The sequence below is a fragment of the Eretmochelys imbricata genome, chromosome 5 (assembly GCF_965152235.1).
Source record: "Eretmochelys imbricata isolate rEreImb1 chromosome 5, rEreImb1.hap1, whole genome shotgun sequence".
Classification (NCBI taxonomy): Eukaryota; Metazoa; Chordata; order Testudines; family Cheloniidae; genus Eretmochelys; species Eretmochelys imbricata.
This window is the reverse complement of record NC_135576.1, coordinates 119,001,475-119,072,679: the sequence shown is the minus strand read 5'-3', so window position 1 is coordinate 119,072,679 and position 71,205 is coordinate 119,001,475. Positions and strand designations below refer to the sequence as shown.

At 45.1% G+C, this 71,205-nt stretch overlaps 3 protein-coding genes across 4 annotated transcripts; 2 read left to right on the top strand and 1 right to left on the bottom strand.

The window, feature by feature from the left end:
• Positions 1 to 56,492: 56,492 nt before the first annotated feature.
• Positions 56,493 to 60,337, top strand: NDUFB6 (NADH:ubiquinone oxidoreductase subunit B6). Of its 2 annotated transcripts, XM_077817753.1 has the most exons (5): positions 56,493 to 56,804; positions 57,112 to 57,204; positions 58,962 to 59,006; positions 59,414 to 59,484; positions 59,597 to 60,337. In XM_077817753.1, exons 1-4 carry the CDS (start codon positions 56,625 to 56,627, stop codon positions 59,480 to 59,482), a joined length of 387 nt encoding a protein of 128 aa, XP_077673879.1. In that variant the 5' UTR covers positions 56,493 to 56,624; the 3' UTR covers positions 59,483 to 59,484; positions 59,597 to 60,337. The 2 variants fall into 2 exon arrangements, with proteins under 2 accessions (XP_077673879.1, XP_077673878.1); XM_077817752.1 differs by lacking the exon at positions 59,597 to 60,337 and having other exon boundaries at positions 59,414 to 59,571.
• Positions 60,338 to 60,590: 253 nt separating this feature from the next.
• On the bottom strand, positions 60,591 to 62,116 carry TZMP1 (transition zone microprotein 1). Its single transcript, XM_077817754.1, has 2 exons — positions 61,773 to 62,116; positions 60,591 to 61,139 (listed from the first exon to the last, which is right to left on the bottom strand). Exons 1-2 carry the CDS (start codon positions 61,815 to 61,817, stop codon positions 61,029 to 61,031), a joined length of 156 nt encoding a protein of 51 aa, XP_077673880.1. The 5' UTR covers positions 61,818 to 62,116; the 3' UTR covers positions 60,591 to 61,028.
• Positions 62,108 to 70,974, top strand: TOPORS (TOP1 binding arginine/serine rich protein, E3 ubiquitin ligase). The gene is made up of 2 exons (XM_077817751.1): positions 62,108 to 62,407; positions 67,389 to 70,974. Exons 1-2 carry the CDS (start codon positions 62,216 to 62,218, stop codon positions 70,425 to 70,427), a joined length of 3,231 nt encoding a protein of 1,076 aa, XP_077673877.1. The 5' UTR covers positions 62,108 to 62,215; the 3' UTR covers positions 70,428 to 70,974.
• The last annotated feature ends 231 nt before the right edge of the window (positions 70,975 to 71,205 follow it).

Genomic DNA, 71,205 nt, shown 5'->3' with positions numbered 1-71,205 from the left:
ACTCTAGTGCTCCTTAGGCCTCCTGTTCCCTTTTATTTCCACAATAGCAGCTAGGGGATTGCTTCTTTCATTCCAGCTCCCTGTTAGTGCAGCCTCTGGGGTTGCTCCTGCAGGCTGTACTTTTGGCCCTTTTTACTCTGGGGCAGTTCCTCCCACATGCTCTCATCATCCATCTGGCTTCTGGCCCCCTCTTCTGGACAGTCAGCTCACTGGCCCCCATGTTTTCCCTAAAGCTGTTTATCTCCCTGTCACTTGTAATGGTGGTCTGGAGGGTGCTTCCTACCAGACCTCACATAAGGTTCAGTCACCTCATTTCTGCAGCCCCTCAGCTCCACCCCTCTGCAGGCCTACACTAGCTGACTGTTGGTCAAATGTTGCTTCTTATGTTGCTAATATGAAGGAAGTCATTTTTAGCTGACCCAAACCTAAGTCAAGGGTCTGTCTCTTTAGGTGGGCTGGTCAGCCTTTGGCTGATCCCTCTTTGAAAGTGGTTTCACAGCTTTACGTATCAGGTGGCCTTGCCAGTAAAGTCTGTTTCCCAGATAACATCTAACATGTGGGTCTGTTCAGCTGCTGCCCCCTTGTGAAACCAAGAGGGTTTCTTGCTGTCACACTGCTCCTCTAACTCTGAGCCAGCAGCCAGCAACTGGCAACTGCCAGCAACTGTCATTCCGGTTAGTCTGTTATGATGTCACCAGAGCAACAGCCATCAAATCAGATCAGAAAAGCATGTTGGAAAGATAGAATGATTACACATCTGACACTTGCCCTTTGAAGGCCAGCCGCTGTCAGGTGTGGGTTTGTTTGGTATTTCATCAAATGTGGATCAATCTTTTAGGGCTGCCAGGAAAAATACCCCTAAGCCCCGGGCTAAATTTGTAAGAGTTACCCAATCTAAGGTGGAGGCAAACCCATTGACTCATCAGCACTGCTACTATTGTTGACCCCAAATGCTGACAGGGAGACATAGTTGTTGTGGTTAGAAACAACTTGCCATCTTATGGCAGTTTACAGATAAAATCATTCTGGGTGCACTTGAGATACTCAAATCTTAGAGCTGGTCAAACAGTATTTGTTGAAGGCAAACCTCAGTGACTGCTGAGCTATTTTGGCCTCACAAATCACTTATGAACGAGGCTTCCTCTCAAACATATTTGAATATACAAATATATTTGACCAACATTATGACGGAACAAGTGGCAATCTAGTCTGTGTGTTAAGTCAGGAATTGTTTGACTCTCCTACTTTAAGCTTTGAAATGGGTCACTCAAGTCCCATGGCTTCAGACCTAGCAAGTTTGTCACATTGTACTTTCCTCTCAATGACTATTCAATCCTTCTCTTATTTTATAAGATCCCCATTGAAGTTTTTCGAAGGTAAGCACTGTGGCGGTGTTATCTGTTTGATCTGTACACCAAGGAAGATGAGCAGATAGTGACTCCTCAATGAGACTCACTGGGGATTTGCAGAATGCACTAGTCTAAGTTCACTGATATTTACACATCTTGAGTTTGGTTTCACTTTTGGGCTTCAGCACCAGCATCCCTGAACTGAGCCCCAAATCCAGCCTCATTGATTGAAACAGAAACTGATAACAGGGAGTAGAAACGGAAGTCCAGCTGAAACCTAGACTCCTGCTAAGATCCAGCAGCTCTCTGCGGTCTCACTATTCAACCAACTATCCCAGCTCCGCAGAGTATCCTGGCGTTGCCATGGTTACATTTGTTGGAATATTATGCTGCTTCAAAAGACATCAGCTTTGGTACCCAGAGTTCTTCAAAGTAAATACGGTTACATTGCCAACAATGCAACATTATATTTGCCACCATAAAACAGAATTGGTTTTGGATTTGTTAATAAAGCTGTATTATCATCCTGTGTCAGAATTTTAGATACATCATAGAACATAATTGCCCTGATACCCCATTTGAAGATTATCTGTACATGACACCTCTTTGAAGACCTCAAAACACTCTGTAAACATTAAAGAATTAAGCCTCACAACACTCCTATGAAGAAGCTAGGTCTAAAAACCATTTTACAGATAACAACACTGAGGCAGAGAGATTAAATATTTTATCTAGGAATACAGTGAGTCTGGGGCAGAATCAGGACTAAAACTTTATAATCATGACTCCCAGGCCTGTGCTAGACCATGCTGCTTCCCATAAGTCACAGGATGCATCTTTTATATTTTGTTATCAAATAAATTAATCTTTCATAAACTGCTTATTTAATATGTAATTATATCCAATTTACTTCTGAAGCCACTGCATCATACAATAGAAATAGTTGTACTACAGCTTTACATGTACAGTGGAACATTATTCACAGCATAATTTCACAGTGTTTCAGTATTTTTCCTTTAGCCAGTATAAAACCCAAGACTTATTAGTTCTCCAAATGCTAAAATGGCTCCTGTAATTTTCCCTACAATAATGGACCTGATTCTCCATCCTGTTGTGGCAGCATTTCACATACACTTGGTGCTCAGGTGTAAACGAACACACAAGGGGAAAGGCGATGGAGAATCAGGCTTTTTAAATGCTTTCCAGCTCATCTCCCCTTTTTTAGTTTCAGGAATACTTAAGAGTGAAAAAAGCCCAACTCTCAAGTTTAATTGGAGGACAGGGTGGGCTACCTGAACCACTGAGACTGCTGAAAGGATTTTTCTGCCTCACATTTAGCTGCCTGTCTAATCACCTACTGTGCTTCATTGTCTCCTGTGACTTTGGACTTGACCTATTTCTTAGCTTTAGGTTTGTCCTTTTCTTTGATTCTTCCTGATTCTTCCTTGGCTCCCTTCCTTTTCCTGCTCTTTTGGCTTTATACTTGGCCTTTCCATTTTTCTCCTTTACCTTTAATATTGCCCTCTCTCGCTTCCGTTTAGCTCTTCCTTGTTTCTCTCTTTGAATGTCTTTGTTTGCCTTTCTTTATGGATGCTCTCCACATCCTCTGACAAAGGGCTCCCTGATGGAATGATTCACTGTTAAGACTTTCTTGGACAGACAGATCATCTCTCCAGGATCAATGGATCTGTCAATGGCATTTATAACGCTCTCAGTACAGCCTTTCTCATGTACCGAGTGAACTCTGGGCCTAGGGAAAGGAAGTTTATGTTTCTTCTTTATTTTTACCTGCTCTTTAGGATGGGACTTTTCTGCCTTTCTCAGCCCTTCTCAGGGCACTCAGATGCAGCCTCTTCTCTTTCTCTCTCAGTTCAGTCCTGGATACTGAGCCTGTTCTGGCAGCTGCTCCAGTGCTTGGAGAATGGAAAGCAAGCCCTCACCTCTCTATGGAGGACTGTCACTCACTCTCTCTTCCTTTATTCCTTTCCTTTGATTTCTTCCCTCTCTCTCTGTAGGGGGAATCTAGTGTTTTCTGAAGCTCTGGACCGGATTCTTGGGTCTGGCTGATCTGAGCAGGAGCCAAGGGACCACAGATAGAGGTGCTTCACAGCCACCTTTGTGCTCCCTCATTTCTAGGAGCAGCCAGGGACAGATTTTGCCCTAGCGTAAGTTAAAGCAGCTTCAGGACTGTCCTGACTTACATGAGGTGCAGTGGCTCCCTAGAGTCAATTCTGCTGGCCGACGATCACTGCACTCCAGCCGTGCTCCCTCTTATACTTTGTGAGCTTGCTAGCCTGGGAGATGGAGGACAGGATAATTTGGAGCCATCGTACATTGCTTTATACCAGCCAGGGATTCCTCCTACAAGCTCCTGAGCTTGGGTAGCCCTTTCTCCCTTTTGTAGCCTTGGGCTGGTACAAAGGAGATGGAACAAGGGTCTGGCTGGTGCAGGGAGCACAGAGAATCCCATGTTGTCATAACAGAGTGAAGTGATTTATTTAAGTATAATGTGGAAATGACATATAGTCAGCACTACTTCCAAGGATGGTGAAACCTACTGTATTAACCCTTTAGGTGCTTTCCTGTACAAAAGCACGGAGATACCAGGGTGACAGGCACCTTATAAATGTGCCAGAATAGGGGGAAATAGTGGTATTCTCCCAAGCATTGCTCACTACCTGAGCTTCACACACTTCTGATGCCAAGTGCTACTCATGAGATGCTACTCTTAGTGGACTGTATAGATCTTGTTAGCATGACGACCTCTCTTCTTTTGGCATGCTTTGATTAGCAGTGAAATAGATAGGGGTTGACATTTAAATGGCCATTGTTATATTTCATAAATGAATGGGTCAGGTCACTCCTGTCTGTTACTCTTCCAGGCTGCCTGACTCTTCAGGCAGCCATCATTGCAGCGGTTTATGCTTAGCTTTCATTCTGAAAGTTGTTTTTGTGCCTAAGAGCTAGAGACTTACATTATCTTTGAAATTAAAGAGGATTTTTTAGAGCAGATGATGCAGCCACCAGGGAAAAGTGTGTGGCTCACTGAGCTGTTGTGAGCCAGGTGCTTATCTCCCTGTCACTTGTTAGGGTGCTTCTTACTGGACCTCACGTAAGGTTCAGCCACTTCCCTTCCCTGGCCCCTCAGTTCCAGCCCTCCACAGGCCTACACAACTGCCAGTTGATCAAACAATGCTTCTTAATCCTAACTCCCTATATGATGAAAGTCATTTTAGCTGATCCCTGCCTAAATCAAGGGCCTGTCTCTTTAAGGGCTGCCCAGCCCACTTGGCTGGTGTCCCCTTAAAAGTAGTTACACAGCTCTAAGTATATCAGATGGCCTTGTCAGTAAAGTCTCTTGCCCACATAACATTTAACATGTGGGTCTGTTCAGCTGCAGCCCTTTTGTGAAATCAAGAGGGTTTCTCGCAGTCACACTGCTGCCCTAACTCTGAGCCAGCAGCCAGCAACTGCCAACTGCCAGCAACTGTCATCCTGATTAGTCTCTTATGATGTCACCAGAGCAACAGCCATCCTATTTACTCACTGCAGGCCATTTACTGGGATGTCACTGACTAGCTGTTGGCCTCTATCAGGTGTGGTTTGTTGTTGTTTTTTTAAATCTCACATTGATTTTGTGGGTCTGAGATACCAGTCCGAGAGTGCTGTAGATTTACTTACTCATCCAGTTCTTGCTCCACTTTCACTGTAATGAATGGAAAAAAATAATCTGTAGAGAAGTCCAAGGCTGTTGCCAATGGCCTCCCGAGAGAATGAAACTGATAGTTTCACAAGTGACACAAGTGATAATTCAAGGGGGTTGACAATGTCAGGGTTCCAGACATATAGGTATAGAGGTGTTTAGAGGGGTTTTCTGGTGTAGTGTGAGTTAAGTAACACCATGCATATGAATACCATTCAGTTGGGGAGGTCGCAGCATAAACTAGAAACTAATACAACGATCACTAGCTTTTGGGACCCACAAAACCCACATTTTTTGGGACAATCCCAGTTTAGAGCCTGATTCTGCAACCATTAATCAAAGGGTCTGTGATGTTGCTGCTAAAGTTGGGTGACTGTCTTCTGTCTAATGACTAAAAATTGGCTGGGCAACCAGACATAACTTCTGGTGATAAAATCTTTACAAATATATACTTTGCTTCTACGGTAACCCAACATTCTTAAAACAGATTGATATGGCTCACCGTAAAATTAGCACCCACTTTCTCTCCAGCCTTCTCTTACCAATAATCATTCGTAAGAGTTCTATTTATACCTTTTTCTTTTCGGACCCCGGGAGAACACGGCCCCAGTTTTCTGTACTGGTGATTATTTAGGGAAACTATAATAATATTTGTATTGTAGAAGCAGGTTTAAAGGAGTTTTCTTCCAAGGGAGAGTTAAAATTGGATGTCTAGTTCTAAACTGGACAACTGGGGTGTGCTGTTCATTGAGACTCCCATCTGGGAGACCTGCAGTGTGATTCTGGGACATGTGAGAGTGGGTGGGTGTACCTTTTCTGAACCTTTTTTTTGTTGCAGATGTTTCCTCTGTGGCCTAAAAATCTGGCTGTTCCTCCTTGCCTAGTTAAATAATGGAAATGGTGGGTAATTTACCCCCTTTTTTCTCTCAGTAGGCATTTATTGTTACAGACAATGCCTGGGAGTAACTCTGATAAATCAACTCTCACCGCTTCTAGCCAAGGGTCTTCAAAAACAACTGAGAAGCGCCGGGCAGATGAGAGTAAGTCCAACTAAAGAACAATTCTTTGTTTTTGTTTGTAAAGCACTCTGGGTTCCTTTGGGAATGAAACTGTAAAATACTATAATTGGTGCTAAAGGGAGATTTTTATTTTCCCTGCTTTCCATGGAAAAAGGTTAGCAAACCAGATGTTTTTTTAAAAACCTCTCAATACAGGCAGAAAGGCAAGAGTTCAGCGGGCGTACATTTCACAACACTGGCACTCCTGGCAGGCTTCATCCCTCCCTACAATATAGGTGGTCCTGATCCTGCAACCCTTGCTCATACAAGTGGGAAGTCAGCATGTTCATGGCAAGAAAGTTTACAGGACTGGACTCCCTGTGTGCATTTTAGCTTTTGTTCAGGCTAATTGAGTGAACATGCACATAAAATATTGTCTAATCATAACCAGAAAACACTGCCCAATCACATAGGCCAACTGTAACAGATAGCTACACAGAATAAGGGCCCATGATATTTCTCTGAGCCAAACAGAATGCATGGGGTCTTGACTCAGCTCCCACTGAAGCCCTGGCGTAGAAATAAACTTTCTCTAATGCTTAAATTTACACTGGATTATGGGTTCCTTTCATATCTCCTCTTATGGCTGCAGCAGCTGTTAGAGAAGCCTGCTATAGTTTAATCTCCTCCTTTACAGCTTCTTCATTAGCCCAGGCTCTTCAATGAAAGAGGCACCATCACTAAGGGCCAGCAAATTCTCTCCAGATATCAAGTGCTATTCTATAGGCTATGAGCAGTCTGTGTAGCCCAGTGTGAGAGCAGCCAGTCCAATCTCAAGGCATTTTGTTGGTCACATCTACACACCAATTACATCAGAAAGAGAACAGGAGGCAAGCATATGGAAGGGGAGACACAGAGAAAACAAATTATAGATCCCAGCAGGACTTAGACTTCACCTGAATGGTTGGAGGTAAATAGAAAGGAAGCTGGGACAGGTTGCCTGCCTAATGACGTGATGTTTCTTTGACAGGTGAGGTATTTACCAGAATGTCCTACTTGGCAATTGAGACCAACACCAATGCTTCATCATCCAGCAGATCTCTGCCACCCCAAAAGAGTGTGTTAAGTATGTATGATGGAACTTTTTTTCTTATAATATATATTCCTGATGCTCAGTAGCAAGAATAAGGAAAGCTTTCACAAGCAAAAACTGCATCAAGGGCAGATAATCTGACATGGAGAGTGGATTTCAAGCACTGTAAAAGATTGCATTGATGCAACTGACAGACGTGTAATTTCACTGGCAAGAAATGTTGATGAGCATTTTTTATTTTGTTTGTTTTCTTACTGGTCCAAACATGCAATGCCCTACACACAACTCCATGGCATCTCTGTGTGTTTGCCTGTCTGTAACACAGCAACCCTGCAAAACTCAATCCAATCAATTCCAGAATGTCAGGGAATGTTCTCTTCATCAGTGGGTAGAACTGTATTGACTTTGGTGAGACTCAGAAAACTGGAAAAGCCTGATTTCCACTCTGGAGGCAGAGATGAGGCAACAACTTTAGGGTTAGGATTATGCCAGTCCCCTGCAGCCTAATCACTTTTTAAATTGTTGGCCTGTATTGCATGCCTATAGTTTCTTTTACATATTCTAAAATATGGTCTTCCTATAGGTCCATGAAAGAATATGCTGTACTGTAAATTAAATTCACCTAATTCAGTCAGCAATTTACATTTGGAAGGATAAATTTTCAGCCTCTTTTGGGCAGATACCTTGTCTTTACATTTGTCTGTAAAGGGCATGGCACACACTTGGGGCTACATAATAATAATTAATAGTAGTAAAGACTAAAGTCACTTTCCCTATTTCACATAAAAAATTCTGCTTCCCTCACCGTCCCCAGAAAACACCTATGCGACCCTGAGACTGGAACCACTGATGTAAACAAATGTAATGATGTAGGAAAATCCTGGTGTATGTATGTGCTAATGTATATTTTGTGTGATGTCCCATCGGTGGGTTAATGAAGACATGAATGTGGAAGCAATTTAAAGTAAGGGGCTGATCCAAAGCCTATTGAAATCAGTGGAAAAACTCCCATAGTTTTTGATGGCCATCAGATCAAGCCCTAACTGCTTTGTGGTTTGTTTTCACAGGAACAGTATTTAACATCCCGTGCCTTCTGATAATGGCCCTTGCCTCCCTCCCAAGAGCCTTCATAAAGGCTTGTATCTCCATAAAGTAAGCATGAAAGTAAAATTCTTCTGAAGGGTGTATTGGGGAGGAAATGGATATTTGGGAGTCACAATAGGAAACTGGCCCAGAGAGACTGGGATACAAGTTAATGGGCCTGTGGGTCCAGTTAGAAACAAGGAGTCCATGATTCACATTGGCTACTGTTCAGATTGTCACTGGGACAGGTTCTGTGCAGTTCTGTGGCAGCTGCTCATGAAACCAAATACTCCCTCTGCTAGCTCACTATCTAGACCTGCCATTGGCCAAAATCTCAGTCCCTGAAAACAGCCTGAGAAAACGAGATAATCAGAAGAGAGTGCTATGAGGCCTGGGGTACAGAGTCCATGGCTACTATTGAATCCTAAGGGCTGCAGTAGTCTTTGGCTGATGCTTCTTCTCTCACAGTCCTTGGATATGGTTTGACCAGTGGTTTTGCTTGTCACAGATCCATCAGCCATATCTTGCTTCTTCTCTGCCTCATCCCTAACCTATCCCCAATTCTGCTGCATTTTGGATTAGGGCACGCAGAATCTTCTATGGAACACAGGAGGAAGGGACTTCTATGTAGGCTCTCTGCAACTAAGCCCTCACTTCAGAGCAGAACGACATCAGTTCCACTCCCAACTGTGTGCTATAAGCCTGCAATGGGGGTTACAGGATTTGCCCCAGCCTGAATAAATGCAATATCAGAACAAGATTGTATGGATATGTGCAGATGCTGTGATAACTCTGTGCTTGGTCTCCTTCAGAGACCTAATCACCTTGCAGAACAGCAAGAGATTCTTCAAGGTCCTGTTATTGCTGGTTCCAATAATTTATGGTGAGTATTCATGGAATTCTGGGAACCTGTAACAGTCTCATCTCAACTTCCAGTTTAGAAACAAAAATGCCTACTTACTGAATTAATCTAATTGCTTTGATTTAGGGATTCTTATCCTAGAGCTCACGCTACTATTGTATGTGTGTGTGTGTGTGTGTATTTTTCTTCACTATCTACCTAGATAATTCCATGGCCAACAACACCTCCAAGCACCTCCCAGTATTTCCAAATAACAATTGCAATCACCCTTTCTTTTCCTTGCCATCCTGCTGGAGTAAACAGGTTGGTTAGTTGATAGGTTTGGGGGAGGAATGGGGGTGGATTTGATTGTGGAAGACAGAGTAGGTGGGAAGTATGCTGAGGTTTTTTTTCTGTGTGAGGAACTCCTTTCTTATGAGGAAAGTGAAGTTGAAGAGCTGAGTTCCACATTTAGTCCTGAATGTGGTGAGAACTCTGGCCATTCATATCTCTTGTGGGAGTGAGTTCCCCAGTCTAGACCCAGCTCCTTTGGAAGTTCTGTCTTTCCTCCTTGGGCGCCTCCCATTATTGGTCAACATTACATTGCATTGTTCTGGAGGAACATTCTGGGAGGTCACGCATGTGAAAGGGGAGACAATGTCAGATAGACATCCCAGTGATGGCTCTGAATGTCAGAACAGAGACCTAGACCTGAACTCTGTCCAGAAGAGGCAATTAAGAGAGAGGTGTATCGGGGAGATATGCTCATTGTGACCAGTGTTGTCTTGCAGACTGGCTGCTGCATTCTGTACCACCTGGAGCTCTCAGAGGATGTGGCATCATTTCTAGATATATTGAGTTGCAATAATCATGTCATGGGTATGTGGATCACTGGGGCTTGGCATAAGTCTGATAGGCTGGAACACAGTCTTTTCAGAGCTGTATGCATCCCAACTTCAGCTCTCCATAGCTAACATCTTATCATGTGGGTTTGGAAGTAGATAACCTGGCCTTGGTGGTGATTACAAATGTTGGTGAAATAATTTTCTGTTGTGTGTGTGATTTGCAGCAGGTATTTACTGTGTTGGCTCACTATCGTCCAGGAGATTAGCAGAGGGGTTAGCATCACAGGTAAGTGTCTCTTGGGATAGGAAAGGAAACTCTTCTGAGCCAAAACGAGAAGCAGCTTCAGTAATTGCCTTCCCAGACAAAGTTGCGATCCACAGCATCTGTGGCAGGCTCCTGCAGTCTTTGCACTTTAATCAAACAGGCAGAATGGCCGTTAACGTTAATAAGACTTTTGCCACTATAAGGGAAAAGTCGGGGCTGCAGGATGTGACTCCCTATATGCACTGGGATTACTGGTGTCAATTCATTGGGCATATTGTTTCTGACTCCAAAGAGGGGAAGGAACATCTGCCCTGCCTACGTTGAGAAGTCTTCACTGAGGCTGTGCTAGTGGTTAGTATATTTGTTTGCCTTTCTTTTACAGGAAATGACAGAGCACCATGAAACAGAGCTGAAGTCACTGTGGTAAGAGGGATTTCTTGACTATGAATGTATTCCCTACTTCAGTGGAGGTGTCACTAACTCTCTGGCTAAATGTGCATGATTATGTCTCCTTAGTAGCTGGTTCACTTTGAGGATTAGAGCTGGCTTAGCTAATAGAGTGACTCCTTTTACTGAAGCAGTACAGGGGCTCTTGCTTTTGCAGCTGAAGGTCCTGGGTTCTATCCCTAGTGAATACAGTGATGTCCTCAAGAATGCAGTCTCAGGTTAACCACAGCACTCCAAGTGCATGAAGGCAGCAGAGGTCCTGTCCACATTACAGCAGCATTACATCTGGTATCAATGAAAACTCATTCTCCTCAAAATGGAGGGAATGGGGCAAGTTTGTCCATACGACCAGTGAAAAGAGAGGCATGGGTATATTTGCAGTCTCCTGTTCTCATGTATCTGTTGTTCCATGTTTTCAAGGCAGTCACACACTTTATTGGAAGAAAAAATCCATGAAATCGAACACATTAAAGAGCAGATGCAGCATCTGCATGCAGAGATCAATGGTGTGATGGAGGGCATCCTGCATTCCGTTCAAGAAACCCTGGAGGAGAGCGACATCCCAGGAGAGAACAAAGATGTAAGAGGCTGGAATTGTATAATTAGACCTTTCTGTAGCTCTCCCCATTCCCTCACACTACTTCCTGTCACACCCTTCCGAGCCAATTAGGGCCTGTTAGTCCTTGCTATGGACCTGAACGTTAGGGATGGGATTTTCAAAACACTCAGCGCTGGCCTGACACTGCTTCCACTGAAGTCAGTGGGAGATTTACCATTGACTTTGCTGGGAACAGTTGCGCCAGTGCGGACTACTTCTGAAAATCTCCCTCATGGAGCTTTCTCACTACTGTGCCCTGACAGTGTCTGCTAGAACTTTGGTAATTATGTCATTTTTCACCAAAATATCTCATAAGTGTAATGTTTAACGTTACCATTTGAGTGGCACTATACCAGTAAAATTGTTTAGGTTCCTACTTCTTCCTGGAAATGTATAATCTGGAATCCCAAAGTCCTTCAACAGTTGATCCCAAACTGCAGCTAGAGGTATCTCTTAAACTACAGGATAGCAAACTTAATTTCAGAGGCAGTGAGTGTAGTTATTAAGGCATTGAACTGAGAGTCAGCAAAGCTGGGTTGTATCCCTGTGTAGCTGAGCGTGGCAGGGCCCCCTTTGGCTCCTGCCTCTGCTAGATTCACAAAGTCACCCTGGGGTTAGTAACTACTCATGCAGTTTATTCACAGACTTGTTCCCACCACTGTTTCACCATATACAGTTGGCCCTTCATCGTCTGCAGGCAGGAGGGAAGAACTACCTCCCTGTCTTTTCCCTTTCTTTCTGCTCCCCTGTGGCTTCCTGCCACTGAGACTGTTATACAGCCCCAGGCTAATTAGGTGGCAGTTGTCTCTGCTTCCCCAATTTGTGCCAGGTTACCTCCAGCCAGCTCTAATTTATTCCCCTATGTGGGAGCTGGCATGACAGAGGGCTGAATCAGCAACTCTTTGCCCAGCACCCTGTCACACACCTCCTCTCCTTTCTCCAACCGCCAGGTTTGCCTTTCTGCATCCTCTCCTCCCTCTAATGGGGTGGGAGAGACTCTACGGAGGAGTCCCTCTTTGGGTCAGTCCCAGGGTTTGCCGTGTGGGGTTCCTCCATCCCCTACCCACAGAAACTACATTGTGTGGCAGGTCGACGGCCCCACAGCTCCCCCACAACCCACAGGTCCTTGCACCATTCATAGCTCCCTAGGTGTTCCCATGGTTTTCCGCCCCCTTCCCTTCAGTCAGGAGTTTGGGGTTGGTCATGACCCTCTTCTGGACACTCAGGACTTCCTGTCCCCCAAGCTCGTCCAGCAGGGCCTGGGTCTCTTCCTTTGGGGGTCCGCCATTAAGGCCCTCCACTGGGCCTTGCTCTTCGGTCAAGAACCCTGGGTGGACGTCTCACCCATAGCTTCCCTCTCCCTTCTTGGGCTCTGTTGTCTAAGGGTTTTCTGCTTGATCTCCCATTTTTCCTGTCGTGGGCTTTCTCCCTCTGCCCACCTTTCCTCCTGGGAAGAGGTCCCAGTCCATACCCACCACCACCGTGTAAGACAGGCCCTTTACTACCCCAACCCACTGCCACTTAAACCTGCCCCGAACCTCAAGGGGCACCTGGGCCATAGGGTATTGCCTCCTATCCCCATGGACTCATTCTAAGGCCTGGTCTACACTATGAATTTAGGTCAAGTTTAGCAGCGTTATCTCGATTTAACCCTGCACCCGTCCACACAACGAAGCCCTTTTTTTCGACTTAAAGGGCTCTTAAAATCAATTTCTTTACTCCACCCCCAATGAGGGGATTAGCGCTGAAATCGGCCTTGCTGGGTCAAATTTGGGGTACTGTGGACGCAATTTGACGGTATTGGCCTACAGGAGCTATCCCAGAGTACTCAGTTGTGACCGCTCTGACAGCGCTCTCAACTCAGATGCACTGGCCAGGTATACAGGAAAAGGCCCGCGAACTTTTGAATCTCATTTCCTGTTTGGCCAGTGTGGCGAGCTCACCTGCACAGGTCACCACACAGAGCCCATCAGCACAGGAGACCATGCAGTCCCAGAATCGCTGAAGAGCTCCAGCATGGACCGAACGGGAGGTACGGGATCTGATCACTGTATGGGGAGACGAATCCGTGCTGGCAGAACTCCGGTCGAAAAGACGAAATGCCAAAATATTTGAAAAAATCTCCAATGGCATGAAGGACAGAGGCTATAACAGGCACCCGCAGCAGTGCTGCATGAAAATTAAGGAGCTCAGGCAAGCCTACCAAAAAACGGGAGAGGCAAATGGCTGCTCCAGTTCAGAGCCCCAGGCATGCCGCTTCTATGATGAGCTGCAGCCACCATTACCCCAATCCTGTGCTTTGACTCTGTCCAAGGAATGGGAGGCAACACGGAAGCGGGTTTTGGGGGCGAGGAAGATGATGATGAGGAGGAGTTTGTAGATAGCTCACAGCAAGGAAGCGGAGAAACCGGTTTCCCCAACAGCCAGGATCTGCTTATCACCCCGGACCTGGAGCCAGTACCCCCCAAACCCACCCAAGGTGGGCTCCCGGACCCTGAAGGAAGAGAAGGGACCTCTGGTGAGTGTACCTTTGTAAATGTTATACATGGTTTAAAAGCAAGTGTGTTTAATGATTAATTTGCCCTGGCAGTCACGGCCAGTACAGCTACTGGAAAAGTCTGTTAACGTGTCTGGGGTGGAGCAGAAATCCTCCAAGGACATCTCCATAAAACTCTCCTGGATGTACTCCCAAAGGCTTTGCAAAAGGTTTCTAGGGAGGGCAGCCTTATTCTGTCCTCCATGGTAGGACACTTTACCACGCCAGGCCAGTAGCAAATAGTAGGGAATCATCGCAGAACAAAGCATTGCAGCGTATGGTCCCGGTGTTTGCTGGCATTCAAACAACATCCGTTCTTTATCTCTCTGTGTTACCCTCAGGAGAGTGATATCATTCATGGTCACCTGGTTGAAATAGTTGGTTTTAGTAAGCAGACATTCAGAGGTGCCTGTTCCTGCTGGGCTGTTTGCCTGTGGCTGAACAGAAATCTTCCCCGCCGTTAGCCACGCGATGGGGGGAGGGGTGAAGCCATCATCCCAGAGAATGGGGGGGTGGAGATGGGGGGGGGGTTAGTTGGGTTTCTGCTGCACGTGAACTCGGAAACCGCAGCCCCGCCTTTTAAACTGCCAACCCATTTTTAATGGCCAACCCAACGGCTACTTTGTATGGGAAATGAGGGCGCTGCTGTTTAAAACCATTCCCACACGTTATGAAGGTTAAAGAAGCCAAAAGACTGTAGCTTACCATGGCTGCCTGCAAGCCGAATTCTGTTGCCCGGCCCTGCATGAGTGATCTCTCACACCAAACCGGCATACCCTCAAAAAGAGGCAAAATGCGACCTTGTAATGAAAGCACATGTGCTATGTAATGTTAACAGCAAGGTTTACTGTGAAAGAGTGTATCCATTGTTCTATAAAATTTGTCTTTTTAACTACCACTCTCCCTTTTTTTTCCCTCCACCAGCTGCATGTGTTTCTCCTTCCCAGAGGCTAGTGAAGATGAGAAGGCGAAAAAAATGCACTTGCGATGAAATGTTCTCTGACCTCATGCTGTCCTCCCACACTGACAGAGCACAGCAAAATATGTGGAGGCAGACAGTCTTAGAGTGCAGGAAAACACAATATGACTGCAAGGAGAGGTGGTGGGCCGAAGATGATAGGTAGCGTCAGCTTGCTGAAAGAAGGCAGGAGTCAATGCTCAGGCTACTGGAGGATCAAACGCATATGCTCCACCATATGGTTGAGTTGCAGGAAAGGCAGCAGGAGCACAGACTGCCGCTATAGCCCCTGTGTAACCAACCTCCCTCCTCTCCAAGTTCCATAGTCTTCTCATCCAGATGCCCAAGAATGCGGTGGGGGGCCCTCCGGCCACCCAGCCACTCCACCCCAGAGGATTGTCCAAGCAACAGAAGGCTGGCATTCAATAAGTTTTAAAGTTTTAAAGTGCTGTGTGGCCTTGTCCTTCCCTCCTCCACCACCCCTCCCGGGCTACCTTGGCAGTTATCCCTCTATTTGTATAATGAATAAATAAAGAATGCATGAATGTGAAGCAACAATGACTTTATTGCCTCTGCAAGCTGTGATCAAAGTGGGGAGGGGAGGATGCTTAGCTTACAGGAAAGTAGAGTGAACCCGGGGCGGGTTTCCATCAAGGAAAAACAAACAGACCTTTCACACCGTAGCCTGGTCAGCCATGAAACTGGTTTTCAAAGCTTCTCTGATGCGCACTGCGCCCTCCTGTGCTCTTCTAACCGCCCTGGTGTCTGGCTGCGCGTAATCAGTGGCCAGGCAATTTGCCTCAACTTCCCACCCCGCCATAAATGTCTCCCTCTTACTCGCACAGATATTGCGGAGCACACGGCAAGCAGTAATAATAATGGGAATATTGGTTTCGCTGAGGTCTAACTGAGTCAGTAAACTGCACCAGCGTGCTTTTAGATGCCCAAATGCACATTCTACCACCATTCTGCACTTGCTCAGCCTATAGTTGAACAGCTCCTGACTACTGTCCAGGCTGCCTGTGTACGGCTTCATGAGCCATGGCATTAAGGAGTAGGCTGGGTCCCCAAGGATACATATAGGCATTTCAACATCCCCAACGGTTATTTTATGGTCTGGAAAGTAAGTCCCTTGCTGCAGCTATTGAAACAGACCAGTGTTCCTGAAGATGCGAGGGTCATGTACCTTTCCCGGCCATCCCATGTTGATGTTGGTGAAACGTCCCTTGTGATCCACCAGAGCTTGCAGCACTATTGAAAAGTACCCCTTGCGGTTTATGTACTGGCTGCCTTGGTGCTCCGGTCCCAAGATAGGGATATGGGTTCTGTCTATCGCCCCACCACAGTTAGGGAATCCCATTGCAGTAAAGCCATCCACTATGACCTGCACATTTCCCAGAGTCACTACCCTTAATAGCAGCAGCTCAATGATTGCATTGGCTACGTGGATCACAGCAGCCCCCACAGTAGATTTGCCCACTCCAAATTGATTCCTGACTGACCGGTACTTGTCTGGTGTTGCAAGCTTCCACAGGGCTATCGCCACTCACTTCTTAACTGTGAGGGCTGCTCTCATCTTGGTATTCTTGCGCTTCAAGGCAGGGGAAAGCAAGTCACAAAGTTCCATGAAAGTGCCCTTACGTGTGCAAAAGTTTCGCAGCCACTGGGAATCATCCCAGACCTGCAACACTATGCGGTCCCACCACTCTGTGCTTGTTTCCCAGGCCCAGAAACAGCGTTCCACGCCATGAGCCTGCCCAACTGACACCATGATGTGCACATTGCAGGGGCCTGTACTTTGCGAGAAGTCTATGTCCATGCCCTCATCGCTCTCGTCACTGTGCTGCAGTTGCCTCCTCCTCACCTGGTTTCGCTTTTGTTGCAGGTTATGGTGCTGCATATCCTGCTGGATAATGCGCGCGGTGTTTATAGTGCTCATTATTGCCGCGGTGATCTGAGCGGGCTCCATGTTCCCCGTGCTATGGCGTCTGCGCTGAAAAAAGGTGTAAAAAGATTGTCTGCCATTGCTCTGACGGAGGCAGGGGCAACTGACAACATGGCTTACAAGGTTGACTTTCAGGGAATTAAAATCAACAGAGCAGGTGGCTTTGCATCAAGGAGAAACAGAATGGCCCCCTCAAAGATAGAACTCAAAACCCTGGATTTAGCAGGATGTTGATTTCACAGAGAAAGGGGGGAGAAAATGAATACAAAACAAATCTGGCCTATTTCTTGTTTTGATCCACTTCATCTATCTTTATATATCTTGCTGGCAGCAGACGGTGCAGTATGACTGCTAGCCATCGTCATCTCCTGGGTGCTCGGCAGAAGACGGTGCAATACAACTGCCGGCAGGACTGAATCGCCATGAGACGAAACTTAAAAGGGAAATGACCGGGCTGAGTCACTCTCATGTTTGCCCAGGCGCCCCGACTGACCTCACCGAGGTTGACTAAAAGAGCACCCTGGAGTACGGCGACAATGGCTACCAGTCATACTGCACTGTCTACTACCAAAAGGTAATGAGCTGCTGCTGTGTAGCAATGCAGTACTGCGTCTGCCAGCACCCAGGAGACATATGGTGACGGTGAGCTGAGCGGGCTCCATGCTTGCAATGGTATGGTGTCTGCACAAGTAACCCAGGAAAAAAGGCACGAAACGATTGTCTGCCGCTGCTTTCACCGTGGGAGGGAGGAAGGGCGGGGCGACTGACAGCATGTACCCAAAACCACCCACAACAATGTTTTTGCCCCATCAGGCATTGGGATTTCTACCCAGAATTCAAATGGGCGGCGGAGACTGCAGGAACTGTGGGATAGCTACCCACAGTGCAACGCTCCAGAAGTTGATGGTTGCCTTGGTACTGTGGACGCACTCCGCCGACTAAATGCACTTAGAGCATTTGTGTGGGGACACACACAATCGACTGTATAAAAACGCTTTCTACAAAACCGACTTCTATAAATTCGACCTAATTTCGTAGCAGACATAGCCTAAGTCAATCTTCGCACTGGAAATCCACCAGTGCAGTCCCACCAGCTTCCTTTGTATCAGGGAGCAGGCTGAGGCTGTATTCATCAGACCTCCTTTGGGGTTTCCTCCCCACCATTACTGAAATGGTGGATAGCTCCCGCCCCTTCCCCTGCCCTCCAGCATTTGCCCAGCCACAAAACTCTGCCACCCACAATCCATGTGCAGGGAATCCCCCTTCTTGTGTCTTCATCGTCAGCACTGCCAGCAGACAACCGGCCTGGACCCTGTGGAAGCCCCTTGGGTGTCCTCCCGTTTGTTCTCTGGGCCCTTCCCAGGTGGGGCTATTATCTGGGCCTTCTCCCAGTCTCCACTTCCTTGCACGGCCATCTCTCCTTCCTGGGGAAGTCTGCCTCTGTGTACTCCTCCGTAACCTTTATGGCCGCCTCTATCATATTCAGTTGGTGCCTCCTCACCTACACCTTTATGTTCTCAGGGAGGCCCTGTAAAAACTGCTCTAGGACGAGCATGTCCATGATCTCCCCCACTGTCTGGGCATCTGGCCTCTCAGGCAGTGGGTGGCCCAGTCCATTAACTTTTGGGAGAATGCCCACGGCCGCAAACCCCCACCACATCCACCTTGCTGACCAGAACTTCTGGCCATACTTCTCCGCGGACAGCCCCACCCAATCGAGGACGGCTGCCTTTACTGCTTCATAATTCCTGGCCTGCTTTTCACTTAGGGCCATGTAGGCTGCTTGGGCCTCACTGGCTAGGTAGGGAGCTAGCCGCAGGGCCAAGGTTGCCCTATCCCCTCCAGCTCCCACAGCTACCCACTCAAATGTGCCTAGGAAGGCATTGGGGTCATCTGTCAGGCCCATTTTACACAGTCCTAAGCCCGGCGCCTGAACGCCATCCCTTCCCATGGGGCTCACCACTTTCTGCAGGAGCGGCTATTGGAGGCCAGCCTGCTCCCACATGAAGTTCTGCAGGCTTTTCTGCTGTTCTGCCTGCCAGGTGAACAAGGCCTGTCTCTCTAGGTGGTGGGCTTGCTGAAAACTCTGCACTGCCTTCTGCACCACCTCCTGCTGCATGACCACTCCTTGCAGGTTCTCCTCCATCTCCAGACTGCCAAACACTTGCTCTAGCATGGGATCCCAGACAAGCCCCCATGTGTAGCAGAGCACAGCAGGGCTCCCTTGAGTTCCACCTCTGCTAGATTCACAAAATCACACTGAGACCCTGGGGTTAGTAATCACTCGTGCAGTTTATTCACAGACTTGCTCCCACCACCATTTCACCATATACAACTGGCCCTTCACTGTCTGCAGGCAGGAAGGGGTATTCCCCTGGCTGCTTCCCTCTGAGGCTTTTATACAGCCCCAGGCTAATTAGGTGACAGCTGTCTCTGCTTCCTCAATTAGGTCCAGGTTACCTCCAGACAGTGTTAATTTATTCCCCTAAATGGGAGCTGGTGTGACAGAAGGCTGAATCAGCAACCCTTTGCCCACCACCTTGTCACACCTTCACTCCGCCATTGTCTTGCTTTGTGACCATGGGCATGTCTCTTAAGCTTTTTATGCATTTATTGTTCCATTTGTACAACTGAGATAATACTTCTCTGTCTTTATCAAGTGCTTTGAACTCCTTGGATGGAAACACTGTATAAGCACATCTTATAATACTAAGGGCTAGTTTTTGTTTTTTAACTTAACCCTCTCTTCCCATCATGGAGACTTGATCATTTCAATTCCTTAGCCTTGACACCTATTCTCAAAGTCACCTTTAACTGAGCCACCAACTTTAGCAGAGGAGAATATAAGACTCCCCATCAGTGCCTCTTCTTATCTAGCTATCTGGATCATTACTGAGTGGTGAGATACTCTTTCTCACATTCTGGGGACTGGATGGTACTCATGCTGCTCTCATATTCAGCTGGCCTCCAGAACAATAGAATGATGTGGAAACCAAACCCAGGTCTCTGACACAGCAGTGGAGAGCTTTACTGTGTGGTTTCCACCTCAGAAGCTGAATGAGTTTATATTCTTCCAACAGTTACTGGGAAAACTTATTTGAGGTGGAAGTTACCGTTGTGTGTTTTATTGTGATTTTTCTCATTGACACTGAGTAAGTGCCTGTGAGTGTTTATGTTGTTTGCAAATATCTTTCCCTTCATTACCTTATGTCTTCTCTTTTTTTTCAGCAAGTACTAGAGATGATAAATGTAGCATTTAAGAAGGTTTATGAGGACCATATCCAGATGCCTGACTGGGCTCAGAAATCCATAGGTAAGAATACTAATAGCATTCTGCTCTTATATAGCACCTTTACAATGATAAGTATAGTTATTCCTCCTTAACAAACTGGGGAAACTGAGGCACAGAGGTGCTAAGTTGACTTGCCTATGTTCATACAGGAAGTCAGTGGCAGAGTCAGGGATACAACCCAAGTCAGCAGAATCCCTGTCCTCTCCCCTCACCACTAGACCATGATGTCTCTGGTAATGTTATGAACTTCTAAAAAGTATCTGAGACATTCTTCTCTTCTGCACTGATTTCACAAAGGTGAATGGGAGATCTTGATTTTCCTTACAATAGTGTGATGTAAACCCATTCTAGATATTGATTTATCATTTATACCATGCTAAACTTCATATCAGATCATTATGGGATGTTCTCTACATCATATTGTGACATAAATCCAGCCATAAGATATTGTAGCCACTCTTTTTCTTTGACACCTACAAACTCAGATACCACCGTGAGGAACACAGGATGGATAGACTGATGGTCTATATGTAACAATAGAAATGCCTTGTAATCCACTGCTTGTCATAGGGTCTGGCCTTTGTTAATCTATTCATATTTTAATTGCAGGTGCCACCATTGATACAGGCAGAACATCTAAGAGTTATGAACTTGGGAAAACAGAGGGGTGTTGTTTTAGTTCATGGTTCTTTTCTTCTGCAAATCCTCCAGATACTATTTTACAGGTAGAGCACATCTGTCCACTTTGTGTATTCTCTTATACTACTTTCAAATGTCCTCATTCCAAAACCTTCTCAAGAACCAGTTCTTCAGTGATGGACCTGCAATTAGTTAGCCAACTAATTAAGGAAAGGTTGAGAGGCAGTCAGGTATAGATAACTTGCATTTAAACCCACACCCACAAAGGGAATTAAGTGTTGCAACACTCAGTACCATGGCACCTAACTTTTAAGTGCCTGAAAAATCACAGGAACAACACTGTGAACCACAAAGCCTGAGTTAGGCACCTAGGTTTCCTATACAATGAATAGGAAGAGATAGGTAACTTACAACGGGATCCACAAAAGTCATCATGCTAGGCAGGGAGTCTCCTAAGCTAGTCAATGGGAGATGCTGATGAGAGGAGGGTGTCTTAAGCCCCTCCCCTCTCTTGGAGATAGGTGCCTGATTCTAATTAGTGATTCACAAGGGGAACTCCTCTCCTGGAGTTAGAGGGCTTAGATGCCCAAGTCATTTCTCGTGAGAATGAGTTCGGTGCCTACCTTGCTCCACATAAAAGGGCCAGAGGAGGAGGTTCCCACCTTATAACTTCTAATCCAGTGGTTAGAACACTAACCTGGGATGTTGGAGACCCAGGTTAAATTCTCCCCTCTGCGGGTGGAGGAGAAGAAATTTGAACAGGGGTCTTCTCCCGAGAGTGCTCTAACCACTGAGCTGTGGGATATTCTGATGTGGGGCTCCCTCAATCTCTGCTGTTGAAGCTGTTCTGCTGTGGATAAATGAGTCCTTGAAGTGGGGGACTGGACCCAGGTCTCCCACCTCCCAGTTGGTGCCCTAACCACTGCACTGTACTCTCTCTCTCTCTTTCTTGCTCAGGCTTTGATGTGAGATAGGTGTCTGGTGGCCTAGAGGGAGGCAGCAGTGCACATATTTAGAGGCAGAAACATAGTTGCCAATGGAACTTTAACCCAGAAGGCTTTGGCACCAAGTCAGGTTAGGCACCTACAAGGTTCGGCAGAAATTTTTTGGATCTCAGTGAAGCCTAAAACTGGAACGTAAGCACTTAAACCCAAGACATAGGTGCCTCAGTCTGGGGTTTAGGCACCTAAGTACCTTTGTGGATGAGGGCCCGTGAGCCTGATCTGAAGTGCATAAATATGTAGTTAATGCATATAAAAATCTATACATTTTAATTGTCTTTCTCTCCTCCACCCTTCATATGTTGCTTGCCTCCTTAACAACTGATCCAGTGTCCTCTGAAGTCACTGAAAAGATTCCCATTAACATCAGTGGGATTGGGATTGGATTGGGACCTTAAACTGTAAGATCTTTAGGGCAAGGGCCATGTCTCCTTCAACGTTTCTTAGTGTCTTATTACCATGAGCCCCTGGGTGTCCTTGGAGTCTCTAGGCACTAATGCAATAGAAATAATCAATAATACGTAATAGTAGTGATTCCCTTTCTTCCTCCAAGAAGGGTGAAGAAATCAAGTAATTTCCTGTAAGCCCAACATTATTGCATGAGGGTTTTTTATGATGGTGAATCAGGCCCACTGGGAGCAACCTCCAATGTGTACCACTCTGAATATGTTATAGCCTTCTTCACCAGGTTCCTGGATACACTCGGGCTAGTTACAGCACTTTAGTTCATAGAAACCATTTGCTCCCAGTAGTGGAAGAATTATTGTATCACAACAAAAATCCCTTTTATGTGGATGTTATTTCTTTGCCCCAACTTCCTGCTGGCATTTGTACTTAACACCACTGAAAACCATGTTCTCTTCTGTTGTCTGTGATCTTTAATCTTTAGACTCATGCTTTGAATGACTGCAAACACCTCGGGCCTGATTTAACTTTATTGACTTTGATGGTGCTATGGCCTAAGTTCAAGTGTTATTGGAAAGGCAATTTTCACTATAATAAATAATAAGAAAGTCTCTGGTTTGATCTATGAGCTCAATATTAAAGCTCTCTGTTCAGGTGATAGACAGGCAAGGAAATCTACATTTTTGTAGATTTGATAGAACTGTATTAATTTACCAGCATAAAGTCAAGTAAGAGAAGGCACCAATTTTTGTGCTTGTCACTGAATACACATGTATGTGGGATGTGTTACTCCATTAGTGTTAATTAGAGTTGATTTCTGCTTCCAGCCAGATGTTCACCCTGGAAACTGCTGGGCTTTTCAAGGATCTCAGGGTCAGGTAGTAATTAAGTTGCCTGAAAAAGTTTACCCAACCGCTGTTACACTTCAGCATATCTCTAAGGCAATCTCTCCCTCTGGAGATGTAACTAGCGCCCCAAAGGATTTTGCTGTATGTGTAAGTATCTGCCTTTAACTTTTTAAACTGGAATTTTATGGTGGGAAAATACAAGAAAAGAGACTTGCTTTGTATGTTCTGTTTACAGGATATCAGATCTGTTCTCTTCACAACTGTGCACAAGTTTAAGGAATTTTTTCAGATGAGGTGGTAATTTTATCACTACTAACAATGCTCATTTCTATAGTACTTTTTGTCTGAGTATCTCAAAGTGGCTTTACAAATAATAACCGATTAAGACTCACAACAACTTTGTGCTATTGGTAAAGGATTCAGAAGGATAACAACATCCACCTCTTAAGTGGAAGCAGCAGCTGTTTAACATCATCACACAGCAACCCTATCCAATAGGTTTAGGGCAGCTCACTTGAAACTGCAGCAGAGATTCATCTACACTGAAAAAAAAAAGACCACAGTGAATCTCAGGGCCTGGGGTCAACTGACTTGCGCTCATGGGACTCATGCTACGAGCATGGGTGGCGGGTATAATAAGCCAGGGGAGGCCAAGCCTCCCCAAACAGGTTGTGGTGCACCTCCCTCTGGAGTCACACCGCTGGTCTGCTGCCTTTGGAGCACCACTGCAGGATTGGCGCCCAGGCTGTGGCCCCACCCATGCTCTGCCCCAAGACCCCACTCCTGCATCCCACTTTTCCCCTGTGGCCCTGCCCACGCTGCTCCTCTTCCCGCCCTCACTCCTCTTCTCCCCCGAAGCCGACGGGGACTCGGGTGGGCGGGCCTGGGACTATGGCTGGCTGGGGCCCAGGACGGCTGGAGCCAGATGGCAGGCTGTGGCGAGCCGGTGGGCCAGAGCTCAGGGTGGCCTGTGGGCTGGGGACTTGGGGAGGACGGCGGGCTGGTGGCTCGTGGCCGGCAGGCTGGTAGCTCGAAGCCGGTGGCCCAGGACTCAGGGCGGCTCGGGCGGGCGGTCTGGGCTCGGGGCAGCTCGGCCAGGGCTCATCCGGCCATGGTGGGGTCTCGGAATGTTTACATTCCAATACATCATCATTCCTTCCAGCTGTCTTCCCACTCTGATTTTAGGGACTGGATGAGGAAACAGGGAAAGAAACTCTGCTGGGAACTTTTATGTATGACTCAGGAAAAGAGACCATTCAAACTTTCCAACTGAAGGTACTTTAACGGGTGGTGAGATTGGGGCAGATGACATTGTATGCATACAGGTTTGCCTACCAGGTCTTGGAAAGGAGAGGATGTAGAAATCTCTCTCTGAGAGGAGATTACAAAGTGGTTAAACTGGTGTTTTGGGAGAACAGAACTGTAGTGTGGGAGGATGTGGGAAGGGAGAGATGATACCCTCAGTTCCTGTGTGAACTTGGTTTCAAGAGAGGCCCCTGGCTGAATTCTCCCCTTTTGGCAAAGTCCCGCTCCTGCAACAGTCATTCTAAGTTGCAGAAGACAGTGGCTTTGCAGGGAGCAAAATATTTGTAGGGCCAAACTCAGCAAGCAGGTGCATCTTCACCAACTTCAAAGGCAACACATCAGTGTACATCAGAGTTGAACTTAGACTCTGTTCTTCCTTACTTCTACTTTTCTCCCTTAATCAGCCATCTTTGTCTCCCCCAACCTTTTGTACCAGAAGCAATGGAGGGAAAGTGCTTAAGAAGCTAGGCAGTTGGGGTTTTGAAACACTTAGGTTTCATTAGTAACAGCTTGAACAAAGCAATGGAGTAAAGGGGGTCAGGGAAGAAAGAAAGAATACAAAGCTGGAGAGGCAATGATTTACCTTACGGTAGTTGAAATTTCCTGTTGTTCCAGGCCCGCACCACAGCTGATTTCAGCAGAGAATTTCAGCTTTCCATAGTTGGTGCTAAACACTTTCAAGCTCTGGAGTTTGATTTGACATAAATTGAGACAAGCTTAGCCCTGGTATAAGTTGGCACAGTTCCCATTAATTTCAATGGGAATTTGTCCTCCTACCTCAGGGCTGAATTTGGTCCAGTAGTAGGGTTAATATAGAGACGGGACTGGGACTAAAGAAAACTGTTTAAAGTAACACAGGTTTTGATTTCTCTTAACTTCTTTTTTTAATTTCAGAGTGAACTTTCCAAATTTTTTGTTTACATAAAATTCAATGTGCTGAGTAACTGGGGCAACCCAGAGTACACTTGTGTTTATCGAGTCAGGGTACATGGGAAGATGACAGACAAGAGCTGAGGCCTATAGTAAGAAGACATGCAGTGAGAACCCCATCAGAAAAGTAAATGCACCTAAAAATGACAGATTTTGTCAACTAGTGACTCTCCTCTGTTCTGTTAAAGAAATAAACAAAATTTAACTTGAATATGTGCAGAGTCATGAATATTGGCAAAAGGAGTCTCAATTACTTTTATGCATTGAAATGCTCTACGTCTTGCAGGATCCTCTAGAAAAACCCTAGAGCAGAGATGCTGGAACAATTTGTATAGTGGGGGTGCTGACAGCCATTGAACCAAACTGTAAACCCTGTGTATGATGGAAACCACTTCAAGCCGAGGCATGCGGCAGCAGCCCTATTTCCAGCACCTATGCACTAGAGCATTACTGACCGCTCCAGAAAGGTAAATGACCAGAGTGCAGAGGCAGGAAAAACCCCCTCCAAGTCAATAACAGCCTTGCTAAGCTCATCTCAGTCGAAAGTTGCCCTCTGCATAACTTATTGGTGCATCTCTGAGCAAGTGATAAATGGTGGCTGAGTCTGTGGATCTTCACTCTTTTCATTCTTGGAAATGTTTTTCCTACTAGACTCCCAGTTTCTCCCTTCCTTTATGACTTAAGATTCTCAAAGCAACTATGTATAACTGTCCCCTTCTTACTCAGCAGATCTGCTCCCCATCAATAGAGATGCAGGGTGAACAAGGGAGTATCATAGTTGATGGGGGCTGTGGCAGGATAGGTAGAAGCTTGCTTTTGCCACAACACTGTGGTTCTGAACTGTTCCTTCCAGCTCCCCACTCAGCAGGGACTGCTTTGCAGTGGAGGCCCTTCCCCCATACCAATTGCAGCATGAGAGTCAGAGACTGGGGTTGCACCGAGACTGCAGCTCCCCACTCTCCGGAAGCAGGACTGCATCACTGACTCTTGCTGCAGCGAGGAGCAGAGAAGCAGTAAGATCCCTTGCAGGGGAAGCCCTGCCCCTTCCTCTAGGGAATGGGGACACAGGTGGTGCTGAGCTGGGGGAAGGGGTTGGTGTCTCCACTAGCCCAGACTCAACCCCTCCCCACCACTGCCTTCCTTCCAGGCTTCACAACGGTCAGGCAGCAGCAGCTCCTTAGCTGCCACGTAGGGCTACATGCCAGTCCAAGGCTGGCAGTGGACAGGCAGGTGGGCAGGAGGTCTTGGGTGCCAGTGCTGAGAGGCTCATGGCACTAGTGATTGGACAGGGTGAGGGTTCTCGCTGTGTGGAGGAGAGACGGGGTCCTAGCTCCCTGCAAGAGCAGCATTCATTGGGATATTTGCATGACAGCACCAAGTAAACAGTCTCCTACAAAGGCGGCAACGCTGCCTGTCACTCTGGGGTGCCCCCTCCTGCTAGGGTTCCCCTTCTGTCCTTCACCCCCATACACATTGAGCTCCCCCTTTCCACCTACCATGCCTGAGGCTGTCTGATGGCAGCTGCTTCCTTGTGAATGTGGGGAGCAGTTTGTTAGTCCCACTACACACACTGGCAGCAAGGGAAGCAGGCCTGGCTGGAGGGTTTGCAGCTTTTACCATCAGTAATGAAGAGCAGATGCCACAAGCCTGGACATCATTGGGTGGGTTGGGCCTTTAAGGCAGAGGGAATGTGGTAAGTATGGTCATGTGGAAGGATTTGAAATGTACGCTCCTAGGGGGAAGGACTGTGGCTGTATAAGTCAAGCTGGTGCCTCAGGCTAGAGGAGGCTGCTTTGTGCAGGTCAGGCCTAGCTTTGGTCTGGCCGGAGATGCAGGCAGAAGGCTGAGAGCTCCCAGGAAGATGGCTGTGGTTATCCTGGAAAGGGCATGGGGCAGAACAGAGAATCACCCAGAGCAGGGGTGACGAGAGAAGGAAGAGGCCTGGTAGTGCCGATTGCACTTAATTAGCGGCCCAGCTGCAACATGTGGTGGTAAGGGTGAAAGTCCCCCTTCTCAGGCTCTACATCAATGGGGTCAATTGCTGAGCCTGAAGAGAGGCTAAAAAGGAGCTAGAGGCCATAGAAGGGAAGATATCATTTAGCCCAGGGAGGAAGCACCCTGTATCAACAGGGACAAAGAAGTTAGTTCCACGGGGGCTGAAAGACTATGTGTTTTGGTTTCCATTGGACATTTGTGTTTAGCCTGGAAGGGGTGAACTTCTGGCTTTTGACTGGAGGGCCACAAGCACCGCAGTGGCTCAGCAGTGTGTGGAACATTATCAGGGTGGAGAATCTGAGGCACAGATACATAGAATCATAGAATATTAGGGTTGGAAGGGACCTCAGGAAGTCATCTAGTCGAACCCCCTGCTCAAAGCAGGACCGATCCCCAATTAAATCATCCCAGCCAGGGCTTTGTCAAGCCTGACCTTAAAAACTTCTAAGGAAGGAGATTCCACCACCTCCCTAGGTAACGCATTCCAGTGTTTCACCACCCTCCTAGTGAAAAAGTTTTTCCGAATATCCAACCTAAATCTCCCCCACTGCAACTTGAGACCATTACTCCTTGTGTAAGCAGTGTCAGGATGAGCTCCACCCTGACATCTGGTGGTGAGGTGTGGCAAGTTGTGGAAAAGAACTTCAGGGGCCGATCTCATTTGCATAGGCACACCCACCACGCCTAGAATGAGACCATAGCTGCCCAAATGGTCACTTTGGCTGCTGTGGGATCCCCAGTGTCTCTGTTATTGGGGCAGGAAGAATAAATTGTTATTACCCTGATTATGGGAACTGTGCTTGGAACTGTACGTGGCCTTTCGTTATGATGGAGGGATTCACCATCAACTAAGTAGCACTCGCTAGGCAAGGGTCATGGGTTCCAAAACTGTGTGAATGGGGAGAGGTTGGGGACAAGTATTAATACTTGGTGGCATGGGCCCCTTGGTGAGGGCCTTACATGCTAATTGCACTTCCTCCTCTCTCTACTGTGGAATATCAGAGCTAATTTTGATTTCATTAGAAGTCTAGTTATAGGCTGCTGAGCTCACTTTGGGCTGACAGTGCACCAGCACTGGGGCTCCCCTACTACAAGCTGAATTCACCTAAGAGCTGAAATCACTGAGTGTTGTGTTAAGTAGTGGGGGAGCCTGAAGATATATCGTGGAGCAGTTTGTGGGACGGCTGGTGAAGCAGTTCGACGCGGAGCAGTTTGTGGATGGCAGGAGCTGCTTGTGGGCCGTGGAGCTGAGCGAAGGAGTTCGTGGGGCGGCTGGCGGAACGAAGGAGTTCGTGGGGCGGCTAGCGGAGCGCAGCTGAGCGAAGGAGTTTGTGGGGCGGCTGGCGAAGCGGAGCGCCGCTATGGAGCTATGGGGTGGTCAGCTTCAGATCATGTAAGGTGCCTCTTACCCCCATCCCATTTCCACCCAGGTTGGGAGGTAAAGCTCCGCAGATAAACTTTCGAACTCTGGGGCTGCCCTGACCAGGGACAGAGACTTTTGGGGCATTGGACTTTTGGGACTTTGGGTGATTTGGGGTTGCTGGACTCAAGAACCAAAGGGAAAAGGGCATGCCCCAATTTGCCTGGGGTGGGGTTTTTTTTTGCTCATGGGTTGTGTTATGAATCCTGTTGGTGGTGTTTCCCCAACATAATGCCACATTGTTTCTCTCTGTTATTAAAAGGCTTTTGCTACACTCAGACTATGTGCTTGAGAGAGGGGAAGTATTGCCTCTTGGAGGCGCCCCGCGGGGGTGGTATATATTTGTCCCAGGTCACTGGGTGGGGGCTCGAGCCGGTTTGCATTGTATTATTGGAATGGATCCCCTAGATATTGAACCCGGCCCTTGTTGCTGCCAACTCTGACGGGCAGAAGGGTTACACTTGTTCTGTCATCTGCTACCACTGAGAACAGTCTAGAGCCATCCTCTTTGTAACCCCCTTTCAGGTAGTTGAAAGCAGCTATCAAATCCTCCATCAAATCCCCCTTTCTTCTCTTCCGTAGATTAAACATCCCCAGTTCCCTCAGCCTCTCCTCATAACTCATGTGTTCCAGTCCCCTAATCATTTTTGTTGCCCTCCGCTGGACTCTTTCCAATTTTTCCACATCCTTCTTGTAGTGTGGGGCCCAAAACTGGACACAGTACTCCAGATGAGGCCTCACCAGTGTCAAATAGAGGGGATCACGATCATGTCCCTCGATCTGCTGGCAATGCCCCTACTTATACATCCCAAAATGCCATTGGCCTTCTTGGCAACAAGGGCACACTGTTGACTCATATCCAGCTTCTCGTCCACTGTAACCCCTAGGTCCTTTTCTGCAGAACTGCTGCCGAGCCATTCGGTCCCTAGTCTGTAGCGGTGCATTGGATTATTCCGTCCTAAGTGCAGGACTCTGCACTTGTCCTTGTTGAACCTCATCAGATTTCTTTTGGCCCAATCCTCCAATTTGTCTAGGTCCCTCTGTATCCTATCCCTACCCTCCAGCTTATCTACCTCTCCTCCCAGTTTAGTGTCATGTACATGACCAGTGCTAGAAAGGTAAGCCCATCTGCCTAACTCCCTGTATTCCCTCTTTGCCTGGTTTCCCCTCAATAACAGTCCACCCAGAGTACATGGGCCCTCTGATGCCAGTTCCACTGATCATGATACACTTCTTCTGGGATCTGAGACCACTGGCTCATAAAGTGTTATTTACAATAATGATCTTCCTCCATCTTCTGCCAAAGGGACCCTAGACTTTTCAAATTATTTTACTGACCTATTACCCGCCTGTTGTGGATGAAGAAGTTTTCCTGTCTGGCCTTTACCTCTTTGCAAATTCTCTTTACTGAAGGCCACCACAGAAAGCTTTTTTTATAAGAAGAAACACATTGAATTATTAACATTTTTGTGGCCTCATAGATAGGGCACTGGGGCTCCACGGACAGAGATTGGGGTTCACAAGACACCTGGGTTTTATTCTTGGCTTGTCGCATGACTCGGGAAAGTCACTCCCGCTTTCTGTGATTCAGCTTCCCCATCTGTAAATAATTATGTTTCCCTCCTTTCTAAGCACTGTGGGTATGTCTACACTGGAGGGGTAAAATCCTGCAGCAGCAAGTCTCAGAGCTAGGGGCTCATGTTACGGTGTTAAAGACAGACATGTAGATGATCTGGAGGACTGTGATCAAGGCATCACAGCTTTTATCCAATCACATACATTACTCTTAACAGTAGCATGTCTGTTAGATCTGGGAGCCCGGAGATCAAGGCCCCATTGTACTAGATGCTGTATGTACAAGAAGTGAAAGAGAGTCCTTGTTTCAAAAAGCTTACAAGCAAAACAGATCAAATAGACTGAGGGTTGGATGAAGGAAACATTATCATCCCCATTTTACAGATGACAAATTAGGCACAGAGAAATTAAGTGGCTTGCCCTAAATCACACCTGGAGGCTCGGACAGAAACAGGCATCAAAGCCAGATCTCCTGAATCCCATCTACTCCCTTAACCACAAGACCATTTTAATGTAATCATAATGCATCTCTTTTTCTTAGATGCAGACCCTTGGTCCCTTTATCCAGTTCTGGGTCTTCAAGGCATCTTTCGCTTTGCTATGTTCCTCTCACTTCCTTATTCTCCTGTTTCTCCATGTAGTACCAAATATACTTCTTTCCACCTTTCCCTACCTACCTTGTAGCTTCTGCTTCCATATCTATGGTGATATGGGATCTAATTATAATCCAGACTGTCTCCTCCACAATTATGCACATTACACACCCAATCACCTTTAAAGATTATTTTTCTAGTTCTTCCCCATAGTGTGATCCAGCCAGTAATTTCTAAGAGCTGTAATTCTGCAGCTCTTCTAAACAAGTCACTTGCACATGGCATTGCACAGACAATAGATATGATATTAAGCCATATGTTTCATGCTTTTTCAAGTGAACAGACACAAGGGCATCAGTGAGTAGTAACAGTCATTGAGAATCTGGGTCATTCCACTACTTTTAATTCTGTTCCAACTTTTTGGCTGTTCTGTATAATTAGAAAACTAGGGACCAGATCCCCAGGTGGTGTAAATCAAGATAAATCCATTGACTTCAATGAATCTTTGCCGATTGATACCATGCTCATAGTTTATGTTTGGCTAACAATTTTGTATTTTAAAACAAAATCTTTTGTCAACTACTGAACTGTAGAATCAGCCATCCTTTCATATTCTAATCAACCTTATAATTAACCCGTATCCATGCGGACTGCCTCCTGTTACTGATCTTATTTGAGGGAGATTCTTTTGTACCTGTTGAAGCAGCTGTTTGTGTGTCTGCGTACCCTGCTGAATCAATTAATCATTTAATTAAGCTGTGCTAATCAGAAGCAAGTTGAGCATCATTTTTTTTAAATACACTTCAGAACATATAAACCATACTATATGAAATAGGATGCCTTGTATTATTTCAAAAATGGAACGGGAGTTCATCAGCATAATGGATGTTCCTTTAAGCAGGCGGTTGATGGCAAAACAGACATTTCTGGTGATTTTGTCTGAACGCTCGTGCTGGCTGAACACAGTTTTAATTTGCAATACAGATTTTAATGTGAGAGAGAGCAAACAGTTTAGCTATAGCTATCTGTTCTTCCCGTGATGTATATGAGACTTACCTCGGTAATTCATTAGCCCTGTTACAGTGATTGGAGAAGAAATCCAAAGGCTGCATACATAGCACCAAATCTAGGCCCACTTTGCTTTTCCCCTCTGAAAATGGATGGAGAATAATGCTGTTGTATTTTGGGAATTCCACTTAAACACATGCACATAGGCAACTTAGGCAAGGAGCGTGAATAATCCTAGCAAAGGAAGATGTATGGGGGAGCAGAGGGTATGCACTAAAGTGAGAAGACTATGGCCAGGATTGGTGAAAATGGGTGCTTGAAGTTAGGCTTTGAATTCCATATTTAGGTTGTGATGCTGGTAAACCAAGTGCCAGCTCTGGCCAAGGCTGTAGGGGTCAGCTAAGAGCTGATAAATTCATAGTTGGAAACCAAACTAGCTCACCTGTGTGTTAGGTTTGTTCAGAACAGGCATTAGTCTTATAACAATGTATTTAGTGTTTCAAATCTATAAAATGCTTGTAAATTGCTCCATGCATTAATCTCACTTGTAATGTCTGTATTCCAGTGTAGAAGATGAAATATAAGTTTGTTTTATAATAGTAAAAATGCCTGCTCTGAACTTGTGAACTCAGATGGGAAGAGTGGCCCTCCCATTCATCTAAGAGGACTATCAAAAATTAAGTGGGCAGTTGTAGGACAAAAGCTTTGTTGGTTGCCCCATCCAGCATGGAGAAGTACATGCAGAAGGCCTCATCCAATTGGTTTGAATGATGGAAGAGGGAAATGAATACAATCTTCATTTTAGCTATTTTTATTTCTTACAAGGGCTGGAACTAAGAAACAAAAAAGCAGAGATTCCCAGAGTCGACCTGGGGTAAGCCCTGAAAAGACATTCAATACTGACAGATTCCTACATCTGTCACCTTTTGAATCACAGACTGAAACTCATTTGTGAATCTATAATTGCTTGTTTTAACCTGTGAATAACTCTTGTATTTATTTTTCCTAGTTAATAAACCTTTAGTTATTTTATTATAGGATTGGCTATAGGCATTGTATTTGGTGTGAGATCTGAGGTACAAATTGACCTGGGGTTAAGTGCCTGGTCTCTTGGGACTGGAAGCAACCTGAATATTTTGTGATCTTCGGTGTAAGTGACCATTTGTCACTAAGTCCAGCTTGCCTGGGTGGCAAGATAGATTGGAGAGCCCAAAGGGACTGTCTGTGACTCCATGGTAAGACTATTACAGTGCTGTAGGAATTCACACTTGTTACTGAGTTGGAGAAATTTAATTCTAGAACATACCACCACTTTGGGGCACCTGCTCTGCTTTGACAGTCTGTCCTGAGATTGGCACTCTCAGATGTGAGCCACTCCAGACATTTCTGTGTGACATAGGCATCTAAATAAGTGTCCTGATTTTTCAATAGTAATGATCAGCCAGCTGTTCCTATTGACTTAGGCTGGAATTTTCCAAAGGACTCAGTGGCCTAATGCTGCAACCTATGCTGTCAGAGGCCATGATCTTTCACAAGGGCAGTACGGCATCATTCCCATTGGGAGCAGTGGAAGACAACAGACATTTTGAAAGAGGGCCTCTTAACTAGGGAACCTGTGGCTTCAGTTCCAGTGAGAATAATCAGATATGTCAGCCAATTTGAAAAATTTTGAAAAAGGGCATTTCTTTTTGGAATTCTCTGCAGAAGAATATTATTTGTCAGCCCCTGCTGAAGAGGCTTTCATTTATGAAGAATCATGGTAAAAAAGCAAACCTTAATCCTACAAAAGACTTCAAATGTAGCCAGTGCATGAGATTACAGTGAGTTATAACTATATGGTAAACTTGAGGAGTCTGAATTATTCTAAAATGAAAGGACTCATTTTTAATTAATTTTAAGTCGCAAACTAATCAACTGATTTATTTACAATGTCTCAGAAAATTAATTCTGTATTCAAAGTGTAAATATTGTAATATTGGAGAGAATATGCTGTAGTCTTCATATGTGATAAGTGGTTGACTGCCTGCTTTGAATACACAGCCTCTGACACGATGCATGGCACATGGCCTTTGCTTTCTCCATATGCTATAATTTCATAATGTCTAATGTCTACCTAAATACAAAAAGTGCTCTAAAGACACCTGTATAATTGTCAGTATATGGGGGTTTTGTGAATGGGGAAAATCTTCACCCTTAGTAGCAGGCTGTTCAGTCTGAAATTATTAGAAGATGGCACTTTTCCTGTGAACTGTGCTTAGTCATGAAGAAGGCTAGATGTGCATGACCCCTGGATGTTTAGGAGCAAGGTATTAACACTTCTGTGGTCACGGATTAGAGGAGCCTATGTGACAGAGGGCTAAGGGTGCCATTCTTTTTTTTCCTTAGGGTGGCAACGCAGGGAAGAGTTACGGTTGGTTGGATCCCATTACCTGCATTTCCGTGGTGTCAATTGTTTAATTTCCAGGCTTCTCAATGTGTTTTTTGAGAAAATGGAGACATTCGCTTTGAGGTTTTTTGGCTCATGTGATAGATTCTTTCGGTTTTCACTCCATGTAAGAGGGTTGTGTTTTTGTTTTTGCCTAGTTATGTAACTTCTTTGACATTTTTAAATTGAATTTAGTGAAAGACTCCAGATTCACAGCCCAGTGACTGAAGTCCTATATTTATTCATTAAATCAGTTTTGTGTGGCTTTTGTCAGCTTCCCCCAATCTACTTAGCTAATGTGCTTTAGCCATGACCCTGGGGAGAATGAGTTCTATCTCCAAGTCAATCGGTCCTCGGACTCTTCCCAAAAAGGGTGCCACTCAGTGCTAGCTGTGGGGATGTTTTTGTGATGTGGGCATTTGCACTATAGAAACTTGAAAAGGAATGCAATAACGTCGACCCTACTTGCTGGGTGGTTCAGATACTAAAGGTGTTCCTGTGAATTATTGCCACAGGTGCCTAGGAAATGTTCTTTAAAGCATGCCCGTGTGAAAACTGTTTATTATTTTAGAAGGTGCCAAGACTAAGAGCCTATCAAAGATCAAGTGATGTTTAAGCCATTCCAAAATGTCATCATGACCAAGGGCGGTTGGAGACAGATCCACAGAATTATGTGCTGGATCTGCTTCATTTATTGGACTCCTAGCTAGCAAGATACCAGTCCTGAAAATTTCACTCAAGCTCCTTTCACTGCAGCATTCAGTCAACCTCAGAGTACAGCTTCCATATTTCATTTTAGGAATTAATGAATATTCAAGACATTTTCAGGATATAGAGCCCTGGGGATCTAGACCTCAAATTGCAAATCAGAATACAGCCAGGTGTACCTTGGTACAATCCCTACCAACTGGGATAATGAAGCAATGGTTAATACATTGCTTCCCATGGAAAACATTTATTTAATTTCTGTAATGTGGAGCAAAGGAGCTTGATTAAATACATCCACTGAGTTTTACTTATTTTTGTGCCACAATCTCCAGGGTAAAACTTTCAGTGCAGTGCACAGGGATTTAGCTGCCCAATCCCCATTTCCATTAATGGAAGGCATATGGCTAAATCCCTGTGTGCAGCACACTCCTTTAACGTTCGTTTAAAATGTAGCCTCTTGAGTGTTAATGGAAAATCTCAAGCCTTGCTGCAGTCAGCCGATGAAACTAATCTCTAGCAGTAACATAAAGATTAGTCTCGCTTCAAAACACAAATGTGCTGTTCCATCAGTTCAGAGAGAGACAGCTCAGCTCCTCCGGAAAGGAGACCACTGACAGCAAAATTGAATACAAATGATGATACTCTGAGCATGTACAGTGGCTCTCAGGCTCTTATTTCTATAGATTCATTCATTTCATAAATACTTTTAACCTACATCTTAAATAATTTTCGGGCTTTGGGAGCTTAATCCTGGGATTTGCTGAGTAGCCTCACCTTCTTATGGAATTCATCAAAGGTGAGTTCTGGACAGAGGTTCAAAGAGGACTTCTTATTTTATCCAGAACTGGTGTACTGATTATCCAGAGTGAATCTGAATGCTGAACCTTTGAAAGTTCTCATGTGGCTAATTGGCATGTCTTTTTTGTTCTCATTTTAGGAACAAAATGCAGGACCAGGGGCTTTTATTTGGCAGTTTTCAATGCTTTGGTGATAACCAACACTTTGGCTTCTTTCTGCTCTGCCAGAACCCCACTAAGCAGGAAATAGAGGGTCAAAAGTGGTAGCTGGTAAGACCGATGCCCTCTGCTCCATCTTATCAATTAAACCTGATAGTCAATGAGTCCTCATCTGTTGGGACTTTGAACCCACTTTCAACACTCTTTTATTAGCTTTCAAATAAAGCCACATCTGCTATTGTCACCATCCTGCCATAGTTGCAGCTGCACAACCTGAGGGTATTTCACAGACCGTCAACATTGCCTCATAAAATCAGGACTTCATGCTGGGGCCAAGCCTGTGAGTATCGTGGCCACTGATAATATAACACGGCCTTACACAGAAAATGGGGAAAACAGCTGGCCAAAAAGATGCCACCCCAAAAAACCATGGGATTCACCTAAATAGGTGACACAATATTTCCTGTGTGCGTGCTAGTCTGTGTATATGTATGCATAAAATATTTTTTTCAAATAGTATAGAAAAAACAGTAGTGGGGATGAGGGGTGAATTCAGCTGAAGGGAAACCCTTAGGCTTTTCACTTTTTTCCAATGCTAGCAGGCCTGGACCCTGCCTCAGCACTCTGGGGAATATAATTTATTGAGTAATTGTCAATCTTTTGGGACTGCAAACAATCTAAGGTGGAGGCAACTCATCAGCACTAGTGGACTACAGCATTACCATTGCTGGCCCCAAATGCTTATAGTCAGACCCAGGTGCTGTGGTTTGAAACAACTTGCCATTTTGTGGCAATTTATAGATAAAATCTTTCTGGGTGCATTTGAAATACTCAAATATTAGAGTTGGTCAAATAGTAATTGTCTAAGGCAAAATTATGTGAATGCTGAGCTATTTTGCCTTCACAAATCACTTATAAACCAGTCTTCCTGTCAAACATATTTGGTATATGAAGATATTTGACCAATATTATGATGGAATAAATGGCAAGGAATTGATTGACTTTACTGTTTTAAGTTTTGAAATGGGTCACTCAAGTCCCATGGCTTCAAACCTAGCAAGTTTGTAACATTGTACTTTCCTCTCAATGACCATTCAATCCTTCTCCTATTTTATAAGATCCACATTGCAGTGCTGGCAATTTTTCTGAGGTAAGCACTGTGACGGTGTTATCTGTTTGATCTGTACACCAAGGAAGATGAGCAGATAGTGACTCCTCAATGAGACTCACTGGGGATTTGCAGAACACACTAGTTTCGGTTTACTGATATTTGCACATCTTGAGTTTGGTTTCACTTTTGGGCTTCAGCACCAGCGTCTCTGAGCTGAGCCCCAAATCCAGCTTCACTGGTTGAAAGAGAAACTGAAGTCCAGTTGCTCCAGCTGAAAAACCTAGAATCCAGCTAAGATCCAGCAGCTCCCCATTCTACCAACTATCCCAATGCTCCAGAGTATGCCTGGGATTGCCTTGGTTACATTTGCCGGACTGTTATGCTGCTTCAAAAGACCTCAGCTTTTTATTGGTACCCAAAGTCCTTCAAAGTAAATAATACTGTTTATGGTACTAACAATGCAACGTTATATCTGCCATTTTACAATGAAATTGGTTTTGGATGTGTTAATTAAGATGGATTATCATCATGTGTCTGAATTTTGGGCACATTATGCTATGTTGCCCTTGTATCTCCATCTGAAGCTCATCTGGACATGGCCCCTCTCTGAAGATCTCAAAGCACTCTGCAAACTTTAAAGAACTAAGCCTCACAACGCTCCTGTGAAGAAGCTAAGTCTAAAAACCATTTTACAGATGAGGACACCGAGGCAGAGAGATTAAATATTTTATCTAAGGGTACAGTGAATATGGGGCAGAATCAGGACTAAAACTCTTATCATGACTCTCAGGCCTGTGCTAGACTGTGCTGCTTCCCATAAGTCACAGGATATATCCAGGGTGCTCTGACTTACACCAGCTTCAATTGCTCCCTAGAGTCAATTCTGCTGGCCAAGGATCACTGTACTCTAGCCATGCTTCCTCTTATCCTTTGTGAGCCTGCTATGCAGTGAAATGGAGGATAGAATAATTTAGAGCTATTGTACATTCCTTTATACCCCCCATAAGCTCCCGAGCTTGGGCAGATCTCCCTCTCTTTTACACCCTGGGGCTGGTACAAAAGGGATGGAGCAAGGATCTGACGCCATGTCATGAAGTGGGGCAAGAAGCACCAAGAATCCCATGTTGTCATAAAGAGTGAAGTGCTTTATTTCAGGATACTGTGGAAATGGCAGATAGTCAGCACTACTTCCAAGGATGGTGTGACCTACTTATTAACTCTTTAGGTGCTTTCCAGCACAAAAGCAGAGAGATACCAAGGTGACAGGCACCTTATAAATGAGCCAGAATAAGGAAAATATAGTGGTATTCTCCCAAACACCGCTCACTACCTGAGCTTCACACACTCCTGGTGTCAAATGCTACTCATGAGATGCTACTGTATAGTGTTTCTCAAATGTGGCCACCGTGGCCGCATGTGACCAACCAGGGGCTTTTTTTGTAGCCACAACCTCCTGGGTGGTGATGGGGGTGGGGGCATGCCTCCCTCTGGAGAGAGACAAGCTGGAGGAGCAGGCGGCCAGTGAGTTCCCCACCTTCCCGGGATCAGTGGGGTCAAGCTTCAGCCCTCAGGTGGCAGGCACTAGCCACAGGGCTTTGAGCTCTGTCCCCAGGCCTTGTCCCCTGGGCATGGGGCTTCAGGCTCCATTCCCTGGCTGTGTGGTGACGGGCTCTGGCCCCAAGCTCACCCCCCTGCCCCCCGGCATCCCTCCTGCCTCCCCCTAGTGCCCATCGCCCCTGGCCCCTGCTGCCTTTGTACGAACCTCCCCATCCAGGGCTTATTTTGTCCCCAGGCTTGCCGGGGCTGAGTAAGTGTGCTGTGAAAAGTGATGTTTGTTAATATCACTTTTCACAGCACACTTAGTAGCTAGCAAGTTTAAAAAAAAAAAAGCAACCAACAAAAGCAAAAGAAACAAGAAGAAAAAAACCAAGAATGTTCAAAGCACCTTATTTGTGTTTCTATTTTATCTAGGTCCAATAAAGAATAGAGACAACTGTACACTATTTTTATTATGAGTCTGCAAAAAAAACCCTACATAGATAGATTACAATGTTTGTACATGTACCTGTGCATATTTATTTGTTTTTCCTAAAGTTAATTAAGTATTTTAGGCAAAATGGTCAGAGTGGCCCCACTCCGACGCCACCAAAAAATTGGTAGTGAGAACCCCGGATTCTTGTTAGAATGACCATCTTTCTTTGTTTGGCATGCTTTGATGAGCAATGAAATAGATAACAGTTGTAACCCCTTTGGGGTTTAGAGAGCATGGCCCCTTTAAATCGTTTTTTTGAGTTGGAAAGTGCTGATTGTTCCAGAAGGGGGAAGTGCTGTGGGAGAGTGGGGAGCAGAGAGGGGAGAGTGATAGGATGTGTGTCTGGAGCTCCAGACAGAAGGGACGGCAAGCAGGCCCTCACAGAGCGAAGCAGCCGAGAACCTGCCTGGGAGGGGCAGAATGGCCGATCGGGGACGCCCCAGGACAGGATCCAGGAGAAGCACCATGTCAGGGAAGAATCACCCAAGAAGGACAAACCAGAGCTGGACCCAGTATCACTGTTGCACACAGCTGTATGGGACTGTGAGTACTTGAGCTGGTGACTTTGCATTGGGAGTAAGGAGAGAGGCTGTAGCTAGTTACATGGGGAGATTGTCGCTCCGGATGGATTCACAGAGAGCGGCAGAAGAGGGAACCGGAGGGGTTTGTTGTTGAAAGTTTGCTGGCGGCGAAGATAACTAGGAGCACCCAAGACTCACTGCCGGATGGAACTTTGCCCCAGAGTCCTGAACTCTGTGTGCAGACACATTGCTCCGTGTCTGCCCTTTCAGACTGTGGTACCACTGGGCCCGTGGAGCCTTGTGTTGAATGCAACCCTGTTTTACTGCTCACCCTAGCTTTCCCCTGCTGTTTTTCTCCTTTCATGCCTGAGTAAATAAATATTTCCCTTTCCTATATTCATTGTACTCTTCTGGTGTGTGTGTGTTCCACTCTGGGGGGTTTGGAACAGGTGCCCCGGTGCTGGAAGGGACTTTCCCTGCTGCATTCCTGCGTGCACCTTCTCTTTGACAGAGCTGCTCACAGAACAGACTCCATCTTGGCCAGGAGAGCACTAAAGTTACATAGTGTTGACATTTAAACTGCCATCATTATGTTTCATGGATGAATGGGACAGGTCATTCCTGTCAGTTATTCTTCCAGGCAGCCAACGTTGCTGGGGTTAACATAAGAATGGCTGTACTGGTTCAGACCAAAGATCCATCTAGCCCACTATTCTGTCTTCCGACAGTGGCCAGTGTCAGGTGCCCCAGCGGGAATGAACAGAACAGGCAATCATCAAGTGATCCATCCCCTGTCGCCCATTCTCAGCTTCTGGCAAACAAAGGCTAGGGACACCATCCCTGCCCATCCTACCTAATAGCTATTGATGGATCTACCCTCTATGAACTTATCTAGTTCTTTTTTGAACCCTGTTACAGTCTTGGCCTCCACAACATCCCCTGGCAATGAGTTCCACAGGTTGCTTATTCACTGTGTGAAAAAATATTTCCTTTTGTTTGTTTTAAACCTGCTGCCTATTAATTTCATTTGGAGACCCCTAGTTCTTGTGTTATGAGAAGGAGTAAATAACACTTCCTTATTTACTTTCTCCATACCAGTCATGATTTTATAGACCTCAAGCACATCCCCCCCTTAGTCATCTCTTTTCCAAGCTGAAAAGTCCCTGTCTTATTAATCTCTCCTCATATGGAAGCTGTTCCATACTCCTAATCATTTTGTTGCCCTTTTCTGTATCTTTTCCAATTCCAATATATCTTTTTTTGAGGCGGGGTGACCAGATCTGCACCATGTATTCAAGATGTGGGCATACCATGGAACTTATACAGAGGCAATATGATATTTTCTGTCCCTTTCCTAACGATTCCCAAGATTTTGTTGGCTTTTTTGACTGCCACTGCACATTGAGTGCATGTTTTCAGAGAACTATCCACAATGACTCCAAGATCTCTTTCTTAAGTGGTAACAGTTAATTTAGACCCCATCATTTTATATGTATAGTGGGATTATGTTTTCCAATGTGCATTACTTCGCATTTATCAACATTGAATTTCATCTGCCATCTTACACTGAGCTTTCATTCTGAAAGTTGTTTTTGTACCCAAGAGCTAGAGGCTTACATTATCTTTGAAATGAAAGAGGAGATTTTAGTGCACATGATGCAGCCACCAATAGTGATAGCAATAATGATGGTGTTTAGTTAGGGGACAGGGATGTAGGTAGGACAGGGATAGAAAAGCTTGAGTGTCAGTTACAGGGCTTTATCATTAGATCCTGTGCATTCTAATGCAAATGAAATTCATAATCACAGAAAAGAGAACACATGGGCTTTTCAAAAATTCCTATCACTCATCTCATTACTGATACATAAATATACCACATGTGCCAGCGCACCTTTCAGAGCAGCTGTATGGAGAACAAAGAATAAAAGAGAAAAGCAGCAAGGAAACAAAGAGGAATTTCCAAAGCAGAAAACAGGAGCCACAGCAGCATTTGTGAATGAATTAATAAAATGGTTTACTTCTGTAGATTTTTTATCAGCAGTCTAACTAATTACTATAGCCCTTAATAAAGTTTACAGGTTTGACTTTAAAACAAAATTCATTTTACCCACTGTATCTATTTGAAAAAAATAATGAACTTTTCTTAGGACATTAGGGATCAATCATGGTTCAGAGAAATGAGAATTCATTCAAAACATTCATCTTTAAAGAAAAAAAATATTTTATAACTTACAGCATCTAAGGATGGTGCCTGAACTTGCCCCTGAGCACTAGGCAGTCAATTTACCAGGATAAACTTATTCATTTCTAAAAATTATTATACTGAGATACCCCTTCCTCCAAAGGGAAACTCCACTAATAAGATCTATAAATTCTCTTCATAATCACACAAGCTGCTTTGTAGCATATGCTAATCAATTCTGTCATTAAGTAATTTCTGTGGTCCATTGCAGCTGAGGATCTCATAGCACTTAAAACTATTAATGAAAGTAAACCTAAAAATACCCCTATATAGAAGGGAAGTATCTTCCCTACCTGTGAGGTGGAAATACTACCTGTTATGGGTGACGTTTTCAAAACGCTCCCAGACAACATCCCCGGCACACTCCCCATTCATCAGCCCCAACCAATCCATCCCATCCAGGACCCTTTCCTTCTCAAGGTCCTCCATTCTCCAGTAAAGCACCTCCACAGCACTCTACCACCATCCCCCATGCACCCACCCCACTCATGCAACCTACCCACCCAACATCCCCCAGGCATCCAAATTCCCACCCCATCTTCCTTTTCACCCAGCAGCTGGGTAACTCCCTAACGCACATACCATTCCCCATCCCTCCTCACCCAGCAGCCAGGCAACACTTCCCAGCACCTGCCACCCAGACAGCCCACTTTGTGGCAAGTACCATATACACCAAAGGGAAAGAAAGGAGAAAAAATATTGCATTCGATCAATAATTGAGCATGGGCAATACCGAAACATTAGATCTCACAGAGGCATTTTTAAAAGCAGTGTCTCAAAGACTGGTTGCACAATACAGTTGCAATGATTTTCCAATCCACCTAAGGAAGTGTTCAAGGAATAAGCAGCTGCTGCCCTCTGGTGGGTACCTGTGTACTAGACTGAATTATTTAATTGCTAGGCAGAAGCTGTTCAGTCTGGTAAGGCCTTTTAGGAGACCTTTCACTGTGTCTAGCCACGCTGGACCCTCTGCTGGTTGGTGTCTTGCTGTGTGTGACAGTATGCAGGTGTGACCCCCTTTGATATCCCACACCCCGGCACTGTCACCCAGGTGTGGCAGCTACTGGTATGATACTTCCCAGTGTTGACCAACCCACTGGTTGGCTACTTGCCTGTAACTTCCCATTTGTGCTGAAGGTTGCTTCTCACCTGACCTGAATCTAATTCTAAGGCCCTCTCTCTTTAAGGGCTAGCCAGCCCTACTGGATGCAGCCCCTTTAGGAGTGGCTAAGATCCACTACTCTAGTGCTCCTTAGGCCTCCTGTTCCCTTTTATTTCCACAATAGCAGCTAGGGGATTGCTTCTTTCATTCCAGCTCCCTGTTAGTGCAGCCTCTGGGGTTGCTCCTGCAGGCTGTACTTTTGGCCCTTTTTACTCTGGGGCAGTTCCTCCCACATGCTCTCATCATCCATCTGGCTTCTGGCTCCCTCTTCTGGACAGAGTCAGCTCACTGGCCCCCTAAAGCTGGCCCCCTAAAGTTTTCCCTAAAACTGCTTATCTCCCTGTCACTTGTAATGGTGGTCTGGAGGGTGCTTCCTACCAGACCTCACATAAGGTTCAGTCACTTCATTTCTGCAGCTCCCTCAGCTCCACCCCTCTGCAGGCCTACACTAGCTGACTGTTGGTCAAATGTTGCTTCTTATGTTGCTAATATGATGGAAGTCATTTTTAGCTGACCAAACCTAAGTCAAGGGTCTGTCTCTTTAGGTGGGCTGGTCAGCCTTTGGCTGATCCCTCTTTGAAAGTGGTTTCACAGCTTTACGTGTATCAGGTGGCCTTGCCAGTAAAGTCTGTTTCCCAGATAACATCTAACATGTGGGTCTGTTCAGCTGCTGCCCCCTTGTGAAACCAAGAGGGTTTCTTGCTCTCACACTGCTCCTCTAACTCTGAGCCAGCAGCCAGCAACTGGCAACTGCCAGCAACTGTCATCCCGGTTAGTCTGTTATGATGTCACCAGAGCAACAGCCATCAAATCAGATCAGAAAAGCGTGTTGGAAAGACAGAATGATTACACATCTGACACTTGCCCTTTGAAGGCCAGCCGCTGTCAGGTGTGGGTTTGTTTGGTATATCATCATCTATCCTTTCAATCTTTTGGGGCTGCCAAGACAGGTACCCCTAAACCTGGGGCTAAAACTGCAAGAGTAGCCCAATCTAAGGTGGAAGTAAACCCACTGACTCATCAGCAGTGCTGGACTACAGCAATACCATTACTGGCCCCAAATGCTGACAGGGAGACATAGGTGTTGTGGTTGGAAACAACTTGCCATCTTATGGCAGTTGATAGACAAAATCATTCTGGGTGCACTTGAGATACTCAAATCTTAGAGCTGGTCAAACAGTATTTGTTGAAGTATCAGTGACTGCTGAGCTATTTTGGCTTCTTATAAACGAGTCTTCCTCTCAAACATATTTGGTATACAAATATATCTGACCAATATTATGACTGAACTAATCTAGTCTGTGTGTTAAGTCAGGAATTGTTTGACTCTACTATTTTAAGCTTTGAAATGGGTCACTGAAGTCCCATGGCTTCAGACCTAGCAAGTTTGTAGCATTGTACTTTCCTCTCAATGCCCATTCAATCCTTCTCCTATTTTATAAGATCCCCATTGCAGTGCTGGCAATATTTCGGAGGTAAGCAATGTGGTGCTGTCATCTGTTTGATCTGTGCACCAAGGAAGATGAGCAGATAGTGACTCCTCAATGAGACTCACTGGGGATTTGCAGCTCGCACTAGTTTCAGTTCACGGATAGTTACACATCTTGAGTTTGGTTTCACTTTTGGGCTTCAGCACCAGCATCTCTGAACTGAGCCCCAAATCCAGCCTCACTGGTTGAAACAAAAACTGATGACAGCGAGTAGTAACCGAAGTCCAGCTGCTCCAGCTGAAAAACCTAGAATCCAGCTTAAGAGACAGCAGCTCTCTGCAGTCTCCCCATTTTACCAACTATCCTAATGCTCCAGAGTATTGCAGGTGTTGCCATGGTTTCATCAGCCAGCATGTTATTCTGCTTCAAAAGACATCAACTTTTTACTGGTACCCAAAGTCCTTCAAAGTAAATATGGTTTACATTGCTCAAAATGCAACATTGTATAAAAACATAAGAATGGTCATACTGGGTCAGACCAAAGGTCCATCTAGCCCAGTATCCTGTCTTCTGACAGTGGCCAATACAAGGTGCCCCAGAGGGAATGAACAGAACAGGTAATCATCAAGTGATCCATCCCCTGTCACCCATTTCCTTTTTCTAGCAAACAGAGGCTAGGGACACCATCCCTGCCCATCTTAGCTAATAGCCACTGATGGAACTATCCTCCATAAACTTATCTAGTTCTTTTTTGAACCCTGTTATAGTCCTGGCCTTCTAAACGTCCTCTGGTAATGAGTTACACAGGTTGACTGTGCATTGCATGAAAAAAATACTTCCTTTTGTTTGTTTTAAACCTACTGCCTATTAATTTAATTTGGTGACTCCTAATTCTTGTGTTATCAGAAAGAGTAAATAACACTTCCTTATTTACTTTCTCCATACCAGTCATGATTGTATAGACCTCTATCATAACCCCCCTTATTCATCTCTTTTGCAAACTGAAAAGTCCCAGTCTTATTAATCTATCCTCATATAAAAGCTGTTCCATACCCCTAATTATTTTGGTTGCCCTTTTCTGAACCTTTTCCAATTCCAATGTATCTTTTTTGAGATGGGGTAACCACATCTGCACATAGTATTCAAGATGTGGGCATACCTTGGATTTATATAGAGGCAATATGATATTTTCTGTCTTATTATCTATCCCTTTCTTAATGATTCCCCACATTCTGTTAGCTTTTTTGACTGCTGCTGCAAATTGAGTGTATGATTTCAGAGAATTATCCACAATGACTCCAAGATCTCTTTTTGAGTGGTAACAGCTAATTTAGACCCCATCATTTTATATGTATAGCTGGAATTATGTTTTCCAATGTGCATTACTTTGCATTTATCAACACTGAATTTCATTTGCCATTTTATTGCCCAGTCACTCACTTTTGTGAGATCCTTTTGTAGTTCTTCGCAGTCTACCTGGGACTTAACTATTTTGAATGGTTTTGTATCATCTGCAGATTTTGCCACCTCACTGTTTACCTCTTTTTCCAGATAATTTATGAGCATGCTGATAGGACTGGTCCCAGTACAGACCCCTGGAGGACACCACTACTTACTTCTCTCTATTCTGAAAACTGACCATGTATTCCTACCCTTTGTTTCCTGTCTTTTAACCAGTTATCAACCCAAGAGAGGACCTTTACAAAAACCATGTTGATTCTTCTCCAACAAATTATATTCATTTATGTTTCTTACGATTTTGTTCTTTACTATAGTTTCAACCAGTTTGCCCGGTACTGAAGTCAGGTTTACCAGCCTGTAACTGCCAGGATTACCTCTGGAGCCCTTTATAAAAATTGGTGTCACATTAGCTATCGTCCAGTCATTTGGTAAAGAAACTGACTTAAATGATAGGTTACAGACTACAGTTAGTAGTTCTGCAATTTCACATTTGAGTTCCTTCAGAACTCTTGGGTGAATACCATCTGGTCCTGGTAACTTATTACTGTTTAGTTTATCAGTTTGTTCCAAAACCTCCTAAAATGACACCTCAGTCTGGGACAGTTCCTCAGATATGCCACCTAAAAAGAATGGCTCAGGTTTGGGAAGTTCCTTCACATCCTCAGCCGTGAAGACTGACACAAAGAATTAAGGCTATTGTGGAGAAACTCAATTATTGTCCTTGAGTGCTCCTTTTAGCATCGTCCACTGTCCCCACTGCTTTTTTAGCAGGCTTCCAATTTCTGATGTACTTCAAAAAAAATTGCTATTACTTTTTTACTCTTTGGCTAGCTGTTCTTCAAATTGTTTTTTTGGTCTTCCTAATTATAGTTTTACACTTCTTTTGCCAGAGTTTATGCTCCTTTCTGTTTTCCTCACTAGGATTTAACTTCCACTTTTTAAAGGAAGCTTTTTTTGTCTCTCACTGCTTCTTTTACATTGTTGTTTAGCCAAGGTGGCACTTTTTGGTTCTCTTACTATGTTTTTAAATTTGGGGTATACATTTAAGTTGAGCCTCTATTATGGTTTCTTTAAAAAGTTTCCATGAAGCTTGCAGGGATTTCACTTTTGGCACTGTACCTTTTAATTTCTGTTTAATTAACTTCATCATTTTTGTGTAGTCCCCCTTTCTGAAATTAAATGCTACAGTGTTGGGCTGTTTTCCCCACCACACGGATGTTAAATTGAATTATATGATCATAGAATATCAGGGTTGGAAGGGACCTCAGGAGGTCATCTAGTCCAAACCCCTGCCCAATCCCCAATTTTTGCCCCAGATCCCTAAATGGACCCCTCAAGGATTGAACTCACAACCCTGGGTTTAGAAGGCCAACGCTCAAACCACTGAGCTATCCCTCCCCCATATTAGTGGTGGTCACTATTACCAAGCAGTCCAGGTATATTCACTTCTTGGACCAAATCCTGTGTTCCATTTAGGACTAAATCAAATATTGGCCATCTTACAATGGAATTGGTTTTGGATTTGTTAATTGAGCTGTATTATCATCGTCTGTCCGAATTTTGGGCACATTATGGTACGTTGCTCTTGTATCTCCATCTGAAGATCATCTGGACATGACCTCTCTATGAAGATCTCAAAGCATTCTGCAAACATTATAGAACTAAGCCTAACAAAACTCCTGTGAAGAAGCCATTCTACACATGTGGACACTGAGGCAGAGAGATTAAATATTTTATCTAGGGATACAGTGAGTCTGGAGCAGAATCAGGACTAAAACTCTTTTCGTCGTGACTCTCTGACCTGTGCTAGACCATGCTGCTTCCCATAAGACACAGGATGCATCTTTTATGTTTTGTTATCAAATAAATTAGTCTTTCATAAACTGCTCATTTAGTAAGTGATCATATCCACTTTGCTTCTGAAGCCACTGCATCATACAATAGAAATAGTTGTACTAGAGCTTTACATGTACAGTGGAACATTATTCACAGCATTATTTCACAGTGTTTCAGTGTTTTTCCTTTAGCCAGTGTTAAATCCCAGTTTTATTAGTTCTGCAAATGCTAAAATGACTTCTGTATTTCCCAGTACCTTCTCCCTACAATAATGGGCTTGATTCTCCATCCTATTGTGGCAGCCCACTTCGTGCTCAGGTGTAAATGGACACACAAGGTGCAAGGTGATGGAGAATCAGGCTTTTTAAATGCTTTCCAGCTCATTTCCCTTTTTTTAGTTTCAGAAACATTTAAGAGTGAAAAAGCCCAATGAAGCCAAACTCTTAAGTTTAATTGGAGGAAAAGGTGGGCTTCCTGAACTGCTGAGCCTGCTGAAAGGACTGGAATGGGGGCCCACAGTGCTAAGTCTGCCATTACAGACTAGCGAACATGGGACCATATGTCGTATTTGCCACTCATTCTGATGCAGGATGGTTATCTCAAGAAAAGGCTTTTGCTAAGAGAACATAGCTCATATCCTCTGTCAATATCAGCTTGCTCTAATTTCTGGAGACTTCCATATTGCTCTCACAATTGCATCACCCAGTGTCTTGTATTCGGTTCAGAAATAACATTAAAGATAGCACTGTAACAAACCGTGACTTTCCAGGGAAAAGGACACAACTGAGGCTCAAGTGATCACCATGGTAACTCTTCTAGGCCTTGTGAGAGGGAGCAGATTTTACATTCTGTGGCTAAGTACAACGCACTCTGCGCTGCAGGGTACGTACGACAAGAAAAGTGGGTGGGGCTATGTCAGTGAAGGTGAGACAGGTTGCAAGAAATCTCACAAAATAATTATAAGCTCTTTGAGTCAGGAAGAAACTTTCTGGTGTTTGTACAGCTCCCAGCACAATGGAGTCCTGGTTTGTGAGCAGAGCTCCTAGGTGCTACAGTAATACAAATAATTAATTACGCTGCTAATAGCAAACCCATCTCAGACCATTAGGACCTTCAATAACAGGAGATTGAACTTCCCCAAGAGCAGGGGGGAGTGTGTGCTGCATGGACAGAGCTAAAATGGTCTCCCCCAGCACTGACTCCTATCAAATGTTTACAATGTAAATGCAGCTGATTGCCACCTATCTTCCAGCCTTCCTGTTGGTGGCATCCCATGGAAAGCGTGAGCATGAGGACTCAGGTATTTTTACCTTTGCCAGCTGGAGGTGGATCAGTGTCCCCTAGGCCTTCTACTTCTTAAATCCAAGTCACTTCCCAGAGTGCTCCAAAGAAGCCATTCTTATATTGCTGTCTTCCTGGGGGGAAGGAATCTGGATGAGACCTGAAACGCTGTGAGTCCTTTGCATTTACAGACTGATTCCTCCCTGTTGCTGGAACTGTAACAGTTTGTGAATAGGCTTTTATCTGACATATTCTGAATTTGGAATTCTTCATGTTCAGAGATTCATCTAACCTATTCCCTGGATGTTTGGAACAGGGCTGGAATCAGATAGGGTTTCTTTGGGAGAGAGTGACCATTTTCATAGCATTAGCCATACAGTTTACTGTTAATCATTACGGGATGCTGACATCAAAGTGCTATATGGCTACTATTTGCCTTTGAATTTTACAGTTGCAATCATTAACAGTGATAGCAACCAAACAGTGTTTTATTCTGTGCATACCCTCTTATATAAAGCCAGAGAGCCTCAGGGCTGTACCGTCTCTCCACTCCCCATAGCAGGGATTTCACCTCCTCTACTGGAGAAGTTGACTGTCTTCTTCATATCATAAAAAGAAAAGGAGTACTTGTGGCACCTTAGAGACTAACCAATTTATTTGAGCATGAGCTTTCGTGAGCTACAGCTCACTTCATCGGATGCATACCGTGGAAACTGCAGCAGACTTTATATATACACAGAGAATATGAAACAATACCTCCTCCCACCCCACTGTCCTGCTGGTAATAGCTTATCTAAAGTAATCTTCAGGTTAGGCCATTTCCAGCACAAATCCAGGTTTTCTCACCCTCCACCCCCCCACACAAATTCACTCTCCTGCTGGTGATAGCCCATCCAAAGTGACAACTCTTTACACAATGTGCATGATAATCAAGTTAGGCCATTTCCTGCACAAATCCAGGTTCTCTCACTCCCTCACCCCCCTCCAAAAATCCACCCCCATACACACACAAACTCACTCTCCTGCTGGTAATAGCTCATCCAAACTGACCACTCTCCAAGTTTAAATCCAAGTTAAACCAGAACATCTGGGGGGGGGGGTAGGAAAAAACAAGAGGAAATAGGCTACCTTGCATAATGACTTAGCCACTCCCAGTCTCTATTTAAGCCTAAATTAATAGTATCCAATTTGCAAATGAATTCCAATTCAGCAGTTTCTCGCTGGAGTCTGGATTTGAAGTTTTTTCGTTTTAAGATAGCAACCTTCATGTCTGTGATTGCGTGACCAGAGAGATTGAAGTGTTCTCCGACTGGTTTATGAATGTTGTAATTCTTGACATCTGATTTGTGTCCATTTATTCTTTTACGTCCAGACTTGACGTCCAGTTTGACCAATGTAAATGGCAGAGGGGCATTGCTGGCACATGATGGCATATATCACATTGGTGGATGTGCAGGTGAACGAGCCTCTGATAGTGTGGCTGATGTTATTAGGCCCTGTGATGGAGTCCCCTGAATAGATATGTGGGCACAATTGGCAACGGGCTTTGTTGCAAGGATAAGTTCCTGGGTTAGTGGTTCTGTTGTGTGGTATGTGGTTGTTGGTAAGTATTTGCTTCAGGTTGCGGGGCTGTCTGTAGGCAAGGACTGGCCTGTCTCCCAAGATTTGTGAGAGTGTTGGGTCATCCTTTAGGATAGGTTGTAGATCCTTAATAATGCGTTGGAGGGGTTTTAGTTGGGGGCTGAAGGTGACGGCTAGTGGCGTTCTGTTATTTTCTTTGTTAGGCCTGTCCTGTAGTAGGTAACTTCTGGGAACTCTTCTGGCTCTATCAATCTGTTTCTTTACTTCCGCAGGTGGGTATTGTAGTTGTAAGAAAGCTTGACAGAGATCTTGTAGGTGTTTGTCTCTGTCTGAGGGGTTGGAGCAAATGCGGTTGTATCGCAGAGCTGGGTGAGGGAGTGAGAGAACCTGGATTTGTGCAGGAAATGGCCTAACTTGATTATCATGCACATTGTGTAAAGAGTTGTCACTTTGGATGGGCTATCACCAGCAGGAGAGTGAATTTGTGTGGGGGGGGTGGAGGGTGAGAAAACCTGGATTTGTGCTGGAAATGGCCTAACCTGAAGATTACTTTAGATAAGCTATTACCAGCAGGACAGTGGGGTGGGAGGAGGTATTATTTCATATTCTCTGTGTATATATAAAGTCTGATGCAGTTTCCACGGTATGCATCTGATGAAGTGAGCTGTAGCTCACGAAAGCTCATGCTCAAATAAATTGGTTAGTCTCTAAGGTGCCACAAGTACTCCTTTTCTTTTTGCAAATACAGACTAACACGGCTGTTACTCTGAAACCTTCATATCATAGTAACATGTACTTATAATGGGCAGTTTATACTAGTGAGAGACCTAAGCATGCTGGTGAAATCCCCAGGCTCCTGCCCCATTCTGTACTTGCATCAAAGAAGGTTCAGGCTAGAAGGGTTACCTGCATGGAGGCAGATATCTTGATTATCTTCAGCTGCTGCAGAAGCTTAGCTAGCCCTGACAGTGCCATTAGGAGGATCCTGGAGTCTTATGCCTCATACAGGCAGTTCACAAAGACCTCCAGGATCTTGTCTATGTGCGCTTTGACCTGAAGCCAACAAGAGATGCAAAACTGCTCTGTTAGCTGGTCCCTGGGGACTTTTTGTGTGTAGGTAAGCATGGTTACAGTAATAAAAATAAAGAGTAACAAACAAAATGGTTGTATTAGGATTGAAATTAGAGATTTTTTTCCACACTAGTGTCTAGAAATGGAAGTACAAAAGGGGAATTGGGGCATTTCCTACCTAGAGATCCATGGCTGAAGTCATATCCCTTTCCCCCCACAGGAGGCTATAAAGAAAAAAAGACTGAGGGGGGACCTGATAACTCTTCAGGGTGTAACGGCTGTTATAAAGAGGAGTTGGTCAATTGTTCTCCATGTCCACTGAAGGTAGGATAGGAAATACTGGGCTTAATCTGCAGCAAGAGAGATTTGGTTAGCTATTAGGAAAACTTTCTAACTCTAAGGATGGTGAGGTTGTGGAATAAGCTGCAAAGGGAGGTTATGGAATCCTCTTCACTGGAGGTTTTAAAGAACAGGTTAGACAAACAGCTGTCAGGGATGGTCTATGTTTACTTGGTCCTGACTCAGTACAGGGGGCTGGACTTGATGACCTCTCATGGTCCCTTCCAGCCCTCCATTTCTATGACTCTATGAAACAGTAACCTGTTGCAAGACCTCAATGGAAAAGGGGAATATTGTCTAAGCATATTATAATGTAGTGTAAGGGCAGAGAGACAGTATGACTATACATGTGGGACAGCCCTAGGCCAGACACAGATAAACTTTGCAGTGTGAGAGCATACTCTCCCCCGCAACTCCCAGTGATGCCCGCCTGGTCCCAACAGGAGTGGGCTTCCTGTCAGAATCCAGTCATCCACCACTTACTGCATGAACTTGCTAATTGTTCCTCATTAAATTGTTCCACAGAAAGCCAGGCTGGGGGGACCATCCAGTGTGGAAGGTGTCTGCTGGTGGAATCTCTTAGGAAGCAGGTAGAAGAACTACAGGAGGAGGTGGCTAGGCTGAGGAGCATCCATGAACATTAGAAATTAATTGAGAGTATTCATATGAAGACCTCTAAGGCCGAGGAAGCTATCCAGCTAGAGAGGATTGCTGTCTCACCACCAGGAAAGGAAGATATGGTTCTGTCACAGGGAGGATGCTGGCTGCTGTTTACTTCTGACAGCAGGCAGTGCTCCACCCCTGCTCCCAACCCACCAACCATCATGATAAAGAACAGTTATGCTGCTCTGTCAATGAGCAATGAGGAATTGTCCCTGAAGGTGGAGGAGGAGAAGGCATATACCTCCACGGCTGGGGGGATCGCAGCCACCACTCCCAGAAGGAAACATAGGTTAGTTGTGGTTGGTGACTCTCTTCTGACATCTGTCAGCCTGACATGGCATCCCAAGAGGTATGCTGCCTGCCAGGGGCCCATATCTGAGATGTTGCAGAGGGACTGTTGAGGATCATTCAAGCCTCTAACTACTACCCCAGGCTGCTCATCCATGTGGCACTAATGATACTGTGAGGTGTGAACCTGAGCAGATCAGAAGTGACTAAAGGCTCTGGGAATAAAGGTGAAGGAACTGGGGGCACAGGTGGTATTCTCTTTGATCCTTCCAGTCAAGGGTAAGGGACCAGGCAGAGTCAGATGCATCCTGGAAGTGAATGCCTGGCTGCAAGGATGGTGTTACCAGGAGGGCTTCGGCTTCCTTGACCATGGGATGCCGTTTCAGAAAGAAGGACTGCTCAGCAGAGATGGGGTCCACCTATCAAGGAAGGGGAAGAGCATCTTTGGATATAGACTGGCTAACCTAGTGATCAGGGCTTTGATGTGGGAGAAGAGTCAGAATCTGGGGGGGGAGGGGCATGGGCTGTTATAGCAGGGATAAGGGAGAGACAAGAGAGAATATAGAGTGAAAATCAAGTCAATATCTTAGATGTCTGTATACTAATGTGCGAAGTTTGGGGAATAAGCAGGAAGAACTAGAAATGCTAGTTAATAAACACAACTATGACATAGTTGGCATAACAGAAACTTGGTAGGATACTCACATGACTGCATTATTGGTATAGAAGGGCTCAGCTTGCTCAGGAAGGCCAGGCAGGGGAAAAAGGGAGGAGGTGTACACTCGGAATGAGGTTGAGATGGAAATAGGAGACAGACTCTGTGCCTCAGTTCCCCATGTATAAAGTGCTGATATCGCCTCACCTCGGTTGGGTGTTGTGAAAATAAACCCATTAATGCTTGTAACAAACTACATATTTGCAACCTGAAGCAAATACTCACCAACAACCACATACCACACAACAGAACCACTAACCCAGGAACTTATCCTTACAACAAAGCCTGTTGCCAACTGTGCCCACATATCTATTCAGGGGACACCATCACAGGGCCTAATAACTTCAGCCACACTATCAGAGGCTCGTTCACCTGCACATCCACCAATGTGATATATGCCATCATGTGCCAGCAATGCCCCTCTGCCATTTACATTGGTCAAACTGGACGTCAAGTCTGGATGTAAAAGAATAAATGGACACAAATCAGATGTCAAGAATTACAACATTCATAAACCAGTCGGAGAACACTTCAATCTCTCTGGTCACGCAATCACAGACATGAAGGTTGCTATCTTAAAACGAAAAAACTTCAAATCCAGACTCCAGCGAGAAACTGCTGAATTGGAATTCATTTGCAAATTGGATACTATTAATTTAGGCTTAAATAGAGACTGGGAGTGGCTAAGTCATTATGCAAGGTAGCCTATTTCCCCTTGTTTTTTCCTACCCCCCCGCCCCAGACGTTCTGGTTAAACTTGGATTTAAACCTGGAGAGTGGTCAGTTTGGATGAGCTATTGCCAGCAGGAGAGTGAGTTTGTGTGTGTGTGTGTGTGTGTGTCCGGGGAAAAAAAAAGGGGGGGGGGGCAGTGAGAAAGCCTGGATTTGTGCTGGACATGGCCCACCTTGATTACCATGCACATTGTAGGGAGAGTGGTCACTTTGGATGAGCTATTACCAGCAGGATAGTGAGTTTGTGTGTGTGTTTTTTGGAGGGGGGTGAGGAGGTGAGAGAACCTGGATTTGTGCAGGAAATGGCCCACCTTGATTATCATGCACATTGTGTAGAGAGTTGTCACTTTGGATGGGCTATTACCAGCAGGAGAGTGAGTTTGTGTGTGCGGGAGGGGGGGGGTGGAGGGTGAGAAAACCTGGATTTGTGCTGGAAATGGCCCAACTTGATGATCACTTTAGATAAGCTATTACCAGCAGGACAGTGGGGTGGGAGGAGGTATTGTTTCATGATCTCTGTGTGTATATAAAGTCTGCTGCAGTTTTCACGGCATGCATCCAATGAAGTGAGCTGTAGCTCACGAAAGCTCATGCTCAAATAAATTGGTTAGTCTCTAAGGTGCCACAAGTACTCCTTTTCTTTTTACATATTACAGTGACAGCACCACAGAAAAATCTATGAGGAAAGTAATTCTGCATTTGTTGTGGGGTTTGGATGGGCAGTAAATAATGCCTGGGGCAACACAAGGAATAATGAGGATAAAAGAAATACTGAATGACTCCCCAGTCAGTGAGCACCATCTATGGTGTACACTGGATGGGGCAAAGGTCCTGTGTCAAACATAGCATGTGATGATGCAATTAAAACCTGTACCATGATGCCCAAGGTGGCTGAATGAAGGTTACAAAGGTTTAAATTTAGAATTGCTGCACTGGTGAGTGCTTGACTTTGCAACCTTAACGTCCTTTTTGTATAGGTTTCTGGGTGTGATGTTACATGGAGCACACTGTGTCCTGCTGCTTTGGCTGTTTCTGTTAACAGCTCAGGGAGATGAACTCAGGCCTGTTTCTGCACGAGATGCTCTGGTCTGCCCCAGATTTGGGGAGAAGTGAACAAATTCCTGCGAAACGTTTAGATTCTGCATCTTCCAAAGGGAAATGTTCTGTCTGGCATTCCCAGTTCTCACCAGCTCCCCCCTCCAACTCCCTCTCCACACACCAGCTGTTACCACCCCCTCCCACAGCTTCCCCTCCATCCCCACCCCACGTGCCAAGCTTTAACTGCCCCCAATGCCCCCTCCATCCCTGTCTAGGGTGACCAGACATCCTGTTTTTAAAGGGACAGTCCCGTATTTAAGCCCTCCTGCAGATGTCCTGACTTTCTTAAAAACGGGCAAATTGTCCCATATTTTCTGTCTCCCTCTCCCTCTCCCCCCCAAATCAATACTGGTGGGTCCTGTGCCGGCCAGATCCCTGCTCACCAGCTGCCCACCCACCAGCGGTAAGTCCGGGGGGTCCAGTGGCTGACGATGGGGGTGGGTGTGCACGGCTGGTGACGGGCTGAAGCTGCAGTGCGCAGGGCAGGCCGCTCCTGCTGGTCCGGGAGTGGCGTGGGACCACGACATGCAGGCAGCCTGCCTGAGCCCTGCCGGACTTTCAGCAGCCCAGAGATCGCGATCGACTGGCAGAGGCTCCAGGATCAACCCCTCGATTGTGATCGACGGGTTGGTACCACTGAATTGTATTTAATTATGGATTTATTTTTGTGGGCCCCCCCCTTAGCCCAAGGCCCTGGGCTGCAGCCCCCAGAGGCCCTGCGCTAATCCGGCCCTGCCCCTCGGGTGCAAATGAGTAAGGGTGGGGGAGAGGAGTGATGGGGGGAGGGGGCGTGGCCTCAGAAAAGGGGCAGGGCAGAGGCGGGGCAAGGGTGTTCAGTTTTCCGCAAATAGAAAGTTGGCAACCCTAGGGCACCAGTCTTTAGCCCCCTTTTCCCCCCACACACTCAGCTCCACTAGACCAAGCCTGGCCCGCCCTGCGCTCTGCTATGGGCATGCGCACGCAATGGCGCCCCAGGGCCTTTGCGGATTCGGCCTCCCAGGAGCAGGGGGCGAGCCAGGCAAGAGGGGCCGCCACGCGCCTGTGCCTGAGCTCGGGCAGCACATGTGGCCTCCCACCAGCAGGGGGCGGAATACAGCGTATCCCTTCCGGATAGCGTCTGTGATTGACAACACAAGATAGCGGAAGCACTGAGTCGCGGCTTCCGGCGACGCGCATAGACGGCTCGTCTCCCTGAGCAGTGGGGAGCGTGTGTGGTGACGCCACCCGCGCGCGCCGCTTGCGGGGTGTCCTGTGCTCGCGAAGGTCGCGTTTCCGGCGCTGGGCCGTCTCGGGGCTCGGGATGTCTGGCTACACCCCCGACGAGAAGCTGCGGCTACAGCAGCTGCGCGTCCTACGGCGCCGCTGGCTCAAGGACCAGGAGCTGAGTCCGCGCGAGCCCGTCCTGCCCCCGCCGAAACTCGGGCCGGTGGCCAGGTTCTGGGAGCGTTTCCTGCAGCCGGGCTCCTTCTGGCGGCTGCAGGTCAGCGAGGCCCGGCTCCCCTTCCCTAGAGGGGTCCTCCAACCCTGCTCCGCTGAGGGGTTCCCACCCTGGGGCAGCCTTGACCCAGAGGGGTCCCCTCGCCCCCATTCCGACCCTGCTGCGGGGTTCTCCTGTGAATAAATAAGCCCAGAGATAAAATCTGTCAAGCCAGCACTTTTGAATGCTAAATTCAATTAAATTACTAGACATTTAAAAAGAAAGCTGGTATTAAAGGTTGAAGTGGGGGCTTATATATAGTAAAAATTAAGGGAAAATAAGATGAAATCTCATTTACTTTTGTTTCCAGACTTTCAAGCTGTACAAAGGTGGTGTATTTACTGTAAGATGGATACTTATTCCTGCCTGGGTTATTCACTACTATGTCAAATACCATGTAATGGTAAGTATAGAAACCTGCATGTTGTATTTCAATGCAGAAGGTATATGCTTGACCCTACAAATACCATTTACTTCCCTGTCCTGTAAACACTTCCACTTTTTCTCCTTAAAACCCCCCATACTTCAAAAAACACACCATCTGTGATCTACCATGAAGTCAAAAGTTAAGGGTGACTGCATCTGAGAATTATTTTGCTTTATTTTTGTCTGGGTACACTTTAGTGGTGTTGAAAAGGTTTCACTTGCAGGACTATAAAACTATTCAGTGCTTCTGCTTTTCCACTTCAATAGACAAGTGTCCTTTGTTGGCATACTTGATCTTGAAGTATGCAAAGAAACAAATTTCTGTAATACTTCAGATGAACAAAACTGTTTTCTGTTTCTTGCTGCTTAGTAACTGTTGATAAGGCTTACATTTTTTCTTTAAAAAAACAAAACAACCTACTTCAGTCCATTCAGTTGCTTGTTTCTTGACACAGTTTTCATCTATAGGCCCACTCAGCAATTATATGCACTAGGATTAAGCATTGAACATTCTAATCCCCTGCCTGCAGTATTGATTCTACAGTTAAAATAAGAAAAAACACCTGATGAAATAGGCTTGGATTAAAGAATTTTGGGGCCCTGTATACTTGGGGAAATTGCCCCCCCTCCACCTGCGGTAAATTAGTCAGTAAAGCTCCCCCATCCATACATATCCCACCCCACACAACTCCCTGAATGCTCCTCACATCCCACATACATGCCAGCCACCATCCCCTAGCCTCAACAGACATGCCAGTAGCTCTGACATACATCCCGTTCACTGTAGCCCCACAAGCCACAGCCCACAACATCCCCCACTCAGCTGCAACATTCTGGCTCCCATCAGTTATAACTTGATCTACTCTCTCTGTCAAATATCCAGTGACAGCTGATTTCCCTGAGTACCTGTGCCTCAATTTAGTCACCAATGACTCCATTCATTGTCTTTCCCTTTTGGCTTTTAGACAGTTCTGTAACGTATGTCCTCTTACGTATAAGAAGAATATCAAGGTTATTCATTTCCCGTTTAATTTTTCTAGAATAGTTAGACTTGATTTTCAGCCTTGGAAAGCTAATATTTTTAGTATCAGAAAACTTGGAAACTCTTATGTAAATATTTCAAAGTGCCCATAGAGAATGGAAAAATCCATTAAGTTGCATTTAGTTTATTCTGGGGGAAACCAGGTTTTTCACAGCCCACGTACTGAGAGCTACATGTTGTAATGAATGTTTGCTGAGTAGCCCTCTTATGTTTGGATAATTTTATGTTGCTTCCTCTATATGTTTGGTAAGACAAGGTTAGTTCAAACTGCATAAGCCTTGATGATTAAGAGGTTGTTTTGTTTTGTTTGTAGCTTACTTGTAACCCTGGTCTTGCTCACTCTTGCTTCCTTTACTAGTCACTGACAGAACAAAGCTCACTGCTTTCCTGAAGAAGTAATAACACTATCACTGAGCCACGATTCAGTGAACACTCTTATTAGGCCACCTGTGGCTCTTTACCCTGGGAGAGCCTTTTCATTTATAAAGTATTTTGAAGACTTGTCCTGTTTGAGGTGTTTTTATTCTCTATACTTCTGGTTTTAAACTAAGAGTAACCTAGTGGGGAGAAGCGGGTCTGCTTAATATTAATTGTAATCAATGCTTCACCTTTTTGGCAATATGGAAAACAGCTTTTTCTAATCAGCCATCTTTAAAAAAAGCTTATCCTGACTAATCTGTTTTTTATTGCAGAAAATGCCATATGGTGTTATTACAGTGAAGCCCAAAGTATTCCCAGTGAGTTAATTAAAATAAATATTTTCTTGTAACATGTCAGCCTCATAGATAAAGAAAACAAATGGGAAGGGAGAGGTGGGTGTGTGAGGGCAACAGTGGTACAGGGAATAAAATTAAAATAACTATTCAGTACTTTGGGCACTTGATACAAAGAAATGTTAAATGCTGACTAAGAAAAACATTGTGATATAGACCTTTAGAAGCATCAATTATTTTCTTCAGAATGGATAATATTCCCTTGAAAACTTGTTTCATCAACCGAAGATGATCCAATTAAAAGATATTGCCTCACTCAATTGGCGCTCTCATAAAAATAATAGTACTTTTATGCTCTTGCATATTATATATTTTAGATAGTAATGTGACCCATGACAAAATATTCACAATAATCTTTCTGATTTCATTAGGGTGACAGAATTCTAGAGACAGGAGAAATAATCCCACCAATGGAAGAAGAGCCTACTGGTCATCACTGAAGGTTATAAACTCTATCTTTGTTCCTATAAAAATGTGTTAAATATCTCCAGATATGTATATAAAACAATAAAGTCACTTTCAAGAGACACTCATGTTATCTTATTTCCTTTTAGGTATAGCAGGAATAGAAAACACCATCTCCAGACCTTTCTTTAGGGCAGAGAATAAATGGCTAGTTAAGGAAGTTACTCTCATAGTAACAAACTGTTCATGATTGACTGTATGAAATGGACTCTAGAAGTAGGCTTTCAGTCCAATGTACTAGTAGTAATACAATCTTTTTGTCTTAATAGGCAACAGATTATCTGTATTTTATCCATTGTAGCAACCAATTATGTATCTCTACTCATGTAATTGTATTTAACCAAACAGGAAGACACGGCAAAAAAACATATCAGCTCAGCAGGTAATGCACAAGTGCAGTAAAATTTAGAAAGGATTTTGGAAAGTAACTGTCCTACTTTTAAGTCAGATATTATTGAGAAATAATTTTATTAAGATTATTTTACATAGCCTCTTTGTTTCATTCATTGTGGAAGTCCTACCTGAACTATGAACACTCAAGCAATATTGTAACGTTTATAAACTACAAAATCTTACAGATCATGTTGCAAAAAAGAATTGTATGAGAAGGGTTTGGTAAAACATGATAGCTTTAATTGTATGAATCAACAGCAAAATAAGATGAGTAAACAGAAACGAACTGTGACAAATAGTGATTCGTACTCACATTTCTATGAATACTTGTTCCTGTCAGGAACTAACCCTATTTCAAATACTCAATCCACTTTATTGACTAGCAGTATTCCAGAATTCGTCAGCCACCCTGGACCTGACTATTCCTGAAGGTCAGCACACCATATCACTAGAAGATAGTATGAGTTATGTCACTGTAACGTATGTGACTAGCACTTTACTGGACATAGCCAAGATGCCAGACACATCTGCGGACCTCTAAACACAACTCGGTTGAGGCTGCTACAGTTACACTTGCTTAATCCATCAATGAAAAACTTTACCACAATCAAATTTAATAGGAAAAAGAGTTGCTATGTATAAGTTGTTACTGATGATGGCTGAATAAAACTATTTTGAGGGCCAAATATGAACTGAAGGAAAATGTTGAATCACCCTTAAAGTTACTTACTGCCATACTGCTGGACATAAACATGTGTACCATATTTTAAACATTACAAAATCTTTAGCAAAGACATTGTCTGTAAAAGAGAAGACATTCTGCAAATGAACTGAACATACACTTGGTGTACAGTTCTTCCTTGGCTGCTTCTTAGTCTGGTGCTCATTTTCTATATTTGTTAAGAAAACTCAGTGTCACACAACATGCATTGCCTGTATTTCTGTTGATCCTTTTAATTGTGCAGGAAGCTTGATTTTTTTTTTTCTTGAAGCCTTCTGCCACTGTTAAACTTTTGTGGTCAGGTCATAACTTAAACTGGTAATCTGGAAATCTTTTCTGTCCTCAAATTTGGTTTTACATGTGTTCAGGTTTGAAAATCCAGCTGCAGTCAATCTGTCATGTTTCCTTTAAATATTCAACATTTGATCGGGGTAGTCCTTCTCAAGTTGCCACCGAGCCGCTATTCTTGTTGCATAAATAACATATCCCCATGAAAGTAATACAATGGTGAGAAGAATCTGTTAGAAGAAAATATAGAATGTTTGGAAAGGTAGGTATTGTGCATTACCAATATAAATGTTTACCTCTATTGAATATTGGTCTGATATTTAAACTATTTGCAAAATGGTCATCATTTACCATCCCTGGCCTAAAAGTTTGAGGTGTCCAGCCAAACACTAATGAAATACTGATTATATAGGGTAATGGTGGGGACAGGATTGGTATAGTACCTGCCTGCGTTAGCATGGTCTTTTCTGGCTCTGAGCCCTGGCATTCAGTGCTTCAAAGGAAGGCAGGATCTCTGGCTTCCTAGGCCCTGGAACCGACGGCTTGATGGAATTAGGTTCAGTGCACGGTGCAGAGGGTAACGGCGCCCCGGGGTTGTCCCGTAGGAGGCGGGCCTCCAAGGGCAGCTGGAAGGGCAGAACCGTCCTTGCGGTACCTGCTCCTCACGCAGGGCTGCGCCCCGTTCCCCCAGCCAGCGGCCAGGGACCGCACGGAGCCGAGAGCGGAGGCTCTGCTGCACTCTCCTAACAGACCGGGCCGGGCTCGCTCCGCGCCGGGGAGGGGGTGGTGCAGGGGCGTCCCCCCCCGCAAGGTGGGGTCGGCCGGCTCCGTGCGCTGGGCCGGGGGGCGGCGCGGGCACCTACCAGCGAGTAAAGCCAGTCCCGGGCGCTGCGGCCCAGCGCCGCCATGGTGCGGGCTGGGAGCGGCGCGTGCGTGGGGCACGGCAAGGGGAGATCACCATGGAGAAAGAGCGAGACGGGCGCGCGCTCCGAGCCGCCATCTTTGGTTGGGCCTGGAAGCGCCAACCCTACGCAAAGCGAGCTGCATGAGCGGGTTGTGAAGCATCTCCGGGCGAAGCCGCCCGCAGCCAAGATGGCGGCCCGGAGCGGTCACGTGGCCGGCGTTCCGCCCCCTTGCAGGCTGCGTAGGGGGCGTTGTTGTAAGCCGTGGAGTTCCGACCAAGTCTTTTCCGATCCCAGCAGCCCTTGCGGGGTGTCTGTCTGGCCCGCGGCCCGGCCGTCTCGGTGTGTAGCGGGCGGCTGGTCGCTGGTCACTCTCCGGGCCCGGCCTCCGGCAGGCGGCTTTCATGGGTGACCCACTGAATTACCTCACAGAGCGGGGGCGCCGCCGCCGCCTTCGTCACGGGGGGGAAGAGCCGCGCGCGGGCCCCGGCCCGGGCCCCGCCCGCTGCCGCCGCCGCCAGAGACTCAAAGCGGCGGACACGGGGCAGCCCCGCGGGGAGGGCGAAGCGCCGGCACCGGACGGCGGCGCCGCTGCTGTGAGTGAGCGGGCCGGGCGGGAGGGAGGCTGGACGCGGGAGCGGGCCGCGCCCTTGCCGGGGGAGGTCCCCCTTCCTTCTGCTCGCGCCGGGGCTGGGCGGGGAATGGCGGAGTCCGGGGTTGGGACTGAGAGCAGCGGGTCCGTGGAGAGTCAGGGCTGGGCGGGCAGGTCTGTGAGGCGGGAGGGCTCCTGGGCAGAGACGGTGTCGTGCCCAGCCCTGTCGGGAATCTGTTCTTTAGCCTGGTTCAGGAAATACTCCGCTCCCTCCTCCGCCCCCCGCCCCATATGGGTCAGATTTTTTTACCTTCCTGCCAGGTGCAGGTAAAGAGCCAGTAACTGTGTGGTGGGTGCCTTGTGCTTCCGCAGGTGAGTTGTCAGTAGCCCCTCCCCCCAGCTCGTGAGCGCCCCCTTCCCCCCCCCCCCCCCCTTCCCTAAACTCTTGCAGGGACGAGAGTTGGGGCAGGAGTTCAGGTCAGCAGGAGCTAGGGAGACTGAGCAGAGAGTACTTTGGCAACCCTGCCCCGCACTCGTGGCCCAGCTGGATTCTGCCTGATTTGTGGTAGATCTGTGTGTAGCGGGAGAGTGAACTTACAGGCACTTTGTAGCCCCTGCCACTCAGTGCCTTTCTTAATGTTAGGAGGCTGAGCCAGTATGCCAGATGAGTTGAACTGTTCCCATTAGGGCTATATGGAGAGTTTGACAGTAATGTACAGGGTTAGTTACCAGCTATCCTCAAGTAGGCTTCCTATGGAGAGCAATAGAGTGCTCGTCGCTTTCTGTTTTCAAAACGGGTCACATAACAGTTCTAAATAGAAACACCAAGCCCAACTGTACATGACCACAGTGAGACTTATCAAGTCAGTTGCCCAGGATTTCATATCTCTCATTCGCTTAAAGCCTGAAAATTTAGCAGGCCACACTGTAGTCCTTTATATAACAACTAATGATATAAATATATATATCAACGAATATAATGATAGTCAAAATAGAAATACTTTGAATTTGAAATTCTCAGGCTGGGAGAGATACTTCAATGTTCAGAAATGAAGTTGGTGCACACAGCTTTGTATACACTCTGATTCTCAGCTTGTCTTGTTAAAAAAAAAAAGTATCAATTCTTAATGTTTTTATAGTACATCTGTTCACATGTTTGCAACAGCTGAATTGTATACAAATTGCTGCACATAACATATTAAAGTTATGGTCAGAAAACCAACTATTACAGTGGTATCTTCATACTTAACAGTTCTGCCAGGGCTTTGGAGTGGAGCCTGGAGCTGGAGCGGAGCCGGAGCACAGCTCCAAAGCCCTGAGTTCTGCTGCCTTGGTCCTGTAATCATATTTGCTGAATTAGTGACAGACAGACACTACAGTTTACTCTGAGCATTGCTGAGTCTGTACAGCTGTGGATAAATAATCTGGATTATATGTCGTCTCATGTATCAATTGAGTTGTTAACTGAGTTCTTGTCCAGTTATATTACAGGTGTAGCTGGTAGAACCATCTATAATTATGGGTGCCTGATACATCATTTTTTTTTTATTTTTATTTTTTTCCCCGCTTATCACATTGCCAAATGTCAATTATTTGGGCTGAAATAATTTCAGCAAATAATGGTTCAGCTGTTTCTGAGAACAAGATTAGGGAAGACTTATTTTGCCTACATTAATAAAAATCTTTCTATTTTGTTGAGAAGCTCTAGTGCCTCCATTCTTTGCAATTTGGCAAGGGGATTGCCCTGGTTTTAGGTGTGGACTGTTTCTGGGGAGAGAATGGGAAGGCTCAAATATGGACAAGTTATAAGCCCTTGAAAAATCTCTGTTCACACATGATCAGTAGAGACTTATGAGTTTGGCAACTAAATACTGAAGCTGAAGATTGTTTGGAATACGCATACTGCAGTCAGGGCCACAGGGGCTGAGTAGGACTTCACTTGCAATTGCTACTGCTGGCTGTTGCAGCACCAGGCACTGAGAGCTGGGAGACTGTATCTCCTGTGCTGTCAATGCTCCCCCTGCTTGTGTCTAGGAATTTGGAGGAAGAGCAGCTTGACTCAAATGTGATCGGTTTGAAGAACCAGACCTGAGTGGGAAGAGAGAAGTAGGGTTGCCAAGCCCCTCCCGGTTTGGCCAGGAGTCTCCTGGAATTGGGCTCAATCTCCTGGAGACCACTGAAGCCAATCCGGGAGATTTTAGACGGTTAAAAATCTGGCAGTGCAGCTGGGCTAAGGCAGGCTCCCTACCTGCCCTGACTCCGCACCAGTCCTGGAAGAGGGCAGCATGTTGCGGCTCTTAGGTGGAGGCATGGCCAAGGGGTCTCCATGTGCTGCCCCCACCCCGAGCACCGACTCTGCGCCTCCCATTGGCTGTGAACGGGGAACCATGGCAAATGGGAGCTGCGGGGGCGGTGCCTTCAGGCAGGGGCAGTGTGCAGAGCTGCCGCCAGACATGCCACTGCTTCCAGGAGCCAACCGAGGTAAGTGCCACCCGCCCGGAGCCCTCACCCTCTCCTGCACCCAAACCCCTGCCCCAGGCTTAGCCCAGAGCCCCCTCCCACACTCCAAACCCCTTGGCCCTACCTCCCAGCCCAGAGCCTGCACCCCAACCTCCTGCCCCATCCTGGTGAAAGTGAATGAGGATGGGGGAAGAAGAGGTAGTGGAGTGAGGCCTTGGAGAAGAGGCGGGACAGGGGCATGGCCTTGGGGAAAGATCAGGGGGTGGGGCAGAGGTGTTTGGGTTTGTGTGATTAGACAGTTGGCAACCCTAGGGAGGAGGTGTAGATTGGGTTAAGGAGCCTCGGCGTGTGGTGAGTGGGAGGCTGGCACTGTTTAGGCAAGCAGACTGTTTGGGGAAGGGTGGCAACTGAGGTAGGGTATGGGGTTGAGGGCGGTGGGGTGGATGAGAACTGTCTGGGCAAGCAGCCAGGGTGTAGACTGAAACAGACTAGGAAAGGAAATTGGAACAAGGAGTTGGTGTGAGACAAGGCAATTTAGACTGAGATCAAATGAGGATCCAGAAGTTGGTTGGAGGGGATGGGGAATTTGGACTGGTAATTAAAGACTGTATCAAAATGCATGTGCAAAAAGGGGCTACATTAATTCAGGCATTTCCTAACTTTTGAGTGCTTGACTTTGCAACCTTAAAATTATTTTAACATATTTTTTGTGTGTGTAGTATTAGCTACATAAATAATACACTTCCGTTAGATCACAATTACTGGTGGTAGTACAGAGACCAAAAATAATAGTAGAATTAATAGGATAATCAGCTTGATCAGACACTAGAGAATTAACCACTTTTTAAAAAATACAAAAAATACACCATTATATGAAGTCTAACAACTATGAAAAACATCTTGATCTTTTGTGGAACTAGCCAGCTGATGAAACCTACCTAGTATAGAAAAGATAAACAACTATAATTATTTACCCTTTGCACTAAAATGTTATAATAATAATTTTAAAAATAAAAGCCTGTACCCAAAACAGGAAGTTTGGGAGGGTGGCAGCATCTCAGAATTTCTAGAGCTTATGTATGAAATTGTCTGCTTGGCTGGTGATGTCAGAGTGTTGGCAAAGGTTGTTCTAGGATGCCTGCAACCCTTAAGTGGGTCTTAAAAAAAAAAAACCCTCAAAAACACCAACACAGGGCTTTTTTAAAGGCAAGAGCTCTTAAGTTCTTTGTTACTTTAAACAATTTTGCTATGTGTACACTTAATAGTTGGTAAGTCACAGCTTTCGTGAGCTTATGCTCAAATAAATTTGTTAGTCTCTAAGGTGCCACAAGTACTCCTTTTTGCGAATACAGACTAATACAGCTGCTACTCTGAAACCTATTTAATGTACCTATTTAAAAGTAATTGCCAAAAATATATGTTGATGTCAACAGAAGTAGTTATCTGCTTATTGTGTCACATGATGTAAAAATCAAGTGCAGAAGTGTTGCTGAAACAGTGATCTCCCCTGGCTACCCGTAGAAGAATTTGAGGCATCTTAGAATGATTGGTGGCCAATCACAAACCTAAATGTGCCTCCATACTTTCCCACCACTTGTCCCATTCATTCAGGTGCACCTTGGCCTGTGAACAATTGGCCAACAAAGTAGTGCTTGAGCAAAGCAATACTGGCTGTGAGTAAAACTGACTAGGGGAGAATTCAATCCTAGTCAATTTCCCATAGCAGCATTATGCAAAAGAAAATTGATTTTGTCTGCATCAATCCCAGAAGTTGCTTTATGGGTGGAAGGACTGGAGAGGGAAACTGGCTGCTGACCTTGCAGAGGCTCCTGGAAAATATATGGAAAATAAAAAATAGACGCTTATAAGGTGGGAAGAACAAACACTAAAATGAAGACAGGAGAAGTTAAAGAATGGGAGTAACTCGAACATCAGTGATTTACATTTTTCCAGTTACTGGAAATTGTGGCTCATCAAAGCTTAGAGATGAATAACCAAAATGTATATTTTGGTAATCCACCTAACAGACTGAAGGATAGTAAACCAGCTTTCTCTTGTGTATTGATCTAAAATGTTTTGGGACACAGATGGTGAGCTACGCTTAAAAATAAAGACTTTTGGGCAATTCTCTGCCTAACAGGCTAGATTCTCAGACGGTGTAAATCAGGGTAGTTCCACTTCAATGAAGAATCCCTGGTTTACGTAACATGAGCATCTGGTTCCATATATCTTTCCAGTTATTCCTTTGCTCTGTTTGCATTAAGGTGTTATTTAACCACCAATATTTCCTAAATTTCTGGGGGGAGAGACTGCAGGGGGAGCTTAATAACTTAAGCAGTTACATGTCAATTTCTTCTGGCCTAATGGGTTAGCAGCGCTTGCTGCTGTTCATTCTTAATTTTCGACTCTCAGAAAAAACTGTTACAAGCTTAGTTGTTTGTTTGGTTCACTTTCATGTCGCTTTTTTTGATCAGGAAAAGTTTAGCAAAGCTTTTATTGATATTTGCCTCATTTTTCTTTTGTAGAACATGACATCAACAACTGAGGAGTTTACGGTGGATAGCAGCTTTTCACCTAAAGCTGGCACAAGCAAGCTGCATCAGACAATGCCAACAGATACATCTCCAGACTCTAAATGTCCAATCTGCTTGGACAGATTTGACAATGTGGCCTACTTAGATCGTTGCTTGCATAGGTTCTGCTTTCGTTGTGTACAGGAATGGTCAAAAAACAAAGCTGAATGTCCACTCTGCAAACAGCCTTTCCATTCTATCTTCCATACAGTGAGAGCTGAAGATGATTTCAAGGAGTATGTACTCAGGCCTTTGCAAAATGGCTCTTTTGCTAGTCCTGATGGGCGGAGATTTCGTTACCGTACTACGTTAACAAGGGAACGTCATACATCAGCTTATCCTCGAAGGAGTTCCTCTTCTCGAAGAACGCTGTCACCTCCAGATAATGGGATATTATTTGAAGGATTATCTGGTCAACCAGTGGGGCAAAGAGATGGAGGAATTCATCAGATGATTAGACGGCTTGCATCAAGGAGACAAGCTAGTGCAGAGGGTAGATCACTGCGGCAAATTCAAGAACAAGATATAATTAATTTCCGAAGAGCTCTGTATCGTTCTGGTGTGCGTGTTAGAAATATTCAAGATGGTGGTCGTTATAGAGACATTTCAGCTGAGTTTTTCCGCATGAACCCCGCTTGTCTTCACAGATTAGTTCCGTGGCTGAAGCGTGAGCTAACAGTCCTGTTTGGTGCCCATGGGTCTCTAGTCAATATTGTACAGCATATCATCATGAGTAATGTGACTAGATATGATTTGGAGAGTCAGGCCTTTTCTGATGACTTAAAGCCTTTTTTGCTCCATCGTACTAACCACTTTTTACATGAATTCATCAGCTTTGCCCGATGTCCTTTTAACATAGAGGCATACGATCAGCATGCCAATTATGATTGTCCTGCTCCTTCATATGAAGAAGGAAGCCAGTCGGAATCATCAGTTATTACAATATCTCCAGATGAGACAGATTCCCAAGAACCAGATCATAATGCATCTACAACTAGCGTTGATCAGGCACCTTGGGATGATGAAACTCCAGGGCCATCGTATTCTAGCTCAGAGCCGGTTCATGTTGCCATGGCTTCTCCTTTGGATACTTCGGAAACTTCTGATGAAGAACCTAGTAGAAATGGAACTGAACTGCAAGGGCAGTTACAAGATAATGCAGCCCCAGATGGTGACACTGATACTTCTTCAGACAACTGCGTCATTGTTGGGTATGTTAAGCCATTAGCTGAAAGAACACCAGAACTTGTTGAGCTGTCCTCAGACTCTGAGGAGTCAGTTGATGATGGGAAAAGCGAGGATGTGAAGAAACCACAGCCTATCCAGTTTCACGTTTTTAGCGTCAGTGATGCTAGTGGGTGCTCATCGCCATGCTCTCCTATATCTAAGGATGGTAAATATAGCCATAAAAGCAGCACCTCACCCTCACAAAAGATGAAGTCAAAAAAGAATGAGAAAGATACAACTAAAATAAAAGATTTGTCTACAAAGGACTCATTACAAAGTTCCTCTACAAGAAGGGATAGGATGTGCTCTCCATGCAGCCACAGATTATCCAGGAGGAGGAGATCAAGGAGTTCAGAATCATATTCACAACACTCTCGCAACAGAGACAGCCATGGACAGAGAACCAGGAGGAAACATCACAGCAAAGAAAGGTTAAAAAGTAGACTATCAAGAAGCAGAGATAGTAGCGGACATAGGACCAAAAGAGACAAAAGGAGGTCAAAACCTCGAGACATAAGTTTATCTAGAAAAAGCCAGACAGTGTCTCTAAGTAGTGAGAGCACTATATCTAGAGATGTAAGCCGATCAAGATCCCGGAGTAATGATCATAGCAGAAGAAGATCGAGGAGCAGAGACAGTGATCATTATTATGTAAGAGATAATTACCAAAGTAGATACCAGTGGGAATACACTTTTTACAGTAGAAACATGGACAGAGATGGCTATGAATCATCGTACAGGAGGAGAACTCAGGCCAGAGCTCATTATTCAAGGCAGTCGGCTAGTCCAGAGTACAGAATACAGTCTTTTTCTGAAAGGACAAATACTCGAAATCAGAGAAGTCACAATGAAAGCCGATATTATTACTATGAAAGACGCAGATCAAGGAGTCGATCCAGTAATAGATCTCGGACTACTTCTGATAGAATGCGATGTGAAAAGCCTGGTGGAAAAAGGAAATACAAAACTCGCCACTTGGAGAATGCACACAAGGAGAATGCAACAAGCCCTTGCGAAGGGAAAGGAAGTGACCTCCAGAAGTCTTTGTCAAAATACAGTGGTTGCTACAAAAATCAGGACAGCCTTTTAGACAACCAAGCAAGCGTTGGCAGTAGACATAAAAAGAGGAAAAAAAATACAAGAAGTCCAAGCGTAGAGATTATTTACGAAGGAAAAGCTAGTGACACAACCAGACATCATAAAAAGAAAAAGAAAAAGCACAAGAAGAAACACAGGAGACATCATACAAGTAACTCATCACATTCTTCTCCAGTTGTGATTACAATTGACAGTGATAGTGATAAGGAGACTGGAATACAAGAAAATACAGAGTGTGACAGTAGTATCTCTTGGACAACCACAACCCAGTTTAATGAGAGAGAAAATGAGACTCCATCCCCTGTCCTGGGAACAAGTGATTGTAAGGATGAGTACACAGTAGATGGTGAAAGTGGACTGTTGGACAAGGATTCCAGTATTACTACCACTAGGGGAGACTTAGGTGATGACTCTGGAAAGGTAGATCGCCAATTTCAGGAAACATCAAATGAGCAGACTCTTGCAGTGGCAGATGATAGTAGTGCATCTGACATGGGAACTCTACCGAGAAATGTTGAAACTATACAAACTCAATCATCCAGTCAGTTGCCGTCTTCCAGAGCATCATTTGTAGAGAATTCAGAGAGACCACCTTTGATATTAAGACTGCCAAAGAGACTTATTGACAGATCCTACTGGCTTGACTCCCCAGAAAAAAAGATGTAACAAGTTTTACACTGAACTGTTTTAAATGATGAAATCCTGAAAACAAAACACCTGGTGTGGTTTGTGTATGTAAGACTGTTTAAAAAAACAAAAAAAAAGTCTGAGAAATGTGTAAAATCCTTGAATTTATGCACTTTTAAGTCCAAGAAAACAGAACATTGCTAATAGTTTAACTTAAAAATTTTCTTTCAGAAGTGTATAAACCTTTAGAAGTTATAATTTCATAGAGCCATACTGTATTCACATTGTATAAAATATATCCATGGAATCTTTCAGTTTTTAAAAAAAAACCAAAAAAACAAAAAACCCTGAAGTCAGAAAATCTATTTTCTGATGGTTCCTCTTTTTATTTTACAAAAGAAAAATTGTATAATTCACAAAACAAATTCATGTTTAATTCTGCCATTATTTTAATCTGCATAGTTTAGCTTGACCTCTTCCAAAAAGGTGTCAATGCCTCTGTACAAACATTGAACCAGACTGCCATTGAAGTAAACATGAATTCTGTAAGAGTCCCAATAAAGCAATAAGACATTTTTAAATCAGATTTTGAACCCAATGTAATATTTACTTTCCAGGCATGTCATTTGTCTTTGTCTGGTATAACTTAAAACTGCACATGGAAAACCATTAGGAAGAAGTCTGGATCTGAGCTGTCCGTGTAAACTGACAAGTTTAGCAGACCAGATGCCTGTGCATCACCATATTTTTCCCCACATACCATCTTCAGTCTTTTAGCGTATGAGCTGCAAAGAAAAACACCCCGCACAGAGTCTCA

Coding starts and splice junctions, on each gene's coding strand:
- TOPORS (XM_077817751.1), top strand. CDS start 62,216: ATGGGTGACCCACTGAATTACCTCACAGAGCGGGGGCGCCGCCGCCGC. Junction 62,408..67,388: donor CGGACGGCGGCGCCGCTGCT/GTGAGTGAGCGG, acceptor TTTCTTTTGTAG/AACATGACATCAACAACTGA.
- NDUFB6 (XM_077817753.1), top strand. CDS start 56,625: ATGTCTGGCTACACCCCCGACGAGAAGCTGCGGCTACAGCAGCTGCGC. Junction 56,805..57,111: donor GCTCCTTCTGGCGGCTGCAG/GTCAGCGAGGCC, acceptor TTTTGTTTCCAG/ACTTTCAAGCTGTACAAAGG. Junction 59,007..59,413: donor TGAAGCCCAAAGTATTCCCA/GTGAGTTAATTA, acceptor TGATTTCATTAG/GGTGACAGAATTCTAGAGAC.
- TZMP1 (XM_077817754.1), bottom strand. CDS start 61,817: ATGGCGGCGCTGGGCCGCAGCGCCCGGGACTGGCTTTACTCGCTG. Junction 61,140..61,772: donor GGGACTGGCTTTACTCGCTG/GTAGGTGCCCGC, acceptor TTCTTCTAACAG/ATTCTTCTCACCATTGTATT.